This window comes from Lactuca serriola, chromosome 9 (genome assembly GCF_051521515.1).
Source record: "Lactuca serriola cultivar US96UC23 chromosome 9, Lser_US96UC23_V15, whole genome shotgun sequence".
Lineage (NCBI taxonomy): Eukaryota > Viridiplantae > Streptophyta > Magnoliopsida > Asterales > Asteraceae > Lactuca > Lactuca serriola.
In genome coordinates this window covers 90191919-90264007 of record NC_136416.1, presented here as the reverse complement: position 1 = coordinate 90264007, position 72089 = coordinate 90191919, and the positions used below count along the sequence as shown (strand labels likewise).

Sequence of the window (72089 nt, the reverse complement as noted above, 5' to 3'; positions counted from 1 at the left end):
ATTAATGCGTACATACATTGTAATTCAAGTTGAAATAGCCTCATGCAAGTCCAAAACTCGGTCAAATAGCTAACTCCAATCAATTTTGGGCCTTAGCCCAAGGATTCTCAGCCCAACAACCTATGGGACCGAAAACCTTTTTTTTGGGCCTTATTAGGCCGAAAACTTCTATTTGGCCCTCCATTGGGCCGAAAAACCCTTTTATGGGCCTTGTTAGGACGAAAACCCACACTTGGGCCTTATTTAGGCCGAAAACTCCTTATTTGGACCGAAAACTTACTAGTAGGCCGAAATACTCCTATTGGGCCAAGTCAAAACCGAACACCATTACCTTTGGGCCACCCTTTGGGCCGAGAACCCCATGAGGGCGGTTAGGGTTGGAAAAAAAAAGGAAAAGGTTGATGGAAATGGAGTGTGACACCTCATAATTATCCAACAAACTTCAAGGCTAAAGTGCATCATTTATCTAAGCAAATGTTAATACCCACCATATATCAAGGTAGTTACCCACCATACTTCTAGGCCACAAGAAGTCAAACAAACTCTTCTTTCCCCTCTCCTTCTTATTCACGGCCAAGACCCCCCACCATAAGCACAACATTCATTTGCAAATTCATCCCATTCCAAACTCTCTCAAATCCTCTCATTTTTCCCTCAAAATTTTCGTGTGTATGTGTGTGTTCTTCAAGGGATTTTCTCCAAAATCTCATAAACTTGGTAAGTGTTCTTGTGAACCTCAAGTATTCTTACATCTTTCCAAGCTAAAACTCTTATTTACACACTTTTGTTGTGTGTTAAACTCTTAGAACCCTTGATATTTCGATAATATCATCAAGAGGTACAAGGCTATGCTCGAAAATCTCAAAACTCTCCTTTCTTCCTACCACCCGAAATCAACCATGGTGAGCTTCATACCCCATTATTTGCATGTTTTTCATACTTTTTTGGGCGTGGTGGGGATATAAGTCAAATCACGTTTAACCATTGGATAATTTCATGTACAATCATGCTTATGTGAATAGCCATTGGATAATTGCATGTACCATCATGTTTATGTGTTTAACCATTGGATAATTGCATATACCATCGTGTTCATATGTTTAACCCATGGGTAATAAAGTTTTATCACGTTTTAGCAATATTAAACTATGGTGCACATGTTTAACTACATATTTGCTACAAAAAATGGAATAAGTTGTCTTAAAAATCTCTCAAACAAATTTTGGCATGTTGAATAAGCAACAAAAATTGTTTATTTTGTTAAAAATGAGTTATCTAGTAAAATGTTCGTAATATGTTGTCATCATTTTAATGTTTTAAAAACTTAGAGGATTATAATATTTAGACAAAATATATTACAAGTAGAAAAATCCATTAATGATTATTTATAAAAAGGGTTATAATTAATTCAATAAAAAATATATACAAAACATAATTTTTACGACACAAAACATTGCGTGTCATAATTTGTCCATCATAAAGCTTTTAAAAGTACAAGTTATAGGTTGTATGTCATAAAGCTGTAAAATGTGTGTCATAAAAATTCAGTCATAAATTTACACTAGTAATGTCGTTTTCCATTATTCAACAAGTGGAGTCAAAGTTCGCGTAAGTTAGTAAATATTTTTTGTGAGACTTTTTCTTCGTGATACTTACCTAGCATACACCGTAAGTCATGCGTTATAACCAAAGTCTCCTAGAGGGAGAGTGAGACTATTGTGTATAGATCTATACATGATTGACAACCCCACAACTCAGTTGTTCACTACAGTTAGACCGGTGTGTCTAGGGGAAAAAGGTCCCCCCGGCTCCGATGCTTGAAGAATGTCATGTTCAGGCATATCAGTCATATTAGTATGGTTATAAGAACTTAAATAGGGATTAACATACTATTTCGATTTACGGGAAGCTTATACTTCATTAGTTTTATTAAACTATAAAGCAGCAAATCATTTTTCAAGTATTCAGTCTCTTACACTTCTGGTCTTAGGGTTTAAGACTATAGTTTTCATGCATCAGAAAATGTGGGATTTTCTGGGGACACAATCCTTACAATCGTAAACAAAAGAAAAACAAAGGTTTTCTGAAGCTATAAACTATTTTCTGTATAATATTCACTTCCATTGAGGTCTTAGGGTTTAAAACCATAGTTCACCATTAAGAAAATATTGCATTTTCTAGAGATATTCATTATTACTTCTCAAGGAAAAGATACAAAGGAATTACCTTCAATTTCAGTTCATACAAATGTAAATATTGGATTTTCTGGGAATACACTCTTTACAAATATAAACAAAAGAAAACAAAGGACACGCATGCATATTCACGGTTTCAGAACGAGACATACAAATCATTTTGATAGAAAATATCGGATTTTCTAAAAGTACTACGAGAACTCTTCTAGTCAAGTGCAAAAACATTTTTATACAAAAATGATTATGAATTCACCAACTTTTTAGTTGACACTTTTCAAAACGACTTGTATTCTCAGGGATCCAGTAACAGGTAATCATCCCTGCTATGAGATCCAGTGGTGCATCCTTATGAAATTTTACTTTTGTCACTTTTGTGTAACTAATGAAGAAATACAATATGTAAATCGTGTAAGTTTGTTATATCAATGTATGTTGTCTGATTGTTGTGTTTCATTCATATTCAATTGATATGATATTATAAAATGACGTCATCAGCCCCCGGTGAGATCCGTCCTTCTTTTTTTACTTTTGTGGATAACGGTTCTTTACCGTTAGCTTATTCAACTCCCGGTAAACAATACATATCTGATGAGACCTGTCCTTCTTTTTCACAAACAATATCGGTGCTCCCCATGGCAAATTGCTCAGTTGAATGAACCCTTTGTCTAACAGCTCCTGCAGTTGTGTAGACAACTCCTGCATCTCTGGAGGAGCTAATTGATATGGTATCGTGGCTATCGAAGCCGCACCAGGAACCAGATCAATCTTAAACTCCACCTGCCTTTCCGAAGGCACTCTAGGAATATCCTCCAGAAACACATCCGAGTACATCATCCATGGTTGCGTTACCCTTATCCCAGGTATCCATAACATAGGCGACAAATCCGGAACAACACTGATGAAGATATTGTCTGATCCTACCTGCTGAACAAAGAATCAGCCCATGCTGAGCTCTCTCTCTCTCTCTCTCTCTCTCTGGATCACCAAATCTCCCCAACTTGGGGTTCGAAATATGCGCCAATTGATACTCACAATCGATCACCATCCCATTGGGGCTTAATTAGTCCATTCCAATGGAAACCCAATCAATTAGATACTACTCGCTAAACATCTGATGTAACATCCCAAATTTCAAGGCCTAAAAATTCAGTTTTAATTAAGTGATTCATAACATAGTTTACCATACATTGCGAATGTCATATCAATTTATAAAAACCATAACAACGTGTCTGAAAACCATATCATCAAAAGTAATAAAAATCAAAGTACAATCCCAAAAAGCTCTATGCGGAAATCATGTGAGTGTGTGTGTGTATGATGTGCCGTTACACCGCCGACTCCTTCCCTTTTGACGAAGAGGTACCTAAAACCAAAAGTGAAACTATAATCACAAAGCTTAGTGACTTCCCCCATCATACCACATATCATACAATCACATAGCGTACATATTGTCTGGAAATTATGGGCTACCCGACCTACCCATGTTAAGCCATTCTGGGGTGCTGAGTACCCATGTCAAGCCATTATGGGGTGCTGACTACCTGTGTCAGGCCATTCTGGGGTGCCTGCTTACCCTCCGGTCTCTCTCACCCGGTCACGGGGACTATTTCACCCCTACTACTATTACATAATAACATATCATAAACATGCTATCAGACATATTTGGGGTGTCCGACCTACCCTTCGGTCCGAACAACCGATCGGGGGACTATTCCCCTCCTACTACCAGTATAACATAGAACATGATATACGAGCACATAGAACACATCAAGTGATAGCAAACCAGAAAATTATCACAAAGAAAATCATCTTAACTGTAATTAACTACTAGTGGGATGACCTTGGTGCCTTAGACCCACTTATATTGAAGGTAACTCACCTCGATGTCGTGTAGTGTCTGAATTGTCCTCGGCGTGAAAATCGACTCTCCTCGACTCCTCAATCCCTACACAACAACCCTTTTAGGTTATCAATGTATACTTGTAACCCTAGCTAGGGTTAACTCAAATTCGGTAAAAGTCAACATTGGTCAAAGTCAACATCCAGTTGACTTGACTCGCTGAGTCAATCTACCAACTCGTCGAGTCTAGCAAGAACGCGACGGGTTCTCCTTTATTTATACCATCGGGACCATCTTCATCCGAGTCACCGAGTTCCACCTTGAACTCGTCGAGTTCATCTCCCTTATATGAATGTGTACAGTCTATGCTGAGTTGTATGAACAACTCATCGAGTCTGTCTTCAAAGATTGGGAGATTGCCTTGGACTCGCCGAGTTTACACGAACACATGTCGAGTCCTATGATTCACATGTCCCTAATAACCTTAAACAAATGAGGGAACTTCCATCCTAGCATCTGGTCCATCAACGGAAAGGATTTTGGTGGTCATTACACCATGACTCGCTGAGTCCCAAGAGCGACTCGCCGAGTCTATCCTTGAACATTACTATATATTCGATTTGAATGGGTCTTAACACCTCAAAACCAAAGATCTGGCCTCCTAGGGTCCATTTTACACGTAAAAGATGGTTTACAAGATGCATGGGGTGTTTATGACAACAAAGTTGGCACCTTTATGCCACGAAGACCCCTAATAGCCCCAGATCTGAAACACAAACTCACTTCTATACTCAATCCCGAATACAACCTCACTGATGCTTTGAAAGATGTAGAAATGGTCCAAAATCAAGATCTAAGCTATGAATAGCCAAGGTTTCAGCTTCATACCTCAAATAAGCTGGAAATGTGCTCAAAACTCTAGATCTTCTTGTTTCCCCTTGATCTCACAAGTCTACTTCTTCTCTTTAAGCTTCAACCACAAAAAATAACACCACAAGGCTCAAGAACACACAATAAATGGCTAGGGTTTCGAGTTAAAGTTAGCTCTGGAGAATGGGGGCTGAGTTGGGGCGATATACTGTGTTTAAATAGGGTGCAAACCCTTAATTTAGGGTTTTACTCCAACAACATCTACTCGCCGATTCGGTCTCCCGACTTGTTGAGTAGGCTACATAAAACTTCCCGCGGATCACGACTCTACTCGACGAGTGGGGCCCCCAACTCATCGAGTCCCAGAGAAAAATATAAGAATTACTTGAATTAAGTGCATACTAGGAATCAGGTGTTACATCTGAAGAACACAAACCTGATGAACCTTCGATACCTAGACAGATCGATCATCTGCAATCTCAGTGTCTAAAGGACAATCAAGCTCCTCCGGAGCTCTAAGAAACCTCTTGTTAAGCGCAAGCGATACAAAAGACTAGGTAGCCCTCGAATCAAACAATACCAAGGAAGAAATACTGTTCACAAGGAACAATCCTAAAATAAAACACATAAATATAGAAGGAAATTTAATATAAATAAAGAGATGAGGAGAAGATACATACCCGTCACCACATCAAGTTTTGCGAGAGCCTCCTCGGCCGTTAGCTGAAAAGTACTGCTCTTCACCATAGGCGCATCCGCCTTGACCTGGCAGCCATCACTAATCCTCAACGTCGCTAGAGCGGGTGCTACCACTGTTCTAGCTACTTTCAAACTCGGAAAATGGGCCTTCTTATGGCCCTCGGATTGAAATGGAAGCAAATCATATCAGATATTGGGGTGGTGGTAGTAGTAGTAACAGTACAATCCATGCTAATATTGTAAGTTTCCAAAAATTATGAGGTAAAAATTTAATTTTTAAATCCAACTAAAACATCAATTATCCTTAAATCAACATTCCATATCCTTTTTCTAAATATTCAAAAATACTTTATAAGAAAACAGTTATCAGAGTACAATCCCAATATCATCATGATGTGGAAATATAGGTGGATGCACTGCGATCTAGCCAGACCCTTCCCTTCGAACTGGAAGTAGCTGAAACCATAACAATGAAAACCGTAAGCACAAAGGTTAGTGAGTTCCCAAAAATACTGCACACCATACATACCATTGGGCCTAGCCCTCACATTGGGCCTAAACCGCATATTAGGCACAACCCACCATAATGGGCCTAGCCCTGCCAATCCAATAGGCCTATCTCGATCATGCAAATGCAAAAGTCACAAAGATAGTTAGCACATACGTAACATACAATAAGCCTAGCCCCTCCTGATCTATGGGCCTAGCCCAACATACAAATTGGCGTAGCCCAACATAAAATGCGCCTAGTCCAACATACAAATGGTCCTAGCTCAACATACCATGCAAGAGTTACAAACAAAACTAACATAACAGAACATTGTGCGCCGACATTGGTGCCCTCGACCACAAAAATAGTATGGAGACTCACATCAATCTGTTGATAATCAAATGATTGCTCATGTCACTGAATCGGATAACCTCATACCAACTAACTATACATAAAAATATTAATGAATAATTAACGCGAAATCCAAAATCTGAGGCTCACTCCACAAACCAAGTTCCTAAAAGGTAAAAGACCAATTTACCTTTTTCTTACTTGACCCAAAATGAAGGCCCAACCAAATTGCATAAAAATCCCAAAATGGAAACCTAAGGCCCATTATGGCCTAAACTTTCTAATTGGGCCTAAAACACTAATGGGACGAAGCCAAGAAAGCCCACAACCTAACCATGGCTTAAAATCAGAAGCCTAATGGCCTAACAAGGCCCAAACTCAAAAAGGCCCAAACTAGCTAAACTGAGGAATACGTCCTGCATACTCAATACGTAAGCCCCGCATACTCAGCATTGAAGCACGATGTACAAACGTTTGATGCATAACCCAGAATTACGTTGAGCGAAGCTCCACGTACGCCCAACGTACCCATCAGAAGCCCAAAATGAACTTTTAAGTCCTTAAAGGGTTAAGCCAAGAAGTTCAAAACATAGATATTGTCCCTAGGCATGTTCTTAATAATAAAGTTGCCAAATTTACTTTCATATATGTCTTAATGGGACCCAACACTTAAAAAGTAGCTTAATAAGGTTCTTAACACTTTCATGGACCCAAAAATCCCATAAAGTTTCCATTTTTATGTACAAAGGACCTTATTGGAGCTTAGATCTAGCAACCACTACTTCTGGAGTAGATCAAAAGCTCATCTTTACTTCAACAGACTCAAAAATGCCAAGGAAACACCACAAAGTAGATCTAACCTAAATACTCATCAAGGTATAAGCTTTTTACCCTAGAAAGCTTTCAAATAGGAAGATACTCCTGGATCTACATGCTCAAGCCACTGCTCCAAGTTTTCCTATTCTTCTTCTTCTTCTTCTTCTTCTTCTTCTTCTTCTTCTTCACCACAAACAGCTACAAATCACATTTCAAGCTTAAACGACCACCAAATGCACTTAGGGTTGGAATTTAGGGTCAAAAAGGGATGGTGACTGAAGATATTAGGGTTTTGTGATGAGATAAGGAGCTAAAATAGGGTCCAAGACCCTAAATTAGGATTGGCATGAAACTTGAGTACGCCCTACGTACTCCCATTACACTCAACGTACTCCTCAATGGTGTCGTGTTCCTCTGCCCTATTATGTCGCACATATTAGGGTTAACCTTAGACCCTCCCAACTTCTGAAGGGCATAAGTTTATTGTTATAAGTCTGTTTCCAACAATCTTTATATCCATGAAAAGGTAACGAGAAGCTCTACACTTCTAGAAACTCATCCTTTCCTTAAAACTTCCCGAAAAAATATAATATTCATATAAGCCCGAACTGTCATTTTAGGGTTATACACTTGGACTCCAAATCACAAACTAAACTCCTAGATCATCTAGATTACACAACTCACTCCTAAATGGGCATAATTCCCTATTTTCCAAATTCCCTAATCCTTATGATGCCCAATCTTCGTGTCACCGCCCCGAATTAGGAAACGATCCTTACCACCCTTTTGGGAACCAACAATTCTAACAAATCCCTCTAGTGTTGAAAAAATGTCTGATTCCATAATTTCTTAACCTCCACACAGGTGGATCCAATCTGAAATACAATTACAAGACTCTTTTTCTATTATCAAAACTAAAAGCATCTATTTGACCCTGAATCTTCCAACTGATGCCAACTAGTAACCCGATATACATATTCCTTAATCCATATCATGTTGAAGTAAGGATCATGCAAAACCATACTGACGACTCCCAGCATAAGTGTCAACTGAAACCCAACTCGATACATAACTTATAACCAGAGATCCAAGGATTCACACTTGCATTACACCTAAAATCTTCTGATTCTCGGCATCTATTCACCAAACTAAGATATAAGAATCCCCAACCACTACTCAGACTACCAGTCTCAAACATGGTCCTACCACCAGGTTCCTGAGAGTCTAACTGATAAGGCTACCATAGCCTTTGCACCAAACTGTGCCACCCCTGGCCACATAATCATCCTACTAAAACCATAATTCAATTCCTTGACCTAACCGGTCTCTGCCAGTTCTCACCTGTATTCCTATAATCACACAGACCTAGCCTATGGGTGTCACCCAATCTATACCAACGAACATGCCATGCCCACGAGTCTCACTCTATCGAGCGATACACAAGCCCAACCTAGCCTCCTACCCTAATGGTCCTCCTCCCATGACAGAGAGATGCTCTCGGACCACACTGTCTGCCTTGCATAAGGCATGTGCTAATTCTTCTTTATACCTATGCCCATCACAATGATGGTCTACCTCAATCTGATGAATTCTATGGTCACATCATAGACAAACAATAGTTTCCATAACTGTCTGATATCGCGGTGAATGCTAGGTCTCATCGCAGTCTTACAACACGTCTAAATCTCAATGGTTATTGTCGATGGTCTTACCACACCTCTACTATATCAACCTGAATCATCCTGATTCGAACTCGCATCTGACTGGATCCTAATCACGTGTTTGGGTCATGCATCTAACCCCAAAGCCTTCATCAAATACGAACAGGCTGCGAGGCTTTAACACAACCGTCATTCTAGATCCATCCACATGCTTGCTATACATCATAAAGAAGACGCCAACCAGTTTTTGGAAGTTTCCTGAACTCCCAACATAGACAACTTCAATTCAGATGGTCACTTGGGTCATCATCCCTCCTGACTTGGATCTGAAACTCACCCTAATTATACACTTGATTCGGCTTCTGGAAATTTGAACGATTCTCCCCCAATTGGATTTGTCAAATCTCTTCCAAACCACAAAATTTTATGGATTCCCAACCCATATTACCTCTTTATAACTCGAATCATTGACAACCTGTGCTTACCAATATTAGCGTTACATTACTAGCCAATCTCCATGATCGCACAACTCTTGAAATCCAGATGAATACTCCCCAAAATCTCAGCAAGTCCGATAACCCCAACCACTTCCCATGATACAACACCAACTCCTTAAGTTCTTTATGTTGGTGACGAAGAGCATAACCCTTGCTCTGAACTAGAGAATCGTCACTCTAACTTCCCATTCTCAAATGATCTCTAACTCTAACCATCTTAAACCCTTGTGATAATAAAATTATCCTAGCACTTCTAATGACCAAAAAAACGCATGCAACTGCCATCACCATCTTCGTGATACCTCTCCTTCCCTAGTAACAGTACTAAATGGACACAAAGGTCCTTCCATAGACGACTACCAATCCTACCGGAACAAAATCTAACACGACTAAAATCTAATTGCATTGGAGAACTAACCAACTAATCTAACCATATACCTTCCAAAAGATACCCCAAAATTGACCCCTTCAAAGATTCAGAACAACAACCGAACAAACTGAATCCCGATCAGCAAGATACGACCCAATAATGACTCCTGGCATGCAAAATGGCATATAACAATTCTTATTGATATAACCTAGGTAATAACAGATAACTAAACAAAAGATAATGCTTACCCAAACCCAAATAAGGTTCCAAAGCAATTTAAATACTGATAATAAGCAAAAAGAAAACAAAAGGTAACATACGTGCAATAGCATCTAATTAAACCTTGGCCTCCCGTAACTGGCACTGTAAAGCTCGACTCCTCAATGTTAGGGCTCCTGCCTTACCCTCACAACCTTTGGTGATCCTCAAAGTAAATAGAGAAGGTGCACTCACTGCTCCACCCTTCAACATCAGACAGTCGGCTTTTATCAAAATTCCACCCTATGAAACACTATATGGATGTAGATGTTGTACACCATTATGTTGGCATGAAATAGGACAAAAAATCCTCGGAGGCCCTGAGATCATTCAAGACACCACTGACAAGATTCAAATTGTACGAGAAAGAATGAAAGCGGCCCAGGATTGACATAAGTCCTATGCAGAAAAGAGGAGACGACCCATAAAATACCAGGTATGTGATTTTGTAATGCTAATGGTATCCCCATGGAAAGGCCTTATGCGATTTGGGAAGAAAGAGAAATTGAGTCCTAGATTTGTTGGACCTTTCAAAATCATCCAGAGGATTGGTAAACAAGCATACCGCTTGGAATTACCTAAATATTTGGCAGGTATTCATGATGTGTTTCATGTGTGTTATCTACACAATTGTTTAAGTATATATGATGAAACGGTTCCGTTATCCGAGGTGAAACTGGATAATAAATTAACATATGTAGAAGAGTCTGAAGAGATTGTAAATGAAAGAACGACTTAGCTACATAATAAAGAAGTAGATTTAGTACTCATCAAGTGGAAACACTATCGAGGCTCAAATTATACATGGGAAAATAAGAATGAGATAAGAGAGAAATATCCCCATTTCTTTTAATCAAAGTAATTTCGAGGATGAAATCCTCAAAAGGAGGAGGTATTTGTAATATACACGTTTTGAAATTGTGTTTTGTAATTATAAAAAGTGAATAATATTATGAAATATTATATGTTTATGAGTATTGAGTTCTAACAAGACAGTTTTTACTAGAATTGAATTAAAACTATGTTTAGAATCAATCAGAAAGTATTGGAAGTCTTATGAGATTCTAATCAAGAGGCAAATAATGAAATTTAACGAAAATATATAAAATTTTAAATAAGTAAAATTTTATTATTGAAATTTTTATATAATTTCTTTAGAAACATTTAGGCGAAAACCTCATCGACATCCGAGTTATAACGAAGAAGTTATGACTAATCGAAGATCCGCGACAAAACCGGCATGATGTCGTATGACGTAAAAAGTGAGTTTTCGATAAACTACTTTTTAGCCTATATGATCTAAATGAAAGTCATAGTATTCGTTAAACCAATAATTTTTTAAAAAGAATGTCCAAATCTGACTTCGTATGAGGAAGTTATGATTTTTCTAAGTTTCGATATAGTAGTAGACAGCTAAAAACTCGAAATAAAGATCAAGTGATTTTTAGCCGACACGACCTAAACGAGAATCGAACGTATCTTCAGTATTAATACAATGGTAAAAAGAAAGACGAGAACGGAAAATGGATGAAGAAGTTGTGAATTTTTAACGGATTTTCCTGTCCCGGTCTGTTAAAAATAATAATATTAAAAACTAAATTCAAAATTTCTCGACGGAATCGCGTGCATATAAAGAACACTAAAAAAGAGTTCATATGAAAAAGATATGAGTTTTTTTAACTTTTTTGCACAAACTTCAAAAATGGCCCGAAGGGGGAACGCCCAGCATTCGCGTGAAGGGTCAGAAGTCGTCCACGTCCTTCTCTCTTCGTACGAGGTGACACGCATCACACAATCTTGCCACATACGAGCCCGAGTTCTGATCAGGTGAAACCTCGCAAGTACGCCCCGCGTACTGAGCCGCCTCGCAGTACGCCCATCGTAACTTATGCCTAACGTAGCCAACAACTTCACACACTATAAGTAGAAACCGAGGGTCTCCGAATTTATATTACATTTTCTTACATATTTCACCCTCTACTCTCTCCTAATTTACCCTAACACCCCTTGAAGCCCCGATATCATTCCTGACACCCGAAGCAAGTCCCGACGCTCCGGAGTTCCCGATAAAATTATATTTTCAAATCGAAACTCTGCCGGAGTAAGGCCAGTTTTAAACTAAAATCCCCGGTTTCATCACGGAAAGTCATATTTAGAGCCGAAGTGCTGCCCAAATTTTCATTTATTCCCCGGTTATTTCATGGTGAGCTCAATACATAGGAACAATTATATGTTTTGTGTAATATGTGCTATGTGTTTTTCCGTATTATTATCTCATGTTGTTATTCCATGCTATCTTGGTAGCAAAGTTATATATATTTAACCATGTGATTAGTGAAAGGACATAGATTCACGGTGGTATTTGTATGTAGCCTCTTGCCATGTAGATCATCTCTCGTAAGAGAATGACTTTTATTCTATGGTATTGGCAGAAAGTTAGATAGGGCTGAATGCCTGAAATCTATTAAAATGTTTAATCAGAAATTGTATGTCTTCTGTGCCATTTGGGCCGAAGCGTAATTGATGTATATCAAGTATTGAAATTGTTATGTCTCACTGATAGTATATCATTGAATCAAATCATCGATTGATATGGAAAGCTTGTCGCATGATTCACATATGCTTTTGTTGTTCCTTGTTCCTCTTTGCTTTTGCCATATTGAAGTGTGTGTATATATATATATATATATATATATATGGCATAACGTTATATTGTATCTATTATTGAACTTACTAAGCGTCACCGCTTACCCTCTCAATGTTTAACAATTGTAGGAGATAAGCAACCAGTATAGTTATATATTGACAGAAGATTTTGAATATTTTGAAACTATTGTATTTTGTACTCATGTATGTATAAAACTATAGTGTCCTGGGTAGTTATGTAATATACAACACTTTGTAATAATCAGATTGTATCCAATCGTTTGTAAAAAAAATTATCAATGTAAATTATTATCTTTGAATATGCATGTAGCATGTTTTGTAGTAATAATGTTTCAATTATGAAACCGAAGGTCTTTCACCTCTTATTTCTTAATTGGTAACTATTTTTATAGGAAAGCTCTACTAGGGTAGATGTTCATCCTAGTTACCTCAGAATTCTAGGGTATGTGTTCTCAACATATCTTCCAGTGTTTGAATTGTCCTTTCACTCTGACCATCAGTTTGTGGATGGCAGTCTGTACTCAAACACAACTTCATACCTATTTCTTCTTGAAGGCTCTTCCAAAACCTTTAAGTGAAACAACTATCCCAACCTGACATTATTTCTAAGGGAACACCATGAAGTCTTACTATTTCCTTCATGTAGACATCTGCAAGCTTATCCATAGAACATCTCTCATTGGCCACTAGGAAATGTCCCCTCTTCGTGAATCGATCCACAATTACCCAAATCATGTTGTGGCCATTCTTCGTCCTTGGTAGTTTAGTCACAAAATCTAAGGCGATGTCTTCCCATTTACCCATGGGTATCGGTTAAGGCTCCATATTCCTTTATGGTTTCTGTTGTTGTGCCTTAACTCCTGCACAAGTAACACACTCTGCCACATACATAGCAACATCAGGATTCATCGTCGATCACTAGTAATGAGGTTTTAAATCCCTATACATATTGGTGCTTCCAGGACGCACCGAGTACATGGTCTTTGTGAGATTCTTCCATCAAAATATATCTCATTCCTCCCAACTTAGGCACCTAAATTCTATTTTGAAATACCTTCAATCCTTGGCCATTTGCACTGAATTTCAATGTTTTGCCTAAATGCTCTTCTTTTCGGTTATCTCCTTCAAATGCTTCTTCTTGAGCTTTCTTAATACTCTCTAAAATTGTTGAGATAATGTCAATTCTTAACGCTCTTGGACTTTTCCTTTCAAGGTTTATCTTTCTACTCAAAGCATCTGCTATGAAGTACGCCTTACCAGGATGGTAAAGTATCTCGCACTCATAATCCTTGAGTAATTCTAGCCAGCTTCAATTTCTCATATTCAACTCCTTCTAAATAAAGAGATACTAGAGACTCTTATATTCGGTGTAAAGCTTGCACTTTGTGCCATAAAAATAATGACTCCATATAGTTAATGCAAATACTACCGCTGCCAACTCCAGATCATGAGTGGAGTAGTTCTTCTCGTTCTCTTTTAGTTGTTGAGATGCATAGGTGATTACTTTATCTCTTTGGGTCAGAACACAACCTAACCTATCTCCATATGCATCATTATAAATGGCGAAGTCATCAACTCCATCAGGTAATGAAAGAATCGGTGCTTCACATAATTTATTCTTTAGCTTCTCAAAAGCTTCTCTATGTTTCTCACTCCATGTATATGTAGCTCCTTTATGGGTCAAAGCTGTTAATGGAGTAGTTATCAAAGAAAAGCCGTGACTAAACCTTTTTTAATATCCATATAATCATAGAAAGCTTCGAATCTCGGTGGGAGCTTTTGGACATTCCCACTTCATCACAAATTTGATCTTTGCTAGGTCAACCATTATTCCTTCCTGGTTAGCCACATAACCCAAGAATTGGACTTCCCGAATCCAAAATTTGCTATTGGAGAACACTGCATACAATTTCTCCTTCTTCAGAACTTCTAACAATTCACGCAAGTGTTTGCCATGCTCCTACTGACTCTTCGAGTATACAATAATATCATCTATGAACACTATTGTGGGTTTGTAGAGTAAAGTTTTACAAATCCTATTCATCAAATCCATAAATGTTGTTGGAGTGTTGGTGAGCCCAAACGGCATAACCAAAAACTCATAGTGTTAATATCTTGTTCTGAAGAAGTCCTCTCTTTATCATGTTCTCTCACCTTTAGCTGATGATATCCTGACCTAAGATTGATCTTCAAAAAAGAGCTCACATCCTGCAGCTGATCGAACAAGTTGTTAATCCTTGGCAATAGATACTTATTCTTCATCATTTCATTGTTCAACACTTTATAATCTATGTAGATCCTCATTCCCCCATCCTTATTTTTCAAGAATAACACAAGAGCTCCCTCAGGGTGATGAGCTAGGCTGATGAAACATTTTTCCAACAACTCATTAAGTTGTATCATTAGCTCCTTCATCTCTTTCAGTGCTAATTAATATGGTGCTTTCGATATTGGTGTGGTTCTTGGTAACAAGTCTATTCGAAACTCTACTTGTCTATCAGGGTTTAATCCATGATGATCTTTAGGAAAGACTCCTTGAAAGTCACACACCACGGGTATCCTTTACATCTCCTTCTTCTCCTTATTTGCATCGATCACGAATGTCAGATATGATGTACATCCTTTGGACAAACACTTCTTGGCTTTCATCCGGGAGATGATTCCAGAATTTAATCTACGTTTGTCCCCACACACCATAAATGGTTCTCTTCCAAGTGGTTTGATCAGTATAATCTTTTTTCTAAACTTGATGTCAGCATCATTCGCAATAAGCCTATCCATTCCTAGAATTATGTAGACGTCATTTAACTCAATGGGCAATAATTACTCGTGGAATTTATTCCCATTCAAGTCAATGAAGATGTTATTTATGCAATCAATAATAGGTAAGAATTTTCCACTAGCAACTTCTGCTACTAGAGCAATATCTAGTTTATCTATAGTAAATGCTAGTGCTCTACCAAATTTATGCGATATAAAGGAGTAGTTAGCTCTAGAATCAAACAATATATTGGCAAGAAAATAATTTGCAAGAAAGGCACCTGAAGCGACATTTTCTTCCTCCCTTGTTACTTCTAGTGTCATCTGGGATGCTCTCGCCTTTGGCCTAGGTGGCACATTAGGATTTGTAGCCACCTTCTTCCTTGGGCGGTCGCTTGCTATATGCCCTTCTTAAGTACATATGTAACACACATTCTTGTTGGATGTACACTTGTTGGCGTAATGACCATTCTTTCCGCACTTGAAACACGTCAACTCCTCACCACACAACCCATATTACTTCTTTTTTCACTTTCACACCATTTTCTTCTCCTTCACCTCCAATCCTTTTGGATCCAGATTATGAAAATCTACTCTTGTGACACCCTTCAATTCTAGGTCAAACAAAGTCAACAAGTCAACCTTGTCAACTTGACGATTAATAGGATTTTAGGATAAGCGTTATGTTCCTAATGTTCCTAATGAGTAAAATATGGCTTTCTAGCAAATATGGTTTTAACCTAGTTATTACATCCTTTTTAGGCATATAAACTAAAATATGTTGTCATATATCTTGAAACTAGTTAAAAATATCAAAGATTTAGTTTACAGAAAAAAAACAAACTTTAATATCTATTATTTTATGTAAAAGTGGGTTTTCTAACGAAAATGGTCATAACTAGGTTATGACACCATTTTTGTGGGTTTTAACCAAAAATATGTTGTTTTGTACATATAAAGTTAATTTGACTTAATTGTTCCAAAAGGGCAAAATAAGTTTTACAATGTTATATTTCACTATTTACCGGTTTATGTCATCAAAAAAAGGCAAAAACTAGAAAAATGAATATGTCATAGTAAATATTTTCATACGTATGCTAGATGTAACTTATATAAATAATCATTTAAAAGCATCTAAACATGTTAACTTATATATATATATATATATATATATATATATATATATATATATATGGACACAACAAAACATTTATAACAAACTATAAAGGTATAGTTTATGCTCATTGACAATATTTTACCGTTTTGGGATACAAAACAAATAATTATTTAAAGGTATAATTATTTTAAAGTATGTATTTACTATGGAAAGGAAATATTTCCACTTACAAAAGGGTTTTCATTACAATATATGTAAACCTGTTGATACAAATTTGCGAGACATAGTCTTCACCGTACCTACCAGAGTACACACTAAAGTCGTGAATTACAACTAGAATCTCGGTAAAAGAGTGTGACACTTGTGTATAGATCTATATGGGACCCACAATCTCACACCTAAGTTGTTAGCTACAATTAGACCGACAGGTCTGGGGTGACAATTTCTAACATTCTCATGTAGGGATGGCAAAAAAATCCGAACCCGACGGGGAAACCCGATTATTTCGGGTCGTTATCGGGTTTTTTTCGGGTTCGGGGTAGGGAGTGGGTTATCCTCGCCCCGCCCCGACCCGCCCCGATTATATGTATATATATATGTCAATGACACACATTCAAAGATTAAATACTTATTGTGGACAATCTTTTTAGTTATTAACAATCCGGTGTGAATGATCATTTTTTATGTTTTGACGTATTAAACTAAAATAAAATAAAATAATTTTTAATATAACGTCGATTTAATTTTATTAAAGTGATTCATCATATTTTTAATTTAAAAGGGAGGCTAGAACACATATTTTTTATGACAATGGGGTACCCTAAAACGGAATAAAGATTTCCTTATGAATTGTTGTAAACCCGACTGGAAAACCCGAACCCATTGGGGCGCCCCGATAAGAAACCCGAAAGATATCGGGGCGGGTTTGGGAAACCATGCCCCACCCCGAACCCGCCCCGTTGCCATTCCTATCTCATGCCTGAAGAACGTTGCAGCATGCCAACTAGTTTTTGCAGGGTTGTAATAACTCACGTGGGGTATTAACAATACATTTGGTTTACGAGGCTAACATATCTTCAAATGGTTAATAAAACTACACAATACTATTTTCAAGTACAAAAATATTTATACATTTTTGGTCCTAGGGTTTTAAGATTACAGCTCGTTTTTAAGAAAATATTGGATTTTATGGAAACATACACTATCATTTTACAAGGAAAAAGTTATAGATTTTAACATACAAAACTCTTATGAACTCACCAACTTAATTGTTGACACTTTTTCAAAACCTACTTGTATTCTCTGGGAATCGTTAAGCAGATAACCACAAGATTTTGAGGATGGGACGCTACGGCATCACAATATTTACTTTTGTCCTTGTGTAATTGGTTTTTAAACAAACAATATTTGGATACAATGTAATTTTCCCAATTATATTTATGATGGTTGTGTTGCTTTGATCACTGTTATTCAATTTGTTGTGATAATGTTCATGAAGTCATCCACCCTCAGATGTTTCCTCCATTCTAGTTTGGGGGTGTGAAAGATTGTTATCAGAGCATTGTTTATAGTGAACTAAGTGTATTAAACCATGTATGATATACAAATATAAATACAATGGGGCTAAAACACTCTTACAAAAAGGTATACTTTTTAAAAAATATAATGATATTTTAGTAAAGTATAAGTACATACCTACATACTAGAGTTGTGTCATAGCAAGAACAATATAAAAGTATTAAGATGAGTTGATCACTACGGGTAGGCCTAGGTATTATGTAATCATATCTTGGATAAATATAGCCCGATCAACTATATTTATGCGAGATATGACTAACATGTGTTTGGGAATAGCCGTGGTGAACAACGGGTCTAAAACTTACCAACAACCCATGCAAAGAAACTCTAGAATCAAACATAAAATTTAAAATACTGTAGGAGTATTTTATGATATTATAGAACCATACACCATGATTCTTTATATGTATCTTATGCCTCTATTCTCGCACTGACGATATGGACGGGTTTCGTCACGAAGACCCCTACTACCCTACCATGGCAGCCAACAGATGGATCGAGGAGGAGCCAGAAGTGGTTCACGAGGAGGATCCAGAAGAGGATCCTAAAGAGTACCAAGAAATGGATTACGAGGAGGAGGATTCTGAGGAGGGATTAGATGAGGAGGTGGTCATTGGGGTGATCATTAATGAACATTACCCTATCAGGAGAAGGCATAAAGACCCTTTCACCTCCCTTCTTCTAGGTATATAGATACCCTAATGGGGGTCCTCTTTCAACGAACATTCCTCGTAAGAGGATATTGCCCATTCAAAGGCAAACTTTGTTGTTGATATCTACCTCTGTCCAAGATGTGTCCCCACAATGGGCAACCAGCTACATGCATGGACTAGAGAAGAGGGCCGACGATCCACATTCGGCATGCACCCACTACACTATGCTTTGGGCCCCAACACCCCCACATATCAATCACCACCTCTGATTATACCACAAGTAGCCATTTGGACACTCGGGTTCATGTTCTCCATCACGAGGTAATGGAAATCGGTGACGAAGCCTGGAACGTGATGATGCGAATTCAACGCATCCACGAGGAAGAAGAACAGCATACTGATTGTAACATCCCGATTCCCTGGTATGAGATTTTAGCGATTATGCACTTAAGAAAGCCTACTCGACAAGTTAGGAGTCCACAACTCATCGTGTAGAAAATCATATGGCCATGTGGATTATGGAACCTACTCGATGATTTGGAGGACCCCAACTTGTTGAGTTGAGGTTTTGAATGAAAGCCCTAATTTTTAGGGTTTGCACCCTATTTAAAGGACCTTAAGTCCTCTCACCACCCTCCCTTGCCACCTTATCTTTCATAAAGAAACCCTAATCGAGCTAACCTTCCATTTGGGGAGTGTGTAAGGCTAAAGAGTGTGTGTTTGGTGCATTTCTTGAAGAAGCTTGAAGTGGTGAGTGCATAACTGAAGGAAGGGGCTGTAGATCCGGCTTTTGCATTGTGGTAGCAGCCATCTTGAGGTATAAAGCTACTACCTTGACCTTTCATTATTTACACCTCCTCTGATGAAAGAAAGTGGTCCTTTTAAGTACATCTTTGAGTCATTCTTGCATTTGGGGTTGTCATGAGAACATGGCTTTAGATCTAGACTTCTATAGGCCTCCTTAGGCCTAAAGACTTAAGCTTTGTCAAGATTTGGCCAACTTCCATGCCTTAAAACCCTTGTTAAGCCTTGTTTTAACAAGTTAGCCCCCTTAATGCCATGCATGGACGTGAAGTTTGTATCTTTATGTAATATCTCATCCTTAGAAGACTAGATCTACAACTTGGAGCCTTGGTTTTGCATAAAAGCTTCTAAATGAGAAAAGGGCTGAAGGAACTCGATGAGTTGCTTAGCCAACTCAGCTAGTTGGATAAGGGTTCTCCCCCTTTCTGGATTTTGATTGAACTCGACGAGTTGGTGAGATAACTCGACGGGTTCGTTAAGATTTTCCCGATCTTTTGGTGACTACATGGACTCGACGAGTTATTTGGCAACTTGGCGAGTTTACTCAGGTTTTCATAGTTTCTGAGTTCTGAAGGAACTCGATGATTCAGTAAGATGCACTCGCCGAGTTGGGTCGACATGGACTGTTGACCATGACCGTTGACGTTGACTTTAACCAAGGGTTGGCCAAGTTTGACTTCTGAGGGTATTTTGGTAATTTGGGTTTTGATAGAATTGGTCCTGTAATGGTTGTATGTGTTTGAGCTAGATTTGTGTTTGGGAGTTTGACATTATCATTCAGTGCTACTTGCGAGGTGAGTTTTCCTCACTATACTAACAGGGTCGAAGCCACCAATGTCGGCCCTTTTTGGATTGTTACCCTGGTTATCGCATGATGATATGCTTAGTGATCTGCTAGATCTGTATCCAGGTATATAGGATGATGCTATGTTAGTGACCTGTTAGGTCGGTATCTTGGTATATAGGATGATGCTATGATTAGAGATCTATAGATATGTATCACCGTTTGTGTATGCTAGCTAGCATATGATATTTATGTGTTGATTTTATGATTTCGGCTGGGTTGAGGTGGTCCAGCTTCGTGCTATAGACCAACTAACCCAGGGCGGTCCGGATAGACTGCTAACCTAATGGGAAGTACCAGTCTGTCTGAAGGCCCAAAGAATGGTCCAAACAGACTGAAGGCCCGGGAGGGCAGAGCAGACATGTTGAAGGTTCTGAGAGTGGGCCAGATAAACAGAAGGCCCAGAGAAGGCGATCCAGTCATACTAAAGACTCTATATTCATGTTTTTTATTATTATATTGTTCTCGTTTGTATGGCGTTGGTATTTTGGGGGAACTCACTAAGCTTCGAGTTTACAATTTTGGATTTTGTTTCAAGTACTGTGGATGATCACGGGATGGTGAAGGCTTGATTGTGCACCTCCTCACATTTTATGGTTTTGATTTCTGGGATACTCTGATATGAAACTATTTTGAAACATTTTGTAATAAGTAATGGCTTTTGGATGCTTGAAAAAGTTTTAAAATTATATGAGTTTTACGGGTATTTCACGGATGCCATGCTGAACCTATAAGCGGAGTAGGAGAACATTACAGACCGCCTACACTCCTTAGAAGAGGAGATGACCGTCATGAGACAACAAATCCTTGTAGGTGAAGCTAGGGTAGTCACAGAAGAACAGAGAGCAGAGGAGGACACTCGCGAGATGTGTGAGATGGCAGGGCAACTTGTGCGTCATTTTGGTATATGATAGACTAGTATAGCCTAGTGAGTTATTGATTACACTAATCACATCTTGTGTTAGGCTTATTGTATTTCCCTACGTCTAGTAGTAGTGAAACCAAATCTATGTATTCCTTACAAGAAGATTGAAAATCAAGTCAAAGGAATATTCCTATCTTATTGAATATGTGAAGAATGTGCATTGCGTATAAGATACTTACTACTACTACCACTTACTAACCTAAGTACATCTCTGACAATGTTGGAAAAGACATTAGGAATCACACGAAAATAATAACACAACATAGTTACGGCATACGACTAGTAACGACTTTAGCTTCTTGCAAGTTGTTTCAAACCTTAATACTTGGAAGAGATTCATGCCACCCAGGCGAAGGGCAAGACTCCGTTTAGGACCAACCCCAATATAAACACCCCCCAACATGAACTCGAATAACCACATCAATGGGCGCGGTTGCAGTCTAAGAAATGATCAAACAAAGGGTAGCAACTTTCGTAGCAAATTTTAATACCAAAAGGCATTAAGGATCAGGACACAATAACCACAACTCGCACAGTGACTTCCAAGTAGCGAGATGCAAGACTTAGAACAATAAGTCTGGAATCTCACCAGGACGAATTCCGAGATATACGGCTTACATCAACCGTTTCAATGATCTGGTTGTCTTGTTCCTAGGAATGGTTACTCCTAAGTACAAAAGGATAGAGAGATACATCTGGGGTCTTACCCAAAAAATCCAAGGGATGGTCATTTCTTCTCGACCAACCACTCTTGACAGTGCAAAGCGTATTGCTCATCAGATGACTGACCGAGGCATCCGCCAGGAAAACAATGGTTCAGAAAGTCGATCTTCCCAAAGAAGATAAACAACAAGAGGGAATTAAGGAATAAAAAGGAAAGAGAAACCCCAACAAGGAGCCAGAAGAAGCAGGTAACTGCGGCAGTCCTCGCCACTACCACCCCTGCAGCCATCAACCAACCAAAACAATACGTCGGAAGTCTCCCAAAAGGTGACAAGTGCCCTAATCATCACTTTAGCGCATGTAGGGAGATGTAATAATTCAACGGTAAACAAAAGGGGGCATGCAACCAAATTTTATAAGACCCTGACCCAAGGTGACAATCAGACCTCCAACTTATGGGTGACCCGTGCATGTTATGGATATGGCAAACTGGACATTACAAGAGGGATTTTCCTAAGGAAAAGTGTTCAGGTAGAGGTGATCAAGGTAGAGTCTTAGCCATTGGAGAAAAGGTAGAAATATAGGAGCCTACTGCTGTAACTGCAAGGGCTCCGAATTATCTTGCGGGTCAAGGCGTAGGAGCACTTGCATAAAAACTATTATGCATTTCTAACACACATAGTCGACTAAAAGAAAGAGGTGAAGGAAATCTTGGACATACAAAAGGTCTATGATTTTGCTGAAGTGTTTGCAGAAGACCTCCCGAGGGTTACCACGTATATGAAAAGTCGAGTTCAGAATCGAATTAATCACAGAAGCAGCCCTCGTAGCAAAGACTCCATACAAACTGGCCCCGGCGGAAATGCAAGAATTATCTAGCCAACTACATGAATTATTAGACAAGGGATTCACTAAACCAAGAAGTAAGATGAATCCTTAAGGATGTGTATTGACTATCAAGAATTGAACAAGCCGACCATCAAGAACCGATACTCACTTCCCAGGATTGATGATCTGTTTGACCAATTACAACGATGCGATTTCCTCTCAAAGATTGATTTTCGATCTGAGTACCATCAACTTAGAGTTTAGGATGAAGATGTCCCTATAATAACTATTAGAACCCGATATGGCCACTACAAGTTTGTAAGTTATGCCATTCGGATTGACCAATTCTCCAACAATATTCATAGGCCTCGAAAAACGCATATGCAGACCGTACCTAGACAAATTTGGGTTCGTATTCATTGATAATATACTGATGTTCTCACGAAGTGAGGAGGAGCATAGGCAACACTTTCTTTCAAAACTAGAATTACTACGAAAAGAGAAATTTTATGCAAAGTTCTCGAAGTGCGAGTACTGGTTATGGAAGGTAAACTTCCTATGGCATGTAGTCAAAAAAGGAGGAAGTACTGCGGGGAATGGATAAAAACTTTGAGCTTAGAAATGATAGAATACTGTATTTCATGAATCGAATCTGGACGCCAAAGTTCAGTGATCTTAGGGATTTGATCATGAACGAGGCACACAAGACAAAATACTCTATTCACCCTAAGGAATACAGGATGTACCACGACCTGAATGGGGTGTATTGGTGGCCAAACATGAAAGAAGAGATTGTTGCTTACGTAGGTAAGTTCCTAACATGTGCTAAGGTCAAAGTAGAATACTAGAAGCCCCCTGGACTACTACAAAAACCAAAAAAACCTGAATGCAAGTGGAAGTGGATTACCACGAACATCAAGACAAAATTTCCCAAGACTACGAGTGGATACGATACCATTTGGGTGATCGTAGACAAACTAACCAAATCCACACACTTCCTACCGATCAAAGCGACATATAAGATCGAAAAGATAACAAGAATGTATCTCAAGGAGATTGTGAGATTACATAGTGTGCCACTGTCTACTGTCTAGGATAGGATAGTTGATTGGCCTCGTATTCTTCAAGTCTTTGGGAACCTAACTCGAAATGAGTATAACTTACCATCCCTAAACAGACGGTCAGAGTGAGTGAAACATTCAAACATTGGAAGATATGCTCCATAGATGTGTGATGGCACTTGGCAAAGCATAGGATGCTCACCTACCACTGATTGAGTCCTCTTGTAATAGTAACTATTGCATTGACATCAAAGCCCTCCGTTTGAGGCACTATACGGACATAAGTGCAAATCACCATTATGTTGGACTGATGTTGGAGACTCTCAACTGGCTAAGGGGTCAAAAGACCAATAAAACAACACCAGCCCTGAGATCATATAGAAGATGACATAGAAGACCGTTCAGATCTATGAGCTAGTAAAGGCATCTTAGGATCGACAAAAGAGTTATTAGGATAAACGACGCAAACCCTTGGAATTCCAGATTGGTGATCACGTGTTGTAAAAGGTCTTACCCTGGAAGGGAAAGAGACGTTTTGGAAAATGTGGGAAACTAAATCCAAGGTATATCGGTCTATTCGAAATCCTTGCCAGGATCGGCCCGGTAACTTACAACTTAGACTACCACAGGAACTCAGTATCGTACACGCCACCTTCCATGTGTCCCACTTGAAGAAGTACATCTCGGATGAGAATCTCGTTATTCCACATGATGAAATTGAAGTAAATGGGAGTCTACACTTCGTCGAGGAACTTGTGGAGATCACGGACAAGAAGGTTAAAAGAACGAAACAAAGCAACATACCTATAGTGAAGGTCCGTTGGAACGCCAAGCGATGACCTAAATTCACTTGGGAACTGGCGGACCAAATGAAACAGAAATATCCACACCTTTTCCCTAACATCTGAGAACCTTATCAAGGTGCAAATTTTGGGATGAAATTTCTTCTAACGGGGGGATGATGTGACAACTGTCAATTATGGGTCAACCAAAGTCAACAAGTCAACCAAGTCAACTTGACTAGTAATAGGATTTTAGGATAAGCGCTATGTTCCTAACGTTCCTAATGTACAACTTATAAATATTAATACAAAGTACGACGCTTTTCATCAATTATTGAATAAAAATCCTACATAGGGTTAACAATGCGAAATTCGATAATTCAAGTATGTATTATTTTGGTATAAATAATATTCATAAAACCATGTGCAAATATTTTTGATGATATTAAGGTTTATAATAATTTGAAATTCTTACGATTCAAATTTTCGTAATTAGGCATTATTTTACTACTTTTTTTATAAAATGCCATCTCTTTTTATAAAAAAATGGCAACATTTTATAAAAATAAAATAATAATAATAAGAATAATAAAAATTAATAAATACAAGAGTTGACTTTGCCCATAATTTGACAAGTATTGTCTCATCTTTTCCAACAAACTTTTGACCAATACACATTCATGCATGCCACCCCACCCCAACCCCTCCCTCCCTCTTTAAATTTAGCAGAGAGGCCCTCACGAACATCATCATCTTCATTTTCATCTCACTCTCTCATGAAAAAGCTTCAATCCTCCATAGATTAATCCCTCCAAGTTGGTTCTTAAGTTCTTGGTAAGTATTTCCCCCATAATCTAGTGTTTCTACATACTAATATACTAGTTTCAATCTATTTACACACATTATCATGTGTTATTATCCAGAGCGTTTCCAAATCTCCAATTGTTCTTCAACCATCTTCAAGTGTTCTAAGCTTGAGGATCTTCATTTCCATCTCTTTTTCCAACCACAAACACACTCAAGGTAAGTTTATACACCTTATTTTCGAGATTTTCATGTTTTAGGGGGAAATACAAGTAAACTTTATATAACAACTGAAGTTGTTATCTATGCATCATCTCTATGTTGTGTATGAAGTATTATTTGCATTATATGTGGTATTTAATAATTACTTGATAACTTATAAGTGGTATGTTGGTCTGAAATGCAAAACTAAGAAGAACAAGTATAAACATGTTATATGTCTCTTAAGAAAAAGTATAATCACAAAACTATAAAGATTAGAGTTTTTATGAACAAAATATGGCTTTTCTAGCAAAAACCGTTTTAATTACACCATTTTTAGGCATATAAACTAAAATATGTTATTTGGGTCATATATCTTAAAACTAGTTAAAAACATCAAAGATTTAGTTTTACAAAAAGAAATCTTTAATATCTATTATTTTATCTAAAAGTGGGTTTTCTAACAAAAATGGTCATAACTAGGTTATGTGTAACGCCCCATTCCGAAGAGTACTTAATTATGAGTCCCCGGGATTTAAGAGGAATGGTATTTTGGTCATCTTGTGGGAAGAGTGGACAAAGAGGGCCAAATATGAAATTTGGGGACACGCCGAGTACGCCCAGCGTAAGCTGGGATTACGCCTAGCGTAATTGAGTAAGTGACGCGGGTGCAAGGTTGAGTACGCCCAACGTACTCTCAGAGTTCTAAAAACCTAAAGTTAGGGTCAACCACTATATAAGGAACATGTTGGTTCATACCCTAGCCTCCATATGCTCTCTCTTAACCTCAAAAACCCTAGATAGCCGTTCCACCTCCATTGTTGGGTGTGTTTGGCCTTGGAAAGCTTATTTTGGTAAAGGAGAGGCTAGAAGAAGAAAGAGAAAGTTGTCAAAGAAGGAGTTGAGTGGCTGGAGCTTATAGATCTGGAAATATATCATCCTTTGGAGCCTATCTGAGGTATAAAGCTTCTTGCTTGTCGTTTATATTGCATAGATCTAAGTGTTGTGAAGTTTTGACATCCTTCTTGTCCCAAAAGTCCTCATCTTGATGCATGTTTTGAGTTCGTCGAGATTATCTGTCCTTTCAGACCTTTGGAGAGGTCTTGAGTGAGAAAAATGAGGTCCCAAGGGCTGTGGTTGTTCCATGTGTGAGATATGTAGGTCTTAATGGATTAAGACCTTGGATTAACAGCTTTATGGACGTCCCAAGTGATAAAGTTTGAGAATTTATGAATCTTAGGCATATTTGGCCTAAGGATCTGAAGTTTGGGCTTAAGAGCTTAAGCCATTAAGAAGTTATGTGGACTGAATGAGCAGCGAAGTTACGCCCTGCGTAACTTAGGAGTACGCCCCGCGTAGCGGGTCAGTGCCCCGATCCCCAGTTGCGAGTCAGAGTGTATGCCCCGCGTACCAAGGAGGGTACGCCCAGCGTACTCCCTCTGTTGGGTTTTTCATTATTGGGCCTTAGGGTTTGGGCTGTTATTGGGCTGCTGGATTTTGGGCTGTGACTGGGCATTATGGATAGAGTATTGCGGACCCATTAGTCTTATTGGACCATGGGTCTAGACCCATTTGGTGAGGTGGGCCTAATTTAGTAATTTGCTTCAGACTTTTGGACTTTGGGCCATTAGTGGGCTTGAGAGCTTATCCAGTGTTGGGCCGAAATGAGTTAAGGGTAAATTGGTCAATTTATCCTTGGAAGGGTATTGTGCTTAGCCTAATGATTATTTGTGCTATGTTGGCTAGTTCAGGATTTTCGATGAGTCGGTGATTCGAGAATCTGCTTCTTCAGTTCAGAGTTTCGGCAGTGGCAAGGTGAGTTATCCTCACTATATCAACAGGGTCTAAGGCACCAAGGCCGGCCCTTTATCGGATTGAGATCCGGGTATTCGTTGTTATGTTATTGCTTTGATATGGTTGCATCCTGGTAGCTAGGATGGTATATGTTAGAGACCTGGTTAAGGTCGGTATCCTGTTATGTAGGATGATGCTATGCTAGTGACCGGTTAGGTCGGTATCCTTGTTAGGATGATGATATGTTATGCGATCTGCTAGATCGGCTTGTTGACTGTGAATTGTTATATGATTGTATGTTTATATGCACATGGTTGTTGGACCGGGGTTGGGTTGAGGTGGGTCCTGCTTTGTGCTGTAGGCCAAGATACCCAGGGCGGACCGGTTGTCCTAAAGGCCCAACGAGCGGTCCGGATATGCTGTAGGCCCCAAGAGGGCGGACCAGACGTGCCGAGGCTCGGAGAGTGGACCAGGCCGACTGAAGGCCCGGTGCGGGTGGACCAGGCTGACTGAAGGCCCGGTGCGGGCGGACCAGTCATACTGTAGACTCAGAGAGTGGACTAGGTGGATTGAAGGCCCGAAGCGGGCGGACCAATCACACTGTAGACTCGATGTATATGGCTAGACTTGGAGGGTGGACCAGGTGGACTGTTGGCTGGTGCGGCGGACTAGTCACACAGTAGACCCAAAGTGCATGGCTGTTCTGTGATCGGATATGATATGGCATGTTATACATGTATGGTATATGTGGTTGGTATTTTGGGGATATCTCACTAAGCTTTAGGGCTTACAGTTGTGGTTTAATGTTTTTCAGGTTCTTCAGGAGACCGTGACAAGGCAAAGGCGTGATCGTACCGCTCCTCTTGTTTATGTTGTGATGTGATTCTGGGAATACTCTAAATCAATTGTATTGAAAACCTTTTTGTAATGATTTAATGAAATCAGGTTGTTTTTGAAAAGTTTAAATTGGTTGAAATTTTTCGGTCTTTACATTATGACACCATTTTTATGGGTTTTAACCAAAAATATGTTGTTTTGTACATATAAAGTTAATTCGACTTAATTGTTCCAAAAGGGTAAAATAAGTCTTACAAAGTTATATTTCACTATTTACCGGTTAATGTCTTCAAAAAGGGAAAAAACTAGAAAAATAACTGTCATAGTAAATGTTTTCATACTTGTGCTAGATGTAAGTTATATAAATAATCATTTAAAAACATCTAAACATGTTAACTTATATATATATATATATATATATATATATATATATATATGTATCTTTGGACACAACAAAACGTTTATAACAAACTATAATAGGTATAGTTTATGGTCATTAACACTATTTTACCGGTTTGGGATACAAAACAAATAATTATTTAAATGTATAATTATTTTACAATATGTATTTACTATGGAATGGTAATATTTCCACTTACAAAAGGGTTTTCATTACACTATACACAAACATGTTGGTACAATTTTGTGAGACATTGTATTCACCGTACCTACCAGAGAACACACTAAAGTCCTAAATTACAACTAGAATCTCAGTAAGAGAGTGTGAGACTTGTGTATAGATTTATACAAGACTGAAAATCACATACCTAATTTGTTAGCTACAGTTAGACCGGTACGTTTGGGGTGACAATTGTCCAACATACACTATCATTTTACAAGGAAAAAGTTATAGACTTTACTCATACAAAACTCTTATGAACTCACGAACTTAATTGTTGTCCCTTTTTCAAAACCTTCTTGTATTGTAAGGGAATCGTTAAGCAGATAACCACACGATTTTGAGGACATGACGCTACATCGTCATACGATTTACTTTTGTCTAATGTAATTGGTATTGAAACAAACAATATTTGGATACAATGTAATTTTCCAAATTATAATTATGATGGTTGTGTTGCTTTGATCACTATTATTCAATTTGTTGTGATACTATTTATGAAGTCATCCACCCTCAGACGTTTCCGTCATTCTAGTTTGGGGGTGTGACAACTCTTCTTGTTGGACCTTGAAGATCCATAAAACTTCCTTTTCTCTTCCACCTTCGTTCTCCCCAAACTGTTCTCCCAAAGTTGGGTATCCTCATTCTTGGCTGCTCTAATGGTTTCCTTCAAAGTAGTTTCCATTCGTATCGTTGGATCAAAGTCTGCTGGTATACGTTAGAAAACCTCTCTATCTTAGATAGTTCAGTAGGAATCGATTAGAGGAATAGTTTCATCTTCTAGCTGAATACGGTGGCATACTCATCAATGCTCATGTTCCGCTTCTTCAGGTTTTGAAACTTGTTTTTTAGGTCTATCAGATCCAGCTCCGAATAGTACTGCATCTTCAACTGCTCCAGGAATACTTCCCTAGACATCCTCAAGGCTTTTCCCTACAACATTGTATCTTCCAACAACTTCCACCAACTTAAAACCCTGGTTTTAAGTTGTCTGATTGCAAGAACAGTTTTTTACTTGTTGCTATAGTTGCAACTCTAAAATGCCAAATCTATCTTGGAGATCTAGTCCATAATGTCTACTAGCTTTGGACTTCCAGAAAGACTTGTTGGCTTGGAACCCATGAAGTCTTTATACTTATACTTACGTCCATCATTTCCTTCATTCCTTCTCTCAAGGTTATCTCTTCTAACCACTTGAGGTTCTGCATGACTAATAGTCCTGCTATAATTTCCTTCCTTAGATTGTTCTATATTAAACTCAAGTTGCTCAATAGGCATCATAGGCTCTCTACTGTTATCATGTATTAGCTGCCTCATTTCTTCTCTTTGATTGGCTAATTGAGCCTTAAGTGTTCCCATAGTGACAGGTTCAACTACCGACACTTCTTCGGTGGTTGCACGCTCAATCACACATGGCTCAGGCTGTTGGTTTCTATTATCGTTTCCTTAACCGCTGTTTATTCTCACCATGAATTTCTATACACCAATTAGAAGTTTAATGTACAATGACAAGAATTGAGGTAGGGAAATCCCTATTTATGATAGATGTATAAATCTCCTTATCACTCCAAAAAAATTACATGTTAATTCTAATATCATGAATAAATAGTTAGAAACCTGAACACACAAAATTTTTAGATCCAGTTGGCAATTGACCATATATCTGATCAAATAATACCATCCTAAAGGGTATAAGGAATCTTATAGCTATAACATAACTCATTTACCACATAAAATAAATTTAGGCATTTTACATAAAATAAACCAGTGCTCATGTCTATTCGTGCATACTACCTATGTATAGTAGACATTCATCTCACAATCATCACTTAACATTCTAAGGTTAAGTCTAGAAATCCTTCAAATTCCTAATTCTCTTAAACTAATGCTCTAATACCAACCATGACATCCCAAATTTCACTGCCAGAAAATACTGATTTATTTAATCTTGTTTAAAATCATAGTATCCTTTTTAAAGAATAATGTAGTTGAATTTATTCCCTAAAACAAGGTAATGATGTTATCAAAACATTTCCAAACAAATGTACTTTATTTATATTAAAAATCATGGGATTTCATCGTAAATATTGTACGTAAGCGTAACCGGAAATAATATAGGCCCTATAAACATTTGTTATTATACTATCCTATAATCCATAAATCTTTCATCAATCATCACACATGTACTCTCATGTCACTACCTGTGATACAAGAAATTGAGTGGGTTATGCTTTGTAGACTAGTGAGTACATAGGGTTTTCAACCCATAATAATAATATTCTTTTAATTTGTGACAATAGTCAACTTCAGGTCAATTCAAAGTCAAACAAAGTCAACGAGTCAAACCGGTCGACTCAATTAACCCTTGTATATTAGGGTTTACGTTATGTAATTACTGTACAACTCGCTATTTTAATGGGTAAATATCATTTGGAGAATACGTGTGTTTAATTTTCCCTAGCCTTGATAGTGCTAAACATTTATCCAGAGCGGTAAAACACTATTGCACACTCATCGGGAGTGTGTAGGACGCTGAAACACGGCTTAACGGGGTTTACTGACCTTGCGTTGTGAAGCCAGACACTCAAAAAGATCATAAACGGAACCTCTCTGAATCTCTTTCACTCTATCTCTCCCTATTTCAAATCTCTCCAAGAATGTGGAATCTCTCCCAAATCTCTCTGAAAAACCTCTTTTGAGTTTTATAATCATTTGGGGCATCCCGACACTTGGCTTGGTGAAAAACCACTCAAAAAGGGGAGATATCTTCGAAAATAGCCCCTTAGGGCCGAAGCCTCTCTATAGGGGCCAAGTCCTCCTTGACCCGAGGCCACAAGATCCGAGACCGAGGCCCCCTTGAGTAGCCACAGATTCAACCGCAGCCACCGAGCCGAAGCCTCCGAGCCACAGCCATCTAGCCACAGCCACCGAACCCGGAACCAAGCCCCGCATCCGAGCCTCGCCTTCGGACCGCTGCCCTCTTTTCCTTAGACCGCAGTCTTGCGACCAAGCCACTCCGGTTCTAGGCTGTTGAGGCCGAAGCCTCGCCAGACTTCGGATTCTCCACCATATTTCTCGGTTTTCGACCTCGACTCCGTTTTAAGCCCATTTTTAATTATTTTATCGGGGGGTTTTCACCCGAACTTATATTTTGACATATAAGGTTCCAAATATTCATAAATTCAACATATTTTTAAGGAAATCCTTATTTAAAAATAAAATCTATTAAGTAAGATCTTGTGGTGGAGTGTTGACTTTGCCTTATTGTATGACACAAGCAACCACCCCCATACCCACTCCATGACCAGCCATTGTCCTTCCACCATACCTGGTCATTCAAGAGTACTTTCCCCACCATTTGACCAGCCACACTCTTGGTCAAAGGCTGAAAACTCTTATCTGTCTTTACTTCACTCATTTTCACTCATTTCCACCAAAGATCAAACACCTATTTTCTCTCAAATTCCCCCTCACAATTTCGAGATTTCCAAGGCATTTTTCAATCTTTCCTTCTACATTTGGTAAGTATCATTATCCTCCTTATGATTATTACACTTCCTTTTACTCAAATCATGGATTCCTTACACAAACTCCATCATATCTGTGTTAGATACTCGAATCTTCAAGCAATCCTCCAAGTGTTCTTGAGTTGAACACTTCTTTCCTTTAACATTCATCCATTGAAATCACACAAGGTGAGTTAATACCCCTATATTTTCATGATTTCTTAAGTTTTAAGGAGGAAAATACAAGTCAAAACACCAAGAACACAACTAAATTCTTCTAACAGCTTTTATCAGAAAAGTTGGGCTCCATTCACGGACTGTTTTGATCAACTTAAACATTTTAGTTTTTAAAGCTGTACAAGATGTAATTAGTTCCAGTTCTTCGCTTTAAGATGACTACTTGCACATCTCCATACGATTTTGCTACGATTTATAGTGATTTGCACAAAACTGTCTATCATTTCAAGAACCAATCCGGACCAGTCTGTGATTATGGACTTTTTCACACATTTTGGAGATCACTAAAAATCATGGGAAAATTTATAAACAAACTAGACTCAATTTCAAAACTCTCAGAATTTACGGATTCTAATTTCAACCTTTGATGATTTTTTTATAAATTTTCTAAAAACAGGAATAGAAATGTTATATTTAGAAAATACTATCAATTTCATTTACACCTTGTAACTTGTTGAGCAAGGTGTGTATCGTTACGTGATTATATGTTATTACATTATATGTCATTTTGTCTTGGTATATTAACGTTCATCAGAAAATAAATGGATTTTTACTATATTAAGTGTGGTGAAATAATAAATTGCCATAAACAAAGTTTACGTCCATCACATACAAACATTCGGTAAACTATGACAAGTAAAGTACTAATTGAATACATGTGGTTGGTATTACATAGTATTTACCTTAGCTCGAAAGTAGGAATCTTATACAAGGGGTTACTACCAATACAAATATTTATACTTAGTTATGATAAGTATAAGTAAGTCTATTATGCACCACAAATAAGTATGCTAGACTATAATAGATATAGTTAGGTTGCATATACATTACAAACATATTGATTAACTATAATAGGTATAGTTTATGTTACATTTACATTTTGAGCTCATTACAAGAGGTTTTCATTACATATAAATGGGTTACGAATACAAAGTACCGGGTTATGCATTAAGCGAGGTACGGCCATACGGTACCAGGTTATACATTAAGCGAGGTACGGTCATACGGTACCAGGTTATGCATTAAGCGAGGTACAACCATACGGTACCAGGTTATACATTAAGCGAGGTACGGCCATATAGTACCGGGTTTTCACAAAAGGGGTACAAATACAAAGTACCGGGTTTTTACAAAATGGTTTTTATGATATTAAAACTATGTTTCATTTGAATGGTTAGTTTCCAACTATAATTGCTAAGTGCACATGTTAGAGTTATATAAAATGGGGTCATAATCGACTTAGAATTGGTGGGTCCGCCTTATTTCCTGTTCCTTGTTTGGTTGTGGGTGTAGGGTAGACTCATTATATTTGATGTACTATTTAACCTAAATTTTATACAGCTTATATGCACAGGGTGATTATAGAAGAAATCTATGGGTCTTTCTAGGGTACATTATTGCATAACATAGGAGCTTTCATTTCATATTTCATAAAGAAAATATTGGATTTTCTGGAATTACAATTTGTCGCTTTTATAAGGAAATAGTTTTTCTCAAATAAAAATTTTATGAATTCACCAACCTTTAAGTTGACACTTTTTAAAACTACTTGTATTCTCAGGTGATCAGTAAACAGGAAATGCTCAGCTTTTGAGGACGGGACGCTAAGGCGTTAATTTTATAACTTATTTTGTCATCATAATGTAATTGATTTCGAAACATGCAAACTTATACTACGATGTAATTTATTTCAATTATATTGATGATGGTTGTGTTTGCTTTCTTCACTGTTATATTCACTGTTATGATACTACCCAAGAAGTCATCCGCCCCCGAACGTTTCTACCATTCTGGTTTGGGGGTGTGACATAATTATATATTTTCATTAAAACATTTAACTTGATTACCCATTCCAGTTATCCTTAATTTATGTCCTTAAAGCATCCAATTTAGGGGGCCTACCCTCAGGATCATTTTCGGGATAGAAAATAATGCTCATAAGATTCTATAGCAATATATATCAATAAGGAAACCATGTGGGAGATGGAGTACACTTGGTGAACACTTAGTTCAAAGACACCTACACATTGCGAGGATCCTTGACATAGGATGTGGTTTCCAAATTTGTTCAAATTTGCAGGGACTAAGAGAAAGTGAGGAAGTGGAGCATGGAAGGCTGAACCTGATCATGGATAATAGTTGATCTTCACATGTTACCAAGATTAGGGCTTATGAACTTGTGATCGGTAGTGGTGTTAGGGTTACTTTGATTAATTGCTCTTATTCCTCATATATGATGCGAAACATTATTTCTTTTCGCCAATTGTTCATAAACAGTTTTAGATATTCATTTGATAATGATATTGGATCTATTTCTGTTTTTGATAATGGTGTTTTATGTTTAAAGCTTTACTTTGTAACGGTGTGTATGAAACTGTGACTCGTGTTGATAATATAGGAAATAGTGTGTTTCATATTGATTTGTCCAACGGTGTTGACAAGGAATGTTTGTGGCATTGTCATCTTGGTTACATAAACAAGAAACGCATCGCCCAACTCTAAAAGGATGGTGTGTTGGAATCATTTGATCTTAGGACAGGTGATGAATGTGTATCTTGTCTCTTGGGCAAGATGACAAAATCTTCTTTCACAAGATCATGTGAAAGAGGTAAAGGATTATTTGACCTAATCCATATAGATGTATGTAGCCCATTTAGATCTACCAGAAACGATGCTAATCGATATTACATGGCATTGACGGATGATTATAGCAGATATGGTTATATCTACTTAATCAAACATAAATAAGAAATTTTTGAAAAGTTAAAAGTATTTAAGAATGAAGTCAATAATCAATTAGGTAAGAAGATAAAGATGCTCAGATCTGACAGAGGTGGTGAGTATCTGAGTATTGAGTTCCATGACTATCTTAATGAATATGGAATCGTTTCACAATTGAATCCTCCCTGGACACTACAACTTAATGGTGTGGCTAAGAGGCATAATCGAAACTTACTAGATATGGTTCGTTCCATGGTGATTAGAGCTTCTCTTCCAATACACGATGCCGCCCATATCGTGAATCATGTTCCAACAAAGAAGGTTGCAAAAACACCTCATGATATGTAGACAGGGAAAGCTCCCTCGCTCGCACATATCAAGGTCTAGGGGTCTAAAGAGCTTGTAAGATGAGAGACGCATGGAAAACTTGAACCCAGAGCTGAGAAGTATTATTTCATTGGTCACCTAGAAAAGTCCTTTGGATACTTGTTCTACAGAACTAGTGAGAATGTGGTCTTCATAGCTCGAAGAGGAGTCTTTCATGAGAGAGAGCTCATATTGAAATTGGATAGTGGGAGTGATATTGATCTTGAAGAAGTTCAGGTGTCTCCTAATGAAGGAACCTCAGATAACACTAGCAATCAACATGAGGAATAAGTTCCAATTGACAAATCATTACCTCTTCATCGTAATAGTAGGGTTAACATGTCACCAGCGTTCTATGATATCCATATTATGCTAGATGGTGATACGTTTATCAGTGATAGAACTCTGGTAAATTTGGATGAGCCAACTAACTACAATGAAGCAATGGAAGGCCCTGAGGCTGCTATATGGAAGAAGGCAATAGACAATGAGATTTAGTCCATGTATGATAACCAAGTGTGGAATTTGTTTGATCATGTACCTGGTAAAAAGACAGTTGGGTGTAAATGGATCTTCGAGAAGAGGATTGTCATGCATGGGAAGGTACACACCTATACAACTAGGCTGGTTGCAAAGGGCTTTACTCAAACCCAAGGGATTGACTATTATTAGATCTTTTGACCCATAACTAAGATAAGTCTATTAGTATTATGATTGCTATAGTTGCATTTCATGATTATGAAATTTGGCAGATGGATGTTAAAACTACTTTCCTTAATGGAAACTTATCTGAGGACGTCTACATGAGTCAGCCAGAGGATTTTGTACATGCCAAGTTTGCTAATAGGGTATGAAAGCTTGAGAAATCCATTTATGGATTAAAACCAGAATCTCGTCGTTGGAAAGTAAAAGAGTTTGGGTTCTCTAGAAATGAAGATGAGTCATGTGTATATGTCAAAGCTAGTGTGAGCATATTAAATTTCCTAGTCTTGTATGTGGATGACATACTTCTTATAGGAAACAACATTCTAACTTTCGCTATGAAGGATCTACGGGGAAATGTCCTATATTCTAGGAATAAGTATTCATCAGGATAGAAAGAATCGTCTTATTGGTCTTAGCCAGAGTACATATTTGGATAAAATCATGAAGTGTTTCAGTATGGAGATTTCAAAGAAAGGGGAATTGCTTATTCATAGTACTATGAAAATGAGTAAGACTCAATGTCCAAGTACTGACGAAGAGATAGCTGACCCGAGTCGAGTCCCATATGCTTCAATTGTAGGATCGATCATCTATGCGATGACATGTATTCGCCTTGATGTGTCTTTTGCTTTGTGCATGATTAGTCGATTTAGGGAAATCCTGACATAGCCTATTGGATTGAAGTGAAGAATATTCTTAAGTGTCAACGAAGAACGAAACCCAAGTTCCTAGTTCTTAGTGACAGTGATAAGTTACGAGTGAGTGTTTATAGTGACACCAATTTTCAATCAGACCGAGACAAATTTTGTTCACAGTCTGGTTGGGTCTTCTTACTAAATGGAGGAGCGATTACTTGGAAGAGTTCCAAGCAAGACACAGTGGTTGATTCCACCTGTGCGTCAGAGTACGTTGCGGCGAGTGAAGCATCTAAGGAAGCAGCTTGGCTAAAAAACCTTATCAGGGATCTCGGAGTCGTTCCAACAAGTCAAGAACCAATGGGACTATTATACGATAATGAAGGTGTGGTTGCTTTGATGAAAGAACCAAAGGATCATTGGTAGATCGAAGAATATTGACATAAAGTACCATTATATTCAACATCGAGTAGAAGAAGGACACCTTTTGGTGAAGCGAGTATCATCAGAAGATAATGTTGTACATCCTTTCATAAAAGCTCTGAGCATAGTCAAAACAATACCAACAAGCTAGGAGCATAAGTTTAAGAGACAATATTAATTTTAGTAGTTAGGTGATATATTTGAAACTTTTAAGAAAACAAATGTAATTGATTTGGTGAATGAATAATAGAGAATTAATTGTGAGTATCGTACTACCTTATTCAATCATTTATTCTTGTGTTTCTTTATTGCATGTTTGTAATTTAAATGATTCAAACTTTCATAGTCGTTCATATTTTCGAAAGTAAGTAGTGAATTAAGACTTTCAAGAATTCATTGTGGATTGTCGATTGAGGTTAATACATTGCAATTTAAATTGCTACAATATTAATGAATACTTTGAAAATAGGGATTTTAGGTATTAGATAAACTCACACTTAGAGATTATTTCATGGATCTTGTCACGAGTAATTCTAAGACAATAATATCTAATATTCTTAAAACCGAGATATATAGTTCGTAGTTTATAGATCAGTCATTCATTGGTTTGCTCAAACACATCTCGTAACTGGATGTTATAAAGGGTTATTTTATGTGATATTTGATGTATAAACTGTATGACTATATAGTCAAAGTAATTCGTTCCTTTTCCCTGACGGGAAATGCGATAACATTGGGCTCCTTGGTGATTTAATGTTGACATTATGATTGTTGGGCCTAGCTAGGACTAATTGATGTGTTTAATTTGAAGGCCAATAAAGTCTTTACAAATCGAAAAACGAGAAATAGAATCTTAGACAATGAGATTGATTGTTATCCATGTCTCATGTCTATATGACATCTTGAAGATAAAAGAATAGCTGATCACTTATCTTCGGCCCAACAGCTGATTTGAATCAGAGTTTGGCAGTGGCTTTAGAAAGCACACTTTGTTATTAAAGTTCAAGGTCTATACTTATAGTTATAGTTACAGAGTTGTCCAAGTGGGAGACTTTTCGATTAAGGTGTTTAGTCTAATAACTGAATTGGTATACTCTTTAATTAGAAGCAAAGTCATTTTTGGGTTGCCTCATAACCGATAACTGAATATAGTGATTGATGAGAGAGGTTGATTTGTTAATTTATATATGATTAATAAATTGTAACAAATGATTTATTAGTATATTATATGATTAATATATTAATTAGAAATACTAATAATTATTCAGGAATTAATCAGATATTAATCAGAATTGATTATGAGACCGATTAATTTAATTAAAGGTGTACGGACTATGATTGTTATTGTTCAAAAGTTGAACAAAGGAAGGCTTGCAGATGCTTCCCTATAGGGACAATTTTTGAGGAACCCAATTAGGGTATCTGGAAGCCTCTTAATGATAATGATACTATATAATTATCTTGAATCTGAAATATTATTGTTTAATTCTAAATTAAGGTTTCTAGAATTATCTTACAACCTATAAATTAGACCCCTTGGGAGCGTTATTTCGTCCACTCCATATACTCTCAAGAGAGTTAAAATTTTGCTCTTGCCTCGTGTCTACTCAAGTTTTCTAGTTCTTAATGAGACACAATCAAATATTCGATAGTTCAAATGTACTTACACGAACAATCAAATTTATAAAGGAACCGAGTAAAGTTGTAATATATCATTCGGAGAATTTACACAATAAGATATTAAAATTTGTTGGCAAGAAAATGAACATTTGGGTTAATATATAGTTCTAGCCTTAATCGCGAGGTATGTACTAACGGCCCAAATTACTAGCGTAGCTTTGGAATGTTGTTCGATGGAAGAATATTTAGTGCTTGAAGGTGTATGTTGACACATAAATAGTTGCAAACATCGGCAATGCTACTGGACTACTATGACTCTATGTAGAGAACAACAATGTGAATCTTGGAGAAGCCTTAACACATGAAAATGAGATCTTGAAAGATGAAGTGGAAAGCTGGTCGACAAAACTGTCATCAAACACTAACAACGACATTAAAGAAGTCGGTGAAGGCTTCGCTTCCGACAGTCAAAAATGAAATGTAGCAAGTACAACGCCCGACACCATCCCCAGCCAAGAATACATATATTATAGCGACAACGCCTACAATTATTAGAATTTCCTTAATTAAGCTTATAAAATTAATAAAATATTGAAGTTTAAGAGAGTAGTTTCAATCTAATACAACTCTTTATCAGCCCGAACCGAAAAAGGAAACTATAAATTGAAAAACGTAACCGAACTCAAAAAGAAAAAATAAAACGCAAAGATCACGAGAACGGACTTGTCTAGACACCATGGAGACAGAAAAAGGACTCGGATTAAAAAAGTCTAGTATAAGATTTCACTGGTCATGACAAGACCCCAAAAAAATTAGACCGATTCAAAACACCGACTAGAAACCGTTTTAGTGGAGGTCTATCAATACACCACTTTTTATTTGTTTATTTTTTTTTCCTACTGCTAACACAAACTTAATACCGGCGACTAAGAGTATTAGCGGCGACATTAAGCGTATTAGCGACGAAACAATACCGGCAACGCATTTGCAGCGATAGGTCGCCCGTACAGGTATTAGCGGCGGCACGCCTAACCTTTAGCGGCGACACATGTCGCCGCTGTTGCCGAATCTTCTTGTAGTGTTAAGCATATAAAATCAATAAAATATTGAAGTTTAAGAGAGCAGTTTCAATCTAATACAACTCTTTATCAGTCCGAACCGAAAAAGGAAACCATACATTGAAAAACGTAACCAAACTCGAAAAGAAAAACTAAAACGCAAAGATCACGAGAATAGACTTGTCTAGACACCATGGAGACAGAAAAAAAAAATTGGGAGACAGAAAGATCACTAGTCATGACAAGACCTAAAAAAATTAGACCTATTCAAAACACAAACCAGAAACCGTTTTAGTGGAGCTCTATCATTACACACTTTTTATGTGTTTATTTTTTTTTTTCCTACTACTAACACAAACTTAATATCTTAGTACTAAATTTATACATCTCGTTTTCTAACAAAAATTAAATCTTAATATTTGAATGATGGACACCTGTATATCAATTCTTATACCGTAGGCTATAAACCCTTTGGTTTACCGATACATAAATTTTCAAGTATGATATTCTTATATGAATTTAATAAATATTTATTAAAACAGAAGCAGAAAATAACTCTGTTGTACTTTACGTATATGTATTTAGATTATTAGAATGAAGCATGTTTATCGTTCTCAATTTACCCCGCGCGCTTGAAAGATAACTTGAGTTCCCTTTTCCTGTATTTAGCCGAACCGTAAATAATGAATCAACATGTCTCGTTCAAGCTTCACGAACCGCTTAAAGCATGTTTGTAAACGGAACAATAACACAAAAGGAATTAGACAACAAAGAAATTCCACAGGAGAGCAAACAAATCTGAAAGTACATGCATGTTATCAAGTGCAAACTTTAGTACGAATACAATATCAACAGATCTTAGGCAAGAATAGGAAGTTATAGTAGAGACTGTAACGTAAATCACGAGTCAAATTATTTCAACCATTTTACTTATATAAAAAACAACTTACAGACGAAAAGAGAGAGATAGAACATCAAAAGAAACATCAATAACTCGTAATTTTGATAGCATGGCGTGAGCAATACACAAAGTACTGCAAGTACGTACGTTGCACTCACGGGAATCCATTGACCGTAAGTCCACCATCAACAGCAATGGTTTGGCCAGTGATGTAAGAAGAAGCAGGCATACAAAGGAACGCTACAAGAGATGAAACTTCATTTGGTTCTGCAACGCGTTTCAGAGGAATTCTAGACGCCATAGCTTCCAGAAACTCCTCGCTTTCAACAAACTGCATATACAAAACAAGGGAGTTACGACAATAAAGATAAAAGACCAAGATATTGAAGAAGCTTTGTATATTACATGCTGAATGAGTGGGGTTTTAGTGAACCCTGGTGCTACACTGTTAGTCCGAATGTTGTCTTTAGCCCATTCACATGCTAAATTCTTTGCAAGCTGATTCATAGCACCTGCGGATGCGAAACTAACATTACAATTTACAAGCCACCAGTTTTTCATCAGATATTAATATATATGGAGCCAAACAAACCATACCTTTGGTGGCACTGTAAATAGACCCACCAGAAACGTGAATAAGACCTCCAACAGATGAAATCAACACTATGTTTCCAGCTCCAGAAGCTTTTAAAAGAGGATGTGTAAGTTGACACATATGGTAACAAGACTCCAAATTGGTAGCCATGATCTTGGAATAATCTTCTGCGGTAAACTCTAACGTAGTTTTAAATATGTTTGTCCCAACATTGTTGATCTACAGGAGATTATAAGTATGTGGAAATAAGTTTTCCGATTCATTTGAAAGAAAAAACAACTAGAGCTTCGGGTAAGATATGGAAGAACCTAGTCGACTTACTAGGATGTTGAGCTTGCCACCGAAAAGTGATGTGACTTCTTCCACAAACTGCTCCCGTTGGGGACGAGAAGATAAGTCGCAGAAGGATCCAGTGACCTTAAAGCCTTTGTCGGACCATTCTTGTAAGCGTGAGTTAAGTTCAGACTCGTTAAGAGAACAGGTGTGCACTTCTGCCCCTAACTCCGCCAGTTCATTCACCACAGCATAACCGATCCCGAGTGTACCACCGGTGACGACAGCAGTCATTCCGGCAAGTGACCATCTGGAATTTCCGACTGGATCAGAGAAAGGTGCGGCGGTCGTCATGCTCCGATCGATCGAGTCTGTTGTTATATTTATTTCGATATATACCTAATCTGTAAAGCATTGGTCCTTTATATAATGAATTTTTTGTTTTATAATTTATGAATTTAAAATATATTGAGTAATCCGCCTATAAATATAATCTGTACATTGTCCTACCAAAAATACGTAAAGACCATGCATTGGAAAGAAATTATGCATGTGGGGATCATTTCAGCCACATATTTTGTGAGCAAAAAGTTCAAAGGTGAAATTTTAAAAACGAAATACGTTAAACAGCAAATTTCACGTTATTTTAAACATATAATCTAATTTAAAATAGAATCATCCGTTTAATTAAATATTTTAATAAAAATATTACTCATTATTAACTATATTTAAATATTTTATAGAAATTTCAAGAAACTTTTGCAGATTGTAATATTTTGATAAAATTATCATTAGTATTATATTTTTATAAGGGTAAGTCTACATAAAATTCTCTATATTTTGGTTTTATTTACAAAAAAGTTAATAGTGATTTGAATTATTATTATTATTTTTTTTAAACCAATGGAACTGGTTATTAGTTGCAGTTGGCTCAATTTTCATGTTACAGCAAATAATAGCAGGTTTTGATCGTTAGATTATAAAAAACATATTAAATATGTTTTTTTACTAATAGGCCAAAATATATGTACTTATTTTATGCATAATAAATTTTAACCTTAAGTATTATCTATTTTAAGATTAGAGGGTGTTTGGGGTTTCATGTTGAACCTCAAAATAACTTATTAACTTATGGTGGTGAAAAAATATTTTTTTTAAAGTGTTTGGATTTATTATTCCGGTGAGAAAAGTAAATATGTCAATAAATTGTTTTTTCTAAACATGTATCTCTTAACTTTTTTTTTAATTTACTGACTTTTCAAAAAGATAATAAGTTAATAAGTTGTTTTTATATGAAATCTCAAGCACCCTTTAAATTATAATCGATTTTCCGCACCTTCTTCACATATGGAGCATCATGATTCATGAGAAGTCCATCCTCCTTCAAAGTGGCACACCTTGACAATGAATAGAACACTTGCTTTCCATGGTGGCGCATCATCATCATGGATGGCACACCTTTATCCAAAATGACGCATTTGTGCATTAGATGGCGCATCTAGATCATGGACGGCCCATCTATGCTCTAAGATGTTCCATTCCTTTCCCAAGTGTTCCATAACCCCTTTTAGAAGATATGTTCCATTGTCACATGATCCGTTCCTTTGTCACATGATCCGCTCCTTTGTCAGATGATCTGTTCCCTTCTTAGATGATATGTTCATTTGTCACATGGTTTATTGAACTCCAAGTACTCAATTTATTACTAAGTGCTCCACCAAACTCAAATGCTCCATGAGAATAATCCAAATACGCAAGTCACATTTAACAATCTCCACCTTGCCTTGAGTTCCACTAAACTCCACCTTAAACCAAGAATCATCCACCCTCGAAGGGACCTAACTCCTGCGAACATCAACCAAGTCCAAGAAAAACTTTAACTTCTCTATGTGACATCCCCATATTTATGGTCATTTTAAATATAAGTCATTTCTACTTATTTTAAAACATAGTATTTCTTTTGTTGCAGAATTAGTTCCAAGTTCCAACAATATTATTTCAATGTGAGATAATATTCATATTAAACATTTCTGAAGAAAAGTTCAACATTGATATATTTTCAAAACTTTTGATGTCATAACCGATACCAAACATAAGCACAAACAGACCTTACAATAATTTACACTAATGATCTACACCTCCTTTAATCTCTCAGTGTAATGTATCATCGTATCGATTCTTGTGATAAAAATTAATTGAGTTGGTCATCTTAGGAAACCTGGTGACACTACTACTTAATGACTCATATGACCCGGTTAATTCAATTAAATAACCCGGTTTTGAACCGGGTCTTATGCCCTATGAGTCCTATGTGACAAAGAAAATAAAAATCTGTTTCGAAACCGACTCCTATTAGTATGAAAAGGACACGGGTTTTTACAAAAAATGGACATATGACGATATCAGAATACACGAAACCAGACCACACAAGGTGATTAGGCCACGGTTCTACAAAATAAAATCGGGCCATATAATTAAAATAGAGCCTAGTTCCAATTGAAAAAACGGGTTGTATAAGGTTTGTAAAACATTATATATATATATATATATATATATATATATATATATATATATTGCAAACAGACTTATACTATTCATTAGAGCATGTCCTTTTACACGTGTCAACCCCAGTTTCTACACATGTAACAATACCCTTTAGCGTACAAACTAGAATATAAATCTCAGTTTCAACATAATTAACCAGGTTATTTTTATTTGACTTTTGATAATTTTGTATTAAAATTACTTACAATTGTTACATCGTTATTTTTTACATTTAAACTAGATAAAGAAGCTATTAGGCTAACTTCAATGTAATCCTATATATCAACATCTATTAAAAGAAGATCTAACATGGCCTATATATTAAGAATCGCTAGTGTGGCATCAATCAAACTTATGGACTAGTGGTAGATGTGTTGCCACAGAATCACATGACCTCTTTGGCACAATAGTTGTTGTAGAAGCCAATGACTTGTACGATACACACACTTTACAAAATTGTTCATGGTTTCCAACAACCATGTGTCCGTTTGATGCTAAGTTCTCCTTTGGCTGAACGGCCACGAACATGATCAATAAGCTACACTGCAGAGTGTATTTTTCCAATGGTGGTTATGACATTTTTAATTTTTCTTCACATACCATGTTTGCTTCCATCAAAATCTGACCATGAAACCTACAACATGCTCAGTTTGTCAGCATATAATTATTATGGAAAAGAAATGCAAATATGTTTATTTTTAACATATAATCACCCCTCGTGTCAAGTGACTCACAGGTAGCACAAAAATAAATACACCTTTCATTTTGATATTCACTTCAATTTATAAGAAACTAATAAGACAATCTCTAATGAAACAAAATTTACTATAAGAGCATAGTGAAACTAAATGATATGATGTAATAGAAAAAACACATAAGTATGTGAACATGCTTGAAATGGAATCATAAACCAAAGCTTTCATAACTCATTTCTTTGTCATAGTGAAGGACTTAGTCAATATAATGGTAAGAATGAAGAAAATAAAAAGAGCTGTCATGTTCAATGTTGATATGTTAGCTCTTAAAAGAAAATAAATAAATAGATAAATAAGAGATATTTACATGTGCCTCTATGTGTAAATGCCTGCATATAGTCCTCAATCAAAGGCAACTTCCATATTCTCTGTTTTGTAGAAAGTTCACATTCATCCTGCAGACCACCTTCCATAGTTGACTTAGAATTGATCTAGTTTTTAAACAACAATGTATGGAACTATTGTGAGAGATTTGTTGTTGTTCCTACTAGACCAATTAAGAACTATTATCAGCCCATAGATCGAAAGAAATACTTCATAAATTCTGAAAATTGTCCATGCTGAAAAAAAAAACAATGTGTGAAACTATAAGAAAACAAAGAAAGCAATGAGCATAAAACGTCATTCCCCACAATTCCCATAAAAGAAACATAAAGTTCTTGAAGATTAATCAACCAAAAAAAGAGGGGCGGGAGAGAAGAGGCAAAAAAGTACCTAATTCAATGATGAAAGGAAATATGCATCTGATGATGAGGACAAGAAAAAGGGCTCTCTGAGTTAACCAAAATATGTACACTGATCTAAAGAATCAAGAAATGAGCTTCAGTATAAGAAATATGCAAACTTATAAAAATGAGTTCTATTAACTTATTGTGGCAAATAAACATTGTTTTTTAAAAAAAATTCAAAAAAAAAAAAAACTAAAGGATTCTTGCAAATTATAAAGTTTCCTTTCACATTTTCGAGAGAGCACAGTCACATTTTCGAGAGAGCACAGTCAGGTTATGATGAAAAAATACAGATTATCAAGCCGCTTCTCATCAAGAGTCGATACTCGACATGAAAGTACAGATGTCAACACCGATTTTACTGTATTGTCATGTAGCCATCTTGCATCGTTTTGACCAAAAATTTCTTGATATTTCTCGACACCGGTTTATAGCTACAAATTATCAACAAAAAAAACTGAGAAATTGTATAACTAGAAGTAACTTGAGAAGATATTAAAAACCAAAGTGGGGTACGTGGATGAATGAAAAAGAGGGAGGGGGCATACGTTCGAGATAAATGTACTCAAATTTAAAAAAAAAATTAGAAATTAAACTATATAGTTTGCAAACTTAAGCCCTATAAATCCATATACACTCCTTACCCTAAAGAGGTCTGCAAACGTTTTCCTCAATTACTTTATTACTTACGAGGGTGTGTTTGTAGAATGTGACATCCCCATTTTCACGGCCAGAAAAGACCGATTTTGTTTATGCTTTATAAAAATCAGAGTACTTCATTTTATAAAAATGTTGCGGAATTTGTTCCCAGAAAAACATGGTAATTACGTTATTAAAACATTTTCGATGAAACGTATTTATTTCATTTTAAAACGTTTGGGATGTCATCGTTAATACAGAAACATAAGCATAAACAGAACTTACAATTATTTACACTAGTGATCTACATCTCTTTAAATCTCTCAGTGTATTGTGACTTCATATCAACACCTGTGATAAAAATAAACTGAGTGGGTCAGGTTGGGAAACCTGGTGAGCACATAGGGTTTTCAACCCACAATAATATAATTATTATTTTTAAACATCAAACAATCAACCCAATTACCCATTCCCATTATCCTCACATTACGTCCCTAAAACATCTAACACAAGGGACCTAGTCAAAGGACTATCATTGGGATGGAGTATATCTGGTGAGCACACAGTTCACACAGTTCGAATAAACACACAGTTCGAATAAACACACAGTTCGGTTAAACACAAAGTTCAAATAAACACCTACAGGTTGCGAGCCTGTTAGTGTTCCACTGGACTGTCTAGAATAGTCCGTGGTCGTCATCTATACTCCGCTAGATGACTAGATCATCAAGAACATCTATAACGAGGCATCTCATTATTTCATTTTATCACACAGCAACTAATACATCTACCCATGTTTTACCCAACACATTTTGTAGATATAAAATACATATACAGTTTAAATCATTGAAAACATGTATAAAACGTTCATCCAGCATAGATAGCAAGTATACAGATAATATACACACACAGCACGTAATTTATATAAAATACTTCATATCTATGTGTAAGCTGAAAGTAACTATGCACTCACCTGAGAAGGTGGTGACTCGGTACTCGGACAGCGTTTCGTTTACTTTAAAATAATTTCCTTTGACGAAACCTAGTATTATCACCACTAGATTTTAGTCTAATATTACCGTGACTAATTATTAGTCTTATTATTATTATTATTATTATTATTATTATTATTATTATTATTATTATTATTATTATTATTATATAAGCGTTTAAACAATACTTTCCAACTACTATGTACAGACAGGGGCCAGACATAAAACACCGGAGGGCAGGACCATTTTGGCGTATAGCACTTCTGAAATCCAACAACCCTATGCGGCCCTTTAAACCAGATTCCCCGTACCGCGAGTAGTTAAAAGATATTATAACGACACTTATATAAGTCATAATAATAGCCCAAATATTTATTATAAATTTATATTAACAATACTAATTTTAAATATAAACTATATTTAAAATAGGGTAAACATAACTTACTGTCAATGGGATTTTAGCTAGGAGTCGGGCTCTGCAGGGGCAGAACTTCGTCGCTGAATCTTTCTAAGAAAGATTCGTGCAGCGCTTCAGCGCTCACCTTACTATACTAAAACTACAGAAAGAGAAGTCGAATCACGAGGGACCGAAATGCTCGGGGGATAAGGAGAGAAAGACTCTTGAATCAAGAGAATGGTGCAAGAAATATGAGAGCCCAAGGCTCTTATTTATACTAATTGAATTTTCAAAAACTACCCTCCATAATTACTTAATGACCTTTTAGTTATATAAACAACTAAACACCCCTCTATAATACTATTTTAAATGGATTTAATGATCTTTGTACTAAACTAATGTCGAAAGAACTCAACATTAGTTTTATAATAACCGCATCGTCGATACCTTTCTAATGATATATACATATGTATATATATGTGTACGTATACATGATTTATACTTTATTTTAATACGTAAACATACTACTATAATTTGTAACTCGCTCATACGAACTCCGTTTTTGACGTTATTTATATCCACGCGTAGGTGGAGACATACTCTACAACTTTCGTTTAGACTCCGTTGGTTAATTTTGACTTTATTTTTAAAGTTATATTTTTAACAGGCCAGGACAGGATTGGTCCGTTAAAATCTCATAACTTCTTTATTCGATGTCCATTTTCGTCTGTATTTTTATCGTTACGCTACTAATAACGAGATCTTCGATTCTTGTTTAGGTTGTGTCGGCTAAAAATCAATCGATCTAAAATTCGAATTTCGGGCTGTACACCGCTAATCCGAAACTTCGAAAAATCATAACTTCTTCATACGAAGTCAGATTTGGGCGTTCTTTTTATCGATGTTCTTAGTTTAACATATTCTACGACTTTTGTTTAGAGCGCTAAGGCTAAATCTCTATATATCATAAATTTACTATTTACGCTTCCCGGCGCCGTGCCGGTTCCGACGCGAAACTTCGACGGGTCATAACTTCTTCGTTATAACTCGGATTTCAGCGTTCTTTATATGTACGGAAACCTTGTGACATATTCTACAAATTGGTTAAGATTATTTATTCTAAATAATCTTTTTGTCAAAAAGTCGTTTTCGACCCCTATTGCCTCTAAATTGACTAGCCCGGATCTGCGGGCGTTACATAGAATGTATGTTCTTATTTTATCTTGAAATTGTGGTTGTTTCCCCCTAAAGTTATAGTAGAGATCACCGTTCAACATAGTTGTTCTACTACCAACTATGTAAACCAATATAGTAATTGAAGATAAGAAGAAAATCGATTAGCTTACAACAAATGTGAGGTATCTGATGGAGAGGACGACGGAAGAAGAAAAGGATATAGTGTTGGTGCTTCGTGGTAGGGTTTCCGGTTCTCTGTTTTTATCTCATGCCCATGTTTTGATAGTGTGAAATGGCGGGAGTCAGAAAATAAGCTCTATTTTTCAATTTTTTGGTGTATGAAATGGCAGGGTGTGAAATATTGGCCTAATAGAGCTCGGTTGTTTTATGGAGGCCGGGTCACATATCAATTCAACTAAAAAGTCCTGGTTGTTATGCAGGGAACCGGGTTACTTATGCATAATATATACACCGGTTCTATAAACTAAACCGGGTCATAATTTTTATCCTGAATAAATCTCGGTTCTTACATCATATATCTTGGTTTTCCCAAAAACCATGTCCTATTTGGCAAGTCCTATAACACATTTTTTATTAGTGTGAGTACATAGGGTTTTCAACCCATTATAATATAGTTAATATGTTTAATTATCAAACAATTAACCCGATTAATCATCCGTGTTTTCTTATTTATTCTTCCTTAAGGGGTTATCCCAAGGTGTATAGGGATTTCTCCGAAATTAATGTTGGTAGGTTTCTTTCTATATTCATTCCCAAGGGTTTTTCCTAAGGAATAGGCATGAAGTCCATCGTTGTCGGTGTCTAACTAATAGCCACTAAGTCCATAAAGGCCAATGTTTGTCTAACAATTAACCCAATTCATCATCCCTGTTTGATTCATCTCGATGATCTCAAATTACTCAAGTTTTTTCTTAATTCATCCGTACATCCATGGCGAATTTCAACATGATTACAATGACATCTTACTCTCATCTACTACGATCTTCCACTAAGATTCCTATGCTTATTCCTATGTTTAATTATCAAACAATTAACCCGATTAGTCATCCATGTTTTCTTATTTATTCTTCCTTAAGGGGTTATCCCAAGGTGTATAGGGATTTCTCCGAAATTAATGTTGGTAGGTTTCTTTCTATATTCATTCCCAAGGGTTTTTCCTAAGGAATAGGCATGAAGTCCATCGTTGTCGGTGTCTAACTAATAGCCACTAAGTCCATAAAGGCCAATGTTTGTCTAACAATTAACCCGATTCATCATCCCTGTTTGATTCATCTCGATGATCTCAAATTACTCAAGTTTTTTCTTAAAATTCATCCGTACATCCATGGCGAATTTCAACATGATTACAATGACATCTTATTCTCATCTACTACGATCTTCCACTAAGATTCCTATGCTTATTCTAGAGTTTTACGACCAAAGGTGTAACACTCCAAAAATTCCAACCAATTTAAACTTTTCAAAAACAACCCAGCTTCGTTAAGTTATTACAAAAATGTTTTCAATACAATTATTATCAGAGTCTTCCCAGAACCATATCATAAAAACATAAACATGAGGAGCGGTACGATCACGCCTTTGCCTTGCCACGGTCTCGTGAAGTACCTGAAACATTTAAACCACAACTGTAAGCCCGAACGTTTAGTGAGATACCCCCAAAATACCAACCACATATACCATACACATAACATGTCATACCATAGCAGAACACAGAACAACCAGGCTGCTCCGACCACTGACACGATCTCCACCACTAGCCAACACCAAATCACTGAACTCAAAATAAATGCCCACAATTACCAAAAATCCCCCTGGAAGTCAACTGGTCAACCCTTGGTCAAAGTCAAAGTCAACCTTCCTGACTAACTCTACTCGCCGAGTCAACCCGCTGACTCGTCGAGTACCTATACTCAAAACTCCCAATCCACGACTCAACTCGCCGAGTCGCCCCAAGACTCGCCGCGTCCAACAAACTCTGAGTCCTTTCCCACTCAAATCACCGAGTCGTCCCTCGACTCACCGATTCACAACTCAACCCAAAAAGGTTAGGACTCCACGACCAAACTCGCCGAGTCCAAGAACAGACTCGCCGAGTCCAAGGCAACATTCAACATACTCGCCGAGTTGTTCTTCCAACTCGTCGAGTTCCTACCCATATTCATCCAACTCGCCGAGTACCTCTAGTTCTTAATCCATACAGTGGCTTTCCAAGACATGCAGGGGCTCCAAACCCTAGTCCACTCCCCTACAACCCCTCCATCACGTAAAGTGGCAAACTTTACGTGAATCCAAATAGATCTAGGCATAAAACACTCTTGGGCTAAGGTTTGGGACCAAAGAACTTCACTTACATCTCTTGAACATAGACTTTATGGCTCCTTGGGTAATTACAAGCCTAGATCTGAGGTAACAATCTCAGATCTTACACCAAACTCGAGATGGACCTCATTTATGCCCCAGAAACCCTACAATTGATAGATCTAAAAGCACAAAAGCTCAAGAACAAATCTATTACCTCCAATGCAAGCTCCCACTAAAGTAGACCTCGAATCTATACCACTCCCTTGCTGTAATCCCTTAATCTTCAAGTTCCCCTTTCAAGATTTTCCTTTCCCAAAGCTCCAATTTCACTATCAATGGAGTTCCACTTAATTTCTAGGGTTTTCAGGCTCTCAAGGGTGGTAAGGAGGCTGCAGAAGGCATGATATGTTCTTTATATAGGGCACAACCCCCAGGATTAGGGTTCTCTCCATACATCACCAAATCGCCGAGTCCACCCATGCGACTCGCCGAGTTGGTCACTTAACATGCGACCCGTAACGCGATTCGACTCGCCGAGTCGACCTTCTTATTTACACTTTAGCCCTTCAACTATACTTCTTAATTTCCAGGACGTTACAAAAGGGCAGATCAAATGGAGGGTTACTTGAATGGTATTGATGAGGAGCTTTGGAAATGTATTACTAATGATGTTGTTCCAACTTCTTCTGTTGGAGGCATTGTTACTTCTTCAACGACTCAAAGTGTTGGTAAAATTTCTGAAAAATTGGAGAAGAATATGAAGAAATGCATGAGAGAGCTTCGTGGTGCTCTTCCTCCCATGGTGTACAATCATGTTCGTACCTGTAAAACCTCAAAACAGATATGGAATACATTGAAGGAAAAGTACCAAGGTAGTGAGAAGACCAAAATCAGTTCGATTAAGCAATGTCTGATTGAATTAAGAGAATTCAAGAAAAAAGATAGAGAAACGATCGAATTGTATTACTACCGTCTGAACGAGCTCGTTTACAATTGCACAAGGTATGGAATCTCAAGGACTAACATGGAATACAACCTTACTTCCGTAATGGACTTCGCAAAGAATGGAGGAATGTGAGTTTGATGATAAAGACACAATATAGCTTTGATTTTTCTACTTTGAATGGTCTTTACAACCAACTAAAAACTCATGAAGTAGAAGTGAATGAAATGGTTGAAGAGTCAAGGATCAATCTGGGTGGTCCTTTAGCATTGTCGAAGGTGTCTGATAGAGAAAGTGAGAAGGAAGTTGCCGAGAAGGAAGGTTCTGAGGAAGAAGGTCTTATTGTTAACTCGGATGATGAAGCTATTGCTTTTTACTCCAACAACAAGTTAAAGAAGTTTTACAAGAAGCTTTTTAATGTGAAGATGATGACTGGGGAAGTGTAGGGAAGTTATTCTGGGAAGGTTAGTGATGAGAAGAGATTTGAGAAGAAAGAGGCTAAGGTTGAGGATTCGAAACAAGAGAAGAAGCTAAAGGGAGATTCGGGTATTGACTGTCATTATTGTATGTTGGATTAGATGTCTAAGCCCATAACTATAATTGGTATGTACTTGACCCGAGAGTAGCATGGTCCATTTGGGTTGCATATCATCAGGACAATTTGTTAGGATGGACTTTTGAGAGAATATGTTATATATGATTTATTAATATATTATAAGTTATAATATATTAATATAAAATCATATGAGTTAACTACTATTGATCAAGAATTAATTTGGAGATTAATTTGATGATCAAAAGAGACTAATTAAATCTATAGGGACTAATTATGTTAATTAGTTATATTTATATGTGTTGGGCTTATGATCCATGTTGGACTAAGTTTAGGTATGGATACATAAAGAGTTGGGCCACATGAACCATGGATCATAAGACCCATGTGTATGGATTTGGGTTATATTCATGACCCTAGAAATCCCACATATAAATACATCCATTCATAGCCAAAATCGCCACTTGCGATAGACTTGTAAGATACTTGTGTATTCTTGGAGTTCATGGTGATTTTGGGTGCATGGAGATTCTCTCTCAAGTTCATCATTTGTCCATGATGTGTTGTGATTCCACTTGAGGCTTCCACACTATTGTGGCTAAGCTCTTAAGTCTAGATACATCAAGACTTCAAGCTCCACAATAAGGTATGTTATCATAACTAGATTCTTGTGTTGTATATGACAATTGAATGCTTGTTATAAGTAATACCTTGGAAAGTTCATATTTGCACGTATAATAGAGAAAACATAGATCCAAGGTATTTAGGGTTGCATGAACACTTTAAGAGTGTTTGAACGCTCAACACCCAACAGTGGCATCAGAGCCTAGGCTTGTTTTCAATTATACTTGATGCAAAGTGCTGAAAAATGCTAAAATTTTGATTTTTGGGTTGTCTGGGCACTAGACTCACCGATTCCACTGATGGACTCGGCGAGTCCATGAAGATACTCATCCTACTCGTCGAGTAGGTTCATACACTCGACGAGTCGGACCCCCGGACAACATATTTTTGAGGTTTTTGGCTGGATTTGGACTAGAAACATTACCCTAAGCTGTTTTTGAACTTATAACCTATGTTTGATGTGGTAATGTTCATTCTAATCCAATTTCAAAGATAATTGTCAATAGATTTATGTTTTGTATTAGTTTAAGGATTAGTCTAATTACATGAAAAAGTTTGATTTGAATTATCTTGTTCATATGAGTTGCTTAGATTAATAGAAAAATTATGCGATAATGTGTTTTCAATCCAAATTAATCTAAGAGTTGATCATAAAATGTGTTTTTGTAACTTGTCATCAAGTTATATGTAAAGTCACATTTAAGATTCATAAAAATCATAAAGATTTCCATAAGTTACGAATAAGGAAGAGTCACATTCTTTTAATAGGTTAAAGTCTTCCATAACTTGTCCTCAAGTTATGGAACATGAAGAGTTTTTTAATTAAAACTACTTTAAACACATAAGTTATGGAATTGAATAGTTTTGAATAGTTTCAAAAACTTGCGCTCAAGTTTTGGAATATTCAAAGTTACCACCTCATGTATACTTTAATTCCAAATTAAACCTTAGAATTTTAAAAGTTTAAAAATTAACCTTATACTTTTATAATATTAAAAGTTAATGGTTATTATGTGTATAAGATAAAGTCAATCTTACCATTAGTAGGCCTCATTCACAAAGTCGGTCTTTAAGGGGGTATAAGGTTACTGACTCTAAAATGGCAGTTTAATGGGTGTCCACTCTCACCCACCGCTTCCTGGACTGGTGGAGAGTCATTAGCCGAATGAGGAGAAAAGGACTATGATTCTCCCTTCAATAAAAGTATAATGATAAATACTAAGTAACTAAACACTTATAAATCCCAATCTTAGTTACTTAGGAAAATGTGAATTTGGTGCTAACCCATGAAATTACACTTTGCACCCTTGTTAAGTCATTAGTGGAGCGTGTGTGGTTAACCGGCACACTAACATGGGATTGAAAATGTGTGGCAATGGGTGACATAAGTTTTATCATAGATCGGTGGAGCACGTGTAGTTAACCGGCACATCGATTGGGTGATAAAATTAAGGGTACCAAGTCAATTTGCATGGTTATTCACACCTTGTTTGTGATCCTCGGCATCCCAGTCACAAACTTGAGAGAGCACAATCGAGATTTAAACATGCCATTGAAAGTTCAATGAATGTCAAAAGATCTAGGAGTTTCAATCCAATTAAAACTTAATAATTTATTTTGTTTTTTCATGGTGGAAATTGGCAAATCATTATTTATCTACCTTCAAATATGTTGTAGCTTGGATTACGACATCCCTCTTCTAAGTTATAAAATAGTTTGTTGGATCCTAGCCTTAATATTTCATATTGGGAATTATATTAAGGACTTTAATTCAACTAAACTTGAATTTCTCCCATTATAGATGTCTAGTTTAGACAACTATGGTCTTACCAAATCTTTAGGAGCTAGCTTTCGTAATGAAGATGATATCCCACATGATAATCAAGGTGAAAGATTAATTCCTTGTTGAGCATTAATGGGACTGGCAATCATACTTCACTTCCTCCACCTCCTCAAATTATTCTCCCCTATCCCACAAGTTCTTGAAAAGTTCAAGGTCACTCAATCCCCATCGGCAAGCCGGGAGAGTCGGGTGTCAAAGTCTCAAGGTAGTTGGCTGTTGACTTAGTTCTTCAGTCACACCCTGATGATAGATCAGGACATGAATCTTAATGATCTTACCTGTTTGCTTGATGCTGCTAAATCAGAAATGATTTGGGGCACTAGAAATTTGATTAGAAGATCAACTTCCCAAACTTCTATGGATATTGACAATGGTAACATTAGAAGTCCAGAAAAGCTTTCTCTTCCCAACGGAAAGGGATCGACCATGGTCAAGTCATTTGACCTAATGGTAAAGAGAAAGGATAAGTCTGAGATAGTCTCATTTACAGTTTCCAAAGAGTCCATATGTTTCTTTTTCCAAAAGAAGGAGCATTGGTTGCGAAGCTGCCAGAATTACCTGAAAGATCATAAGGATGGTAATGTCAAAAAGGATTGACTCTACTTCAGGTAAAGTCCATTATCTAACTCTATTAAGTATCTTTTGGAGATTCTTAATACATAATGTAATCTAATTACATTTTCATGTTTTAGAGAATCAAAGGAAGCTTAAAGAAAGAGTATGTTGATTCTGATCGTGAAGATGGTTCGATGATCAGAATTTTGATCAACTGCTTAAGAGTTACAATAGATTGCTTAGGAATAGATATCAACATAGCTTTCATATGTATTTGCATTGTAAGGATAAGATTTTTCCGCAAGTTTTAAAATAAAAGAAAGAGAAAAAATTTTGATTTATTAATTTATTTTAAGTATCCTTACAATGGCATTTGTGAAAAATTATTGTTGATATGTTTCCATTGATAGCAATATTGGAAAATGGATTTGAGTATTTCATTTGTGGTAGTGTCATAATTTGCCAAATAAGGAAAGATTCTCATCACCCAAGTTTCAGTTGGATAGAAACTTCGAATCATGCAAGTTGTATTGTGTGATGAATGAGCATTTTACATCTTTGGGAAATTAAGACTGATTCCTTGTTCACATGCTCATGTGAGTCAAGTGAAGGACTAAAAGATCGGGTACATTAGGTTGCGCACTGGTCAGGTCCACCACAAAGGTTGATATTATTCGTTATGATTTACTAAAGTTTAGTAAATATGCTTATACTTACTGTTGGATAAGGTGTCTAAGTCCATAACTTATTTAGTATATACTTGACCCGACCCGACATGGTCCATTTGGGTTGCACTTCACCCAAACGATTTATGGATAATATTATGAGAATTGTATACTTATGGTTTATTAATATATTATAAGTTATAATATATTAATATGAAGTCATGTTATTTAATTATGTTTTAGTCTTAACTTAATTATGAATTAATTTAGTGATTAAAAGGAAGACTAATTAAATCATCGGCTATTATATTTATATAGTGTGGGCTAACACTCATTTGGAAATGGGCTAAGCTTATATGGAAGTCCATGGACGATCCATGGAGCTTTTAACCCATGGATCCTTGGAAAGGAAAAGACATGGGTTATTAGGGTTTTACCCTAATCATGCACACTATATAAACAAGCTTATGTTGCATGAAATTGACGCTAGTGTGTGAAAAAGGGTGTGGCCGATTTCTTGAAGCAAAGTATACACTTTCATAAGTTTTCCAAGTTTGTGGTGATTTGTGATTCCACTTGAGGCATTCACATTATTGGTGCTAGGCTCTCAAACTCCAAGCAATCAATCACAATCAAAAGGTATGTCTTTCTACTAGTAGTTTTATAATTCAAGATCCTTATGCTATGCTAGTTAGGAAGTAACCTTGGAAATCATTATTTGCATGTATTTAGAGAAAACATAGATCCAAGGTTATTAGGGTTGCATGTACACCTTAGGAGTGTTAGAATGCTCAAAACCCAACACTTACAAGTATAAGTATAGTTTTGGATCATTGGAAAAGTTTCAATGATAGACAGAATGAATAAGAAGAATCAAATTAGGCAGAAAGATAAAAGTTTATCCAATCTGAAGAGATGGGAGAGTACTTGAGTATCTTGTTTTATGATTATCTTAGTGATTATAAAAACCATATGACAATTGATCATGTAAGGACACCTTAGTGCATTTATTTGGCTAAGGAGAGGAATCATGAATTGTTGAAATGGTTAAATTAAAAGATAAATCATACTTCGTTCCAAAATCAAGTCTTAGAGTCATACTCTAAGATTGTAACTTGAGTGATATAATTTTAAGAAAGGTTTATAACACTTATCAAATGTAGAGTGACATGTTTCTTACTCTCGTACATTTTGGATTAGTGGGTTCTAATGTTTTGGATAAGACAAAAACCAACTATGACCAATTGTGTGAAGTGTTAGTCTTGATAATTCTCACCCACTCTTGAATATTTGTTTTTTCAAGGAATGGTTCTTGACAAAGAGAATCTTATATGTCAAGAGGATAGCGAGATTCTTACGGATCTTGAAAGAATTTCAAGAACTAATCAAGTGTATTGTTAATCACTAGCCTACGACTTGAGGTTTGTAACCTATCATGTTGACATTTTCTTGTTTCTGTGCCTATTCCAGTTAAAGTTGACTTTGCATATGAGTTCTATGAGTTCTCATTTGTTTGCATAAGAACTTGGAAGCAATGGTAGAACCTTGTGCTACCAGGAAGCACAAAATAAAGATTGAACAAGTTCAATCCATATGAATTTGGATTTGTCACTAACCTTGTCTTGTGATTAAGGTTATGACAGATTCACATGGATATGAACAATTGCACCATTAAAAATCTGAGTGTCATAAGGTTTCTCTCCGATTCATGAAAATGATGGTGAGGAAACGCTTTCATTAAGTAGATTTTAAGTAGATAGCGATTGTCACATTTGCATTCTCAAAGTCGTTAGTGGAGCGCGTGTGGTTCACCAGCACACTAACATAGACTTGTGAGAAATGGCAAAGGTCTAAACAATTGAGACTATGATTACGACATCCCTTTTCATAGTTCTAAAATTGTTTAGACACACATGTGAGCTATCCAAGGAAAGGTGTATGATTTTGATAAAGTCTTATCAAAGCAATCTCACATCAGAAATCTGAACTTTGGTAAGAAAGTCAATAAAGTATTGATTTTTAGAAGTCCAGTTGATTCCTGAGTACATGTCAAAGCTAGTGGGAGCATAAGTGTTATGCTAGTAATAGGTGGAGGTATTTGGGTAGGGACAACTTCGATCATATGGGTGGTGCTGGTGGGGAAATTTCACTGGGTCTTGTGGAAAGAAAGATGGGGATGAGGTTAGGATTGGAAGTTTGTAGGGGACCGTGGTAGCAATCGGTGGTGATGGTGGCGAATAGTGATAGATGTTGGACGTGTTAGTGGCTGGCGGTGGTAACTGTCGATGGTGATGGTGGCAGACATTGGTAGTTGTCGGTGGTGATGGCGGAAACCATTAAGGGTGATAAGTTTCTTGAGTGTGTGTATGTATTTGTTTTGTTGTGATAAAAAGGAAAATTAAATATACATGAAAAATATAAATTAAAATTAATTTATGTATTTAAATAAAAAATATATATATAAATTATAACGGCATAATCGTCTTTTTAAATTTATAAGGATCAAAAACAATAAAAGGATCCAATTTTGGATGATTGGTGCACCATTATAACTTTTTGGACCAAAACACAAAAATTTTCCAACCAAAAAGACCATTTTTGCAATTTTTTCATTACCAAACAATATATATATATATATATATATATATATACATATATATATATATATATATATATATATATATATATATATATATCCTTAAATTAGGTATCTATGAAACATTTAACCCATCCATACCCATCCCTATTGATTCTTACAAATCCTAGTACTCAATTATCGGGAATAACCAACTCACCTGATGAATTGTTTAGAGTAAGGGCTTGACTACACAGCTAGGGGATTCCTTGGCTGATATAAGTCATAAAGACATTTAAGCCATCAGAGTATTTGATTACTGATGGTGCACCATTTCATCTGTTTATATGGTTTATAAATTTATACTATTAACGTAATTCACAAGACCTTCTAGAATAATAAAGTGTTGTCATCTCACTCCAGAAGATGTTCCAGACTTACCTTCTGACTGTCTAATCTGGACTTGGCAATATTGGCTATCCAAAGAAATATTATTTATACTCTGTACATAAATCATTCATCAACACATGATAGTGTCACAAAACAGAGTTCTGCACTCCATTCCTATCACACCCACCCTTAATATGATGTTACCTCAGATCCAAACTTAAGTGAATTAAGCATTCCCTTTAAATCCCAATGTATACCTAGACAAGATTACAAACCCTACAATCAACACAATTTCCTGTCTATGTAATATTTTTACAATATATGGTGTAAATAAACAATATTTTAATTTTACTTGAACTAATCATTCTTTATAAATCTTATTTGATTATCACGTAAGACTATAATGTTGATAATGAATTTCTAAACATTTTTTTAAATTACGACGTACTATTGCACTACAGTATATGACTATTCTTTTAAACAACTAACTGGATCTAAATATTCTTTATATGTCTTAGTTTAGAACATAAATGAGACTACAATCCTTGTAATCGACTTTTAATATGAACTCTTGTTTTTGCGACACTTATCGTAACATAGTATTAAATATTTTGACATGCAACAATCTTTTAGTAATAATACTTATTTGTAAGATTATCATGTAATAATATCATATAAACGTTTTAACAAATAATTAATCGTAAATGGTTCACATAATGCATGTTATGAAATACATAGTTAACAAATATTCCAAATAATAAACATCTAATTTCACATATAATTTTTCAATAATTATTTAATATTTTTTAACAATTATTGGTATTAAATTAAGTTTGTGAAAGTAACTATACACTCAGCTGTTGTAGGTGGGAGACTCATGGGGAAATCATACCCTTGACCAACGCTTTAGATATCCCTTTTAAACGACCAAAATATGAATATCATTAAGCCTTACTATTTGTTTATATTATAAAGTTTAATCGTTATAAGTTTTTATCAGATTATTTAAAAATCCAAAACAAAAGACCGACGTATAGCTGATAAGAACCAATCAGGTAAAATCGTTTCGGAGGTAGGATCCGTTCGACATATAAAAATATACTGTTTGGAAAATCCACTTTAAACATCTCACTAATCTTACATTTCGATCATTCACGTAAGTAGATTATTCATTATAATGATTGATATTACTGATATATATTACTTATAAGTTCATAATAAGAATTATAAACATAAATATGTATTATATTTAAAGCATGAAAAACATATCTCAAATTACGTGTTGTTTGACTAAAAGCAGGACATTATGCGGGTATAACTTCGAAACCGAAATCTCCATTTCTCGGGGCTCTCTAATGCTCCAGAGCTTCCTACTAACACCTAATAACTGATGGGTTTTGGCATATGAACATTCCTATGTGCACATGCAAACCCTAATGCTTGGATCTAGGTTTCTCTAATTAAACATGCTTTGAATCCAAGACTTATAATAATTAATTAGGTATAAGAACAATACAAAATCAGATCTAGAAGTTTACCTTTGAATCTCTTGTTTGATCTTATTGTCTTGAAGCTCTAGAGTCACAATTATCACTCCTCTAATGGCTTACAAACACCAACTAGCAAAGATGATGATTTGAGAGAGAGAGGAGAGGGAAGATTCGGCCAGTGTTTCTTTTCTTTAGAAGAGATGCCGATTTCCCTTGCCCTAGGGGTCTATTTATACTTGTAGGCTCCTAGGGTTTCACCCTTAAACCCTAGTTGGATAATCTTTTCTTAAAGCAATCCAAATCCTTACCTAAGATAAGCCTTGGACGAATTTGAGGCTATCCCAAGCCCTAGAATTCGTCTATCCTCTATCCAAGAAGGATTTAGAGCCCAAAGTGTAACTATCAAACAATTGCCAGTTTATACCCTCTTATTTAATTAATCTCTTTAAGTCACCAAATTAATACTAATTAATTTATGACTTATATTAATCAAATAACAATATTATTATTCCTTATATTATTCTCATAATATATAAATAATATTTATTCTCTCATAATAAATCATCCTATCAAGTTGGTATGGTGAAGTCAACCCAAAAGGACCATGCACAATCGGGTCAAATACTTGCCTAATATAGTTGCAGCCTTAGACACTATTCCAACAGTCTCCCACTTGGATAAGTCTAGTAACTATATGCACAAGTACAATTCGATCTGCAATCGTAGCTCTCAAAGACGCTGTCAAACTCTGATCTAATCAATCTTGTCCTTTAGATAAGGGATCGTACAGTCCTCTGTTAGATATCATGCTGACAATTCTATATAATGATTAGTCAAGCATTTAGGTTTCTCGATCTCTGATTTATTCGACATAGAACTTAATCGAACACATCAATTCAGTTCTGACCAGGCCCGGCACATAAGTCAAATCAAATCATCGAGCGGCCGAGATATCGCTTTTACCCTCTTGGAATAAAAGTTAAAGATAAACTTCGACTTATATGCATTTACTTATTCATTAATCAACTATACACAACAATGCGTTTTATAACATCGAGTTACCAATGCGTTTTCGCATTATCAATGTACAATCAATTAACAAATAACAAACCATATATCTTGGTTTTAAGACTATATGATATTATCGTCTTGCGATCACCCTTTTTATATCATATTCCATAAGGTGATTCCAACAAGCGCGGGTTTGTTCCAATGCTCAAAACCAGTTCATAAGCACTCATGAACGTCGCAACAATCTTTTGCTATGTCTAATACCATTTAGACAATCTACACACCAATTCACGACAATCTTCATTCATATCTACTTCCAACATATGAACGATTGTGGACAATTTGAATAATTCGATTATTCTTAATAAACTCAATTATTCTGGAAGTCAAAACATGCAAAGAGAAACAATAGTTAAACAATTAACATAAGACAGTAACATTACTCATAAATAAACAATAGTTAATAACATTTATCTATTACACGTTTCTAATACTATCTAATCTATGTTAATATCATCCTTCAGCCCAATACTCCTAGCATGCTGCAAGCGCTTAACCCTACTCAGTCCCTTCGTAAGCGGATCTGCTGGGTTATCTTCCGATAATATCCTCTTCACTACGAGTTGTCCTTCTTCTACAGGATGTCTAATAAAGTGATATTTTCTGTCGACATGTCTAGATCTACCATGATCCCTCAGTTCCTTGGTCAAGGCAACCGCTCCTTCATTATCACAGAAAATCTCCATGGGCTCCTTTATGGCGGGTACAACTCCAAGATCACCAATGAAGTTCTTCAACCATATCGCCTCCTTCGACGCTTCGCTCGCTGCAATGTACTCTGATTCGCACGTTGAATCAGCTACGGTTTCCTGCTTGGAACTTTTCCAAGTCACTGCTCCTCCATTCAGGGTAAAGACCCAGCCCGACTGCGAACGGTAGTTGTCCCTGTCGGTCTGAAAGCTGGCGTCACTATACCCTCGCACCTTCAAGTCATCATTCCCTCCGAGGACTAAGAACCATTCCTTCGCTCTCCGAAGGTACTTAAGGATATTCTTCACCGCAATCCAATGGGCTTTGCCAGGGTTCCCTTGATATCTACTAACCATGCTCAAAGCAAAGGCTACATCAGGGCGAGTACAAGTCATAGCATACATGATTGAGCCAACTGCAGAAGCGTATGGAACTCGGCTTATTTCTGCTATTTCAGCTTCGGTACTCGGACTTTGAGTCTTACTCAACTTGGCATTACTTTGTATCGGTAATTCTCCCTTCTTTGAGTTTTCCATACTAAAACGTTTTAGTACTTTCTCTAAGTAAGTGTTCTGACTAAGTCCTATTAGTCTCTTACTTCTTTCTCTTACTATCCTTATTCCCAAAATGTAAGAAGCCTCTCCGAGGTCCTTCATAGCGAAACACTTCCCGAGCCAGGACTTAACCTCCTGCAGAGTCGGGATGTCGTTTTCTATGAGTAATATGTCATCGACATATAAAACGAGAAAGCTAACTATACTCCCACTGGCTTTGACATATACACACGATTCATCTTCGCTTCGTACAAATCCAAACTCTTTGACTTTCTCATCGAAGCAAAGATTCCATCTGCGAGACGCTTGCTTAAGTCCATAAATGGACTTCTCAAGCTTACACACTCTATTCGAATGCTTCGGATTCACAAACCCCTCTGGCTGAGCCATGTAAACATCCTCAGCCAACTTTCCGTTAAGGAAAAGCGGTCTTGACATCCATTTGGCAAATCTCATAATCATGAAATGCGGCAATCGCTAGCATCACTCTAATAGATTTTATCTTCGCAACTGGTGAGAAGGTCTCATCATAGTCAACTCCGGGAGTTTGAGTAAAGCCCTTCGCAACCAATCGCGCTTTATATGTGTGTACGTTTCCATCCACGTTGGTCTTCTTCTTGAAGATCCATTTGCACCCAACGGTCTTACGTCCGGGCACATTATCAACCAAATTCCAAACTTGGTTATCATACATGGATTGGATCTCGCTATCCATTGCCTCTTTCCATTTTGCAGACTCCGGGCCTGCCATGGCTTCCCTATAGCTATTAGGTTCATCAAGGTTTATTAGTGTACCATCACTAATATATGTGTCCCCTTCGGTAGTAATATGAAAACCATAAAACTGGGGTTGAACTCTAACTCTTTGGGAACGTCTAAGAGGTAAGGACTCGTCAATCGGTTCAACCGGAATTTCCTCCTCGGGTTGAGTTCCAGCAGTAGAGGTTCCTTCATCTATCGACTCTTGAATCTCTTCAAGCTCGATTTGCCTCCCACTGTCTCCTTGGCCTATGATTTCTCGCTCTCAGAAAACTCCTCTCCTCGCAACAAAGACAACATTGTCCTTCGGTCTATAGAAGAGATATCCAAAGGATTTCTGTGGGTAGCCGATGAAAATACATCGCTCACTACGAGGTTCGAGCTTGTCGTGAGTATCTCGTCTTACAAAAGCCTCGCAACCCCAAACCTTGATATGTGCTAACGAGGGAGCTTTCCCTGTCCACATCTCGTGAGGTGTTTTGGCAACCTTCTTAGTAGGGACTCGGTTAAGGATATGGGCGGCAGTCTCTAAGGCATACCCCCAAAAAGAGATTGATCGTGAAGCACGACTCATCATAGAGCGAACCATATCCAATAAGGTTCGATTACGCCTTTCTGCCACACCATTCAATTGTGGTGTCCTAGGTGGCGTCAATTGTGAAACTATTCCACACTCCTTGAGATAATCGTGGAATTCAAGACTTAGGTACTCTCCTCCTCGATCGGATCGAAGCATCTTGATTTTCCTGCCCAATTGATTCTCCACTTCATTCTTGAACTCTTTGAACTTTTCAAAAGTTTCTGACTTTTGCTTGATTAAATAGATATACCCATATATACTATATTCATCGGTAAAAGTCACATAGAAGCGGTTCCCATCCTTCGTGGTTGATCTAAACGGTCCAAATACATCGGTATGTATTAGGTCCAATAGACCCTCACCCCTTTCGCAAGAACCAGCGAAGGGTGTCTTAGTCATCTTTCCAAGCAAACAAGACTCGCATGTGTCATCTTCCCTAAGGTCGAATGACTCCAACTCTCCATCCTTTTGGAGTTGGGCTATGCGTTTCTTGTTGACATGTCCAAGACGACAATGCCACAAGGATGCTTTATCCATACTATTGGAAGAATCTATGTTCAAAACATCATTTCCTAAGTTATCAATAATCATAACAGTTTCATAAATTCCATTACATGGTATAGCTTCAAAATAAAAGACACCATTTAGATAAGCCAAAATAGAACCATTCTCATTATTAAAAGAAAATCTAAAACCTTGTCTAAACAAACCATTTAGATAAGCCAAAATGATGTTTCTAGCCATTTCTGGCGAATAGCAACAATTGTTTAAATCTAAACTTAAACCAATCCTAAGCACTAAACAATACACTCTAATCTTGGTCACATGCGACGATCTTCTGTTCCCCATGATTAGATTAATCCTTCCATGCTCCACATCCCTATTTCTTCTTAGTCCCTGCACATTAGAACAAATGTGGTAACCACAACCGGTATCAAGAACCCAAGAAATAGCATGAGATGAATTGTTAGATTTAATTATGTATATACCTACGAAAGACGGCTTGATCTTTCCTTCCTTGATGGCTTGCAGGTACTCTGGGCAGCTTCTCTTCCAATGTCCTATCTTGTGGCAGTGGTGGCACTCTGCCTCCTTTGGGTTAGGGCAGGGCTTAGCAGGATCAACTTTGGTCCCACTAGAAGAGGCACCATCTCGGGCTTTAACCTTGCGATAGTTCTTAGACGAAGCCTTCCTCTTCTTTCCCTTTCCTTGTCCAATAGCCAAGACAGGAGCAGCGGGTTGGGAGTTTGTGCAACAGACTTGTCCTTGAAGTTGCTCTCAGCGACCCTCAAGAGACCTTGGAGTTTGCTTAGGGTGACCTCCTCTTTGTTCATGTGGTAGGTCATCCTCAAGAGACCTACCACATGTGGTAGGTCATCCTCAAGAGACCTTGGAGTTTGCTTAGGGTGACCTCCTCTTTGTTCATGCGATATTTCTTAGACGAAGCCTTCCTCTTCTTTCCCTTTCCTTGTCCAATAGCCAAGACAGGAGCAGCGGGTGGATTGGGAGTTGGTGCAACAGACTTGTCCTTGAAGTTGCTCTCAACGACCCTCAAGAGACCTTGGAGTTTGCTTAGGGTGACCTCCTCTTTCTTCATGTGGTAGGTCATCCTAAATTGATTGTAGCTTGGAGGCAAAGAGTGAAGCACCATGTCGATCGCCAAGTCTTCCCCAAAGTCAACATTCAACTTGCGAAGACAGTCGACATACCTTTGCATCTTTTTCAGGTGCATAGTAAGAGACTCTCCATGACCCATCTTAGCGGAAATCATGTTAGTGAAAATCTCATAACGCTCTTGTCTCGTGTTTTGGTGGTATCTCTCCAATAAGTCTTGATGCATCTCGTACGGGTACATGTCCTCATAGGACTTTTGGAATTCGGAGTTCATAGTGGCTATCATGATGTAATGTACCTTCGTTGCATCTCGCTCGTGAGTTTCAAAAGCGGTCATTTCAGCCGGAGTAGCGATTTCAGGGTTGATTTTCTCGAGCTTCTCATCGAGGACATACTCCTTATCCTCATAGAGAGTAATGGTGCGAATGTATCTTATCCATTCGCTAAAGTTCGTCCCATCGAAAGTGACCTTTTGATAAAGGCTCATCAATGTGAAAGAACTAGCAGCAGCGTTGTTTGCGTTCGACATCTACAAATAGAAAGGACAAAGATAGATTAGAATATGAATCCCTAATTATCACCCAATAAGAAAAATTAGGGCTAGGATCCAACAACAATATTTACATATTAGAAAAGGGATACCGTAATCTAACATGCAAACAAATTGAAGGTAAGTGAATGACGATTCACTAATTCTCCACCATGAAAACCTAACTTTAAGTTCTAAATGAATTTGAGAATTTCTAGGTTTAGATGAGATTCATTGAAACATTTCAATGGCATGTTTAAATCTCGATATGCCCCTCTTGTTTGTGACTGGGATACCGAGGATCACAAAGCGGGTGTGAATTACCATGCAAATTCACATGGTGCCTTCATTGTAATGATCACCTATTCGATGTGACGGTAAACCACACACGCTCCATCGAACTATGATAAACAATGAATCACCCTTTGCCACCTTTTCTTAGAACCAATTAGTGTGCCGGTAAACCACACACGCTCCACTAACTTCTTAGCAAGGGTGCAAAGTGTAATTTCATGGGATTGCATCAATTCACTTTTCCTAAAGTAACTAAGATTGGGAAATTTTAAAACCATGTAGTTACTTTGTATTTCATATTATACTTTTAATGAGAGGATGAGGTTGCCCTATCCTACCCGTTCGGCTAACGACCCTCCACCGATCAAGCAAGCGGTGGGTGTGAGTGTACACCCATTAAGCGCCATTTTATAGGCCGCAACCTTATACCCACCTTATAGATCGGCTTCGTGAATGAGGCCTACTAACGGTAAGACTAGGTAAGACTATCATTTTAGTTATACATATATATATATATATATATATATATATATATATATATATATATATATATATATATATATTAATCTTGTAATATTATATTAGTATAGGGTTGCTTTTTAAACTTGTAAAATTCTAGGGTTTGAAATTTAAATTTTCTAAATTAAAACTTTTAATCACAAAACATAAATTTCAAAACTTGAGGACAAGTTTTAAACATTTAAAACATGGAGGATCAAATAACAAATAATTTTAATTAACAATTAATTCCATAATTATCCATATTTGATTTATTTAAGATTTCTTGCAAGATAATTACCAATTTAATCAAAATAATCAATTAATTATCACATAAGGAAATTAAATATTTTATTAATTGATAAACATCTTTAATTAGATCAAGATTATAGTCATATATATCAAAAAATCGGATTAGGGTTGATCTAATATGATTAAGGCAAGTTTCCATAAGATAATCATCAAAAAATCCCGAATCTGGCCCTTCCTGATGCTTGGACTCGCCGAGTGCACCAAGGGACTCTCCGAGTCAGGCCAACTCGCCGAGTCCATGACTCAGAAACATAAAAATCGAATTTTTCAAGCAAGATTCAAACAAACAAGCAACAATTTAATAGAAACCAATCTAGGCTCTGATACCACTGATGAGTTTTTGCCATATGAACATTCCTATGTGCACATGCAAACCCTAATGCTTGGATCTAGGTTTCTCTAATTAAACATGCTTTGAATCCAAGACATTTAATGACTAATTAGGTATAAGAACAATACAAAATCAGATCTAGAAGTTTACCTTTGAATCTCTTGTTTGATCTTATTGTCTTGAAGCTCTAGAGTCACAATTGTCACTCCTCTAATGGCTTACAAACACCAACTAGCAAAGAAGATGATTTGAGAGAGAGAGGAGAGGGAAGATTCGGCCAGGGTTTCTTTTCTTTAGAAGAGATGTCGATTTCCCTTGCCCTAGGGGTCTATTTATACTTGTAGGCTCCTAGGGTTTCACCCTTAAACCCTAGTTGGATAATCTTTCCTTAAAGCAATCCAAATCCTTACCTAAGATAAGCCTTGGACGAATTTGAGGCTATCCCAAGCCCTAGAATTCATCCATCCTCTATCCAAGAAGGATTTACAGCCCAAAGTGTAACTAACAAACAATTGACAGTTTATACCCTCTTATTTAATTAATCTCTTTAAGTCACCAAATTAATACTAATTAATTTATGACTTATATTAATCAAATAACAACATTATTATTCCTTATATTATTCTCATAATATATAAATAATATTTATTCTCTCATAATAAATCATCCTATCAAGTTGCTATGGTGAAGGCAACCCAAAAGGACCATGCACAATCGGGTCAAATACTTGCCTAATATAGTTGCAGCCTTAGACACTATTCCAACAATAACTACTATCGTCGGGCCTCTAGAATGTTTAAGAGAGTTTGGAGAGTATTTTAGCAAGTTTAAAGTAAGAAAAACGCCATATATATACATACATATATATATATATATATATATATATATATATATATAGAGAGAGAGAGTTAGGTTCAAATGTTTTCACTATCTATTGTGTGCATGTATGACTGATTCTAGACCAATCATTTTAGTTATTTTAAGAAAGTAATTAATGCATATTAAATGCTGAAGATGTAATTAATATTCATTATATCTTCAACATGTAATATGCATTAATTACTTTCTTAAAATAACTAAAATGATTGGTCCAGAATCAGTCATACATGCACACAATAGATAGTGAAAACAAAATAACCTAACCCTATATATATATATATATATATATATATATATATATATATATATATATATATATATATATATATATATATATATATATATATATATATAGTAAACTGAAGGGGGGGGGGGGGGGGAGTGCGTGTCACACCCTGGACACATTTCATTATTTAGGGCCATGTTGTGTGGAAGAAGGGTGCATCTGTCGGCAACACATATCTCACTTGTATGGTGTCAAATGTCATTACTCATTCGGCGAAATTTAATTATTTTGTAAAATTTATAACTTCCGTATACATGCTCTATATTTGATGGTTCTTAGATCCATGTGTAGCTACCGACGAGTAGTAGAACTTTCATTTAGACTTTGTCGGCTAATTTTCACTTTATTTTTCGTTTTACGATCTGAGAAGGACTGAACTATAAATAATGCTGCAAAAATCATAACTTCTTAATACGGGTTATGTTTCACAACATTCTCTATTTCATTGACTTCATATGAAAGAATATTAAAACTTTTAATTTTATTTTTTTTGTCTAACAATCAACCAATTTTGATTTTCATTTTTGTGTCGCACACTGTTCTACTATGTCGCACTCGAAACTTTGAAAAATCATAATTTCCTCATACGAAGTCAGATTTTGGCGTTCTTTATATCAACAAGTTCCTATTGATGAGCACTACAACTTTCATTTAGATCACTATAAAAACCAACCTATCTACGGTTCGCTTTTTGTAATGCATCTTGTCGTATCGATTTGAACATGGAACTTAGATATATCATAACTTTCTAATACGAAATCAGACTTAGGCGTTTTTTATATCCACAATATCACTATCAAGACTAATAAAACTTTCGTTAACATTATTTATCAAAAATAATATTTTGTTTTTAATGTTTAATTTATTGTTTAACTATAAATTCTATATTTAGTTTTTTTCTAAAAATATTTTATTCTCCTAATAGTTATTTAATGTGTGCACGATAATTATTTATTATCTCATAAAACATTTGAAGAAAATTAATTTTAATTAAAGATTTTAATTTTTCGATAAAATACATTATTACTACGATTATAATCTAAACGCCTAGCATAAAATTACGGACAGGTCCGATACATTCCATTGCCTGCATGAGACTTGCGACAACACTAAAGTTTGGAACCCTATTCTTGTACTTCCTTTCCTCATTAGTACCTAGCTCCATACACCAAGCAAACATCTTTTGTGTTTTAAATTGTCATTTTAACTTATGATTTGCTTTTTTGTATTCTTATTGTTACTAAACTGTAAATTAAATATTATACCGTTTGAGCTATTTTTTGATTTGGTTTGGGAACCTAAAAAATAAATAAGGTCATTTTTTATGCAATACTTTTTGGTGCGGTTTGGTGCCATTGCTACGTAAAATTCTTGGTGTGTAGTTAGCTATCCTTATGGGACCTCATCTAATGAACACTGGGAAATCACGCTACATAAAATTAACAAGTACTTGGTTATAAAGCTATACCTATTGTTCTCCAATATCCAAGTTAGATATTGTTTTGTGCATCGTAAAAATATTATGCTTAGAATTTCCTATTTTTCGAAAGACAAGATTATATTTTATATGTGAAGTCTAGTCCAGTACGTAACATTCCCATTCGTCTCCGGTTGATCCGCATGTCACAAGGGTAGAACCATTTAATAAAATAATCATATCTTTTCCGTGTTCTCTGAGATGTTGTTTAGAAAATATTATATCGAAGATTCTATCGTGTAGATTATCGGTGGTTGGCTTCGCATGGTAGGTTGGTTTCTGGCATGTATTGTATGTTTGGGCTTTCTGTTTATTTTAGTTTCCCCCTTCGCCGACCTATTCCAATATGGCTCGCTTCCCATACACCATTAGGTGCCCACACCAATTAATCATATTAATTTCATTATTAAACTGATTATGTACTAGTACCACTTTTGCTCTAACTCTGTTAGTTCCTCGACCATAACATAGTCGATCCTAGGTGTATCAATCATTCCATCTAGCGACTATCTAGAACATAGAAAAATCTAATGATAGTCAGGCTCCGATCAATTCTATTCGTTTTATTTCTTTCAATATCATTGACGCATAATCTATAAAGCATTGGTCGTTTATATAATGAAAATTTGTTTTTATATGATTTTAAAAAATACTGGGTAAAATACTTTAAAAAAATGATGAGTTTTTTTTTTTTTTTGAAATATGTAAATGTTTTAAATGAAATGATGTGTTATTCTATGAAATTACAAGTTATAAACAAAGTGAAGAATTATTTTTTGAATTCTATAAAAGTTATAGATGAAGTGGTGTGTTACTCTTTCAAGTTGCAAATTGTATAGAAGGTGATCAATTATTTTTTTTTTGAAATATGTAAAAGCTATATGGAGGAAGTAGTGTCTTATTTTTTAAAAAATTTCAAATTGTAGAAAGTAATGAATTATTGTAGAAAAACAAATTTATAAAAAGTACAAATAAATATACTAAATAAAAAAGTCAATAA

General features: G+C 36.5%; 1 protein-coding gene and 1 long non-coding RNA gene across 2 annotated transcripts; both read right to left on the bottom strand.

The window, feature by feature from the left end:
• Positions 1-41167: 41167 nt before the first annotated feature.
• LOC145073413 (tropinone reductase homolog At5g06060-like) lies at positions 41168-42428 on the bottom strand. The gene is made up of 4 exons (XM_079019958.1): positions 42073-42428; positions 41754-41970; positions 41562-41668; positions 41168-41487 (listed from the first exon to the last, which is right to left on the bottom strand). The coding sequence occupies exons 1-4, from the start codon at positions 42376-42378 to the stop codon at positions 41311-41313; spliced, it is 807 nt and encodes a 268-aa protein (XP_078876084.1). The 5' UTR covers positions 42379-42428; the 3' UTR covers positions 41168-41310.
• A 2360-nt stretch (positions 42429-44788) lies between these two features.
• LOC145074991 (uncharacterized) lies at positions 44789-47039 on the bottom strand. Its single transcript, XR_013692230.1, has 4 exons — positions 46976-47039; positions 46038-46485; positions 45631-45883; positions 44789-45202 (listed from the first exon to the last, which is right to left on the bottom strand). It is a non-coding gene; the product is annotated as an uncharacterized LOC145074991 (long non-coding RNA).
• Between the last annotated feature and the right edge of the window lie 25050 nt (positions 47040-72089).

What these genes read in the sequence shown, in the direction of transcription:
- LOC145073413 (XM_079019958.1), bottom strand. Translation starts at nt 42,378, where the DNA reads ATGACGACCGCCGCACCTTTCTCTGATCCAGTCGGAAATTCCAGATGG. An exon ending in TATTTACAGTGCCACCAAAG is followed by an intron (nt 41,669 to 41,753) that starts GTATGGTTTGTT and finishes TCGCATCCGCAG; the next exon opens with GTGCTATGAATCAGCTTGCA. An exon ending in AAACCCCACTCATTCAGCAT is followed by an intron (nt 41,488 to 41,561) that starts GTAATATACAAA and finishes TTGTATATGCAG; the next exon opens with TTTGTTGAAAGCGAGGAGTT.